Here is a 56,989-nt window from a genome sequence, read left to right on the forward strand (position 1 = left end):
TTTCATCTTTGCCCTCAATCTTCAAACATAATTCTTTCTTTACCCTCACTTAACAACGAAGTCCTAATTCCTCCACAAACACACTAGCCTCCAGCAGCCACCTCCTCCAATGTGATGCACCCTCCAGCAGCCACCTCTTTCACCGTCACTCAGCCTCTAGCGGCCACCTCCTCCATCATCACCCAGTCTCCAGCGGCCACCTCCTCCACCATCACGCAGCCTCTTCCACCATCATCGGCGTCAACTATAGCATCTGAGCCACCACCTCCATCACGCAGCCTCCTTCATCAAGTGCTTGTATTTTCCTCAGGTAAAGCGCTTTTGAGCCACCACCTTTGTCTGAAAACCTTTATTTAAAACTTTTGTTTTTAAATATGTCACCTTTGAGCCGAATTAGAACAAAAATTGTTAGATTTGTAAATATTGTTTGAAGAGTGTGGCTGATTGAAGACGGATTGTTGGTTGGGGTGTCTATCATGCTTTGCTTTTGTTTTGTTTTGTTTTGTTTTGTTTTGTTTTTTTTTTGGCATTTAAAACATTATATATATATATATATATTATATACATTGTCACACTTTGATTAATTAAAATAAATAAACATGCATTAGCGTGAGTGTATTTATATATGTATGTTCATGTTGTTTATGCTTTATTTCTATGTCATATATATATATATATATATGTATATATGAAAATTTAGTTGGGGAGTCTATCATTCTTTGCCTTATATTTGATGTGTGTTAATTGTTTAATTATCATGAATAATGTCTTGCTTCAACAATTTGATCAATGGTTGTTATTTGACTTGGTTTTCATGTATTTGATTTGTTTAGTAGTATTATTTGTTGTTAGCTAGTTCTCTTATGTTGTTTAGTTTATTTTATTTTATTTTGTGTAGATGGATCTTTTCTCTCAGGATAATTTGGGCTTGCTGGTCACCGTAGCTTATATGTATGCGGAGATGATGAATAAACTAGCTATATTGATGTACGTCATTGCCTTAGAGCGTAGGCATAGAAGAAAGAGGAAATGGATTGCCTATGATAGATCAAGTAGGCAATTAATCAGAAGTGTTAATTTATATAGATTGGTCTTTGAGAGTGACCTAGCTTGCATTGAGAGTGCCCATATGGATCAAAGGGCATTTCATTCTCTATGTGATTTGCTTTCCACAAGTGGTAAACTAGTAGACACTAGAAACATGTGTATTGAAGAAATCATTGCATCTTTCCTATATACCATTTCACATGACCAAAAAAATAAAGTAGCAAAAGAGAATTTGCTAGATCTGGAGAGATAATAAGTCAGCATTTTAAAGGAGTTTTAAATGCAATTTTAAAATGTTATGAAGTCTTACTCAAAAAGCCCGAACCAGTTTGTGAAAACTCAATTGATGGAAAGTGGCGATGGTTCAAGGTAAAAACAAAAAAAAAACATTAGATTGTTCAAATTTACTTTAAAAAAATTTGCCATAGATACTAACATTTGCCAATTTTATTGAATTGTCTCGGGGCTTTAGATGGAACATACATCATAGTAAATGTCCAAGCAATTGACAAGCCTAGGTATCGGACAAGAAAAAATGAGATTGCCACTAATGTTTTAGGTATGTACTCCCAAGACATGCAATTTATTTACATTCTATCTGGATGGGAGGGTTCAGCGGCTGATTCTAGAGTGTTACGGGATGCAATTTCTAGGAGAAATGGGCTAAGAGTCCCTCAATGTATACTATTTAAATGATTGGTATAGTTAGATTTAAATAAATGGTTGTGTTAAAGCACTAACAACCTTTAACATGGTTGTAGGTTATTATTATTTGTGTGATGCTGGATAACCAAATAGAGAAGGGTTTCTTGCTCCTTATAGAGAACAAAGGTATCACTTAAATGATTGGAGGCAAGGTAGCCAACCCACCACTCCCGAAGGGTTCTTTAACTACAAGCACTCTTTTATTAGAAATGTAATCGAGAGAAGCTTTGGCCTATTGAAAGGACGGTAGGTAATTTTAAGGGGAATGTCATACTAGAGGTGGGCACGGGCTGTCTGGCAACCCGGCCCGAAACCGGTCCACCGGGTCATTAACTCGGCGGGTCGGGCCAACAACCCGTAACCGGCCCGTCATGGAGACGGGCCGGTTACAGGTTGGGCTTGCCCTAACCTGTGGCCCGGCTTAGAACCGGTTCCCAACCCGGCGGGTTGGGAGCCGTTGAAGCCCAACAGCTATTACGCCTTTTTTTTTAAATTCAAATTTTGAATTTTGAAAAACTTAGTTTTTTTTTTAATTTCTTATAAATTTCTATATATACCCCCCCATCCCCATATAATTTAGTTTTTACCAATTATTACTCTTTCCCAACTCTCTTACTCTCATGCTCTCTTAATCTCATTATTTCTCAACTCTTCTACTTTCATTCTCTCTTAATCTCACTCTCTCAAGGCATATTATTTGGATTCTTGGAGTTTAATTATTTCAAGTGAACATTATTAAGGTTTAATACTACAAGTTGGAGTCTTGGAGACTTGGAGTGGTGCAAATTTGGGTTTTCTCTTAATTTTTTACATTTTGGAAGTCCCCAATTAACAAGGTTCATGATTTATTTATTTTTATGTTTAGTTATAGTTTTGTAGGCTTGTCTTATTTTAATCATGCAAGTATTAGTTGTATTCTTGATATATTTATTTTAATTATTAGTTTAGACTTGTGGTTTTTTGAAAAAAATGCATGAAATTATTATTTGTAGTTTTGGTTGACTTTTTTTTAATAAATATTTGGACAAAATTAATATTGTAGACATGAATAAAAGTATTTCGTTGAAATTCTTGATATTTATTTTAATTATCAGTTTAGACTAGTGGTTTTTCAAAAAATGTATGAAATTATTATTTGTAGTTTTCATAGAGTTGTTTATTTTAAAAATAATTGTATGATTTAATTTTTGTAGACTTGAACAAAATTATTAGTTGTATTCTTGATATTTATTTTTATTATTAGTATAGACATGTGATTTTTTAAAAAAAAATGCATGAAATTATTATTTCTAGTTTTTGTAGACTTGGTTTTTTTAATATTTGCATAAAATTATTTTTGTAGAGTTGAATGAAATTATTTTTTTGTATTTATGATATTTGTTTTTATTATTGGTTTAGAGTTGTGGTTTTTCTGAAAAATGCATGAAATTATTTTTTGTGGACTTGAATGAAATTATTTTTAACTTGAGAGGTTTTTAAAAAGCACATGAAATTATTATTTCTAATTTTTGTAGACTTAGTTTTCTTTAATATTTGCATGAAATTGTTTTTGTAGAGTTCAATGGAATTATTTTTTTGTATTTATGATATTTATTTTTATTATTAGTTTAGAGTTGTGGTTTTTTTTGGAAAATGCATGAAATTATTTTTCGTAGACTTGAATGAAATTATTTTTAACTTGCGGGTTTTTAAAAAATATATGTAATTATTATTTGTAGTTTATAGAGTTGTTTTTTTAAAATATTTTCATGAAATTATTTTTGTAGACTTGAGCAAAATTATTAGTTGTATTCTTCATATCTATTTTTATTATTAGTTTAGTCTTGTGGGTTTTTTAAAAAATGCATGAAATTATTATTTGTAGTTTTTGTAGAGTTATTTTTCTTAAATATTTGCATGAAATTATTTTTGTAGACTTGAACAAAATTATTAGTTGTATTCTTGATATTTATTTTTATTATTTGTTTAGACTTGTGGGTTTTTAATAAAATGTATGAAATTATTATTTGTAGTTTTTTTGTAGACTTGGTTTTTGTGTAAATATTTGCATGAAATTATTTGTTGTAGACTTGAATGAAATTATTTGTTGCATTGATTATATTTATTTTAATTATTAGTTTTAGACTTGTGTTTTTTCTTTTAATATTTGCATGAACTATTAGTTGTAGTTTTTGTAAACTTGGTCTTTTTTTTTGTAAATATTTGCATGAAATTTATTTGTTGTAGACTTGAATGAAATTATTTGTTGTATTGTTGATATTTAGTTTCATTATTAGTTTTAGACTTGTGTATGCATTTTTTAATATTTGCATGAAACTATTATTTGTAATTTTTTGTAGACTTGGTTTTTGTAAATATTTGCATGAAATTTATTTGTTGTATTGTTGATATTTAGTTTCATTATTAGTTTTAGACTTGTGTATGCATTTTTTAATATTTGCATGAAACTATTATTTGTAATTTTTTTGTAGACTTGGTTTTGTAAATATTTGAATGAAATTTATTTGTTGTAGACTTGAATGAAAATTATTTGTTGTATTGTTAATATTTAGTTTCATTATTAGTTTTAGACTTGTGTATGCATTTTTTAATATTTGCATGAAAGTATTATTTGTAGTTTTTGTAAACCTGAGTTTTTTTTTTGTAAATATTTGCATGAAATTTATTTGTTGTAGAATTGAATGAAATTATTTGTTGTATTGTTGATATTTAGTTTCATTATTAGTTTTAGACTTATGTATTTTTTTTTAATATTTGCATGAAATTATTATTTGTAGTTTTTGTAGACTTGGTTTTTTTTGTTTTTTTTGTTTTTTGGAAATATTTGCATGAAATTAGTTATTGTATTCTTAGATATTACAATATGGCTTCACGTGGTGGATGCTCTAAAGAAAAAAAACGTTGTTGGATCGGCGTCCACCCCCACACCACCTACTCAAGAAAGCAATCCATTTCAGTATTTTGAGAGCCCAATGGAACAATCGGTACCGGCTGATGTACCCTCACAAACCGGACAAGCAACCAACTCCACGGAAATTTCCCTCAAATCTAACACTTTTAAAACTCATTTTACAAAATTGTATAATAATATAAACACATGGTAAATGTAATTATTGTGGTTCGGAATTTAAGCATTGTAAGAGTGGATGATATGGCACATTCAACAGAAACTTGGAGAAGAAGCACCTGGACAAGCTTGGACATGCTCGATCACAGTCACAAAGTAGATTCATTGTGGATGAAGATACAGGTTCTCGATCTTCTCTATTTACATTTTCACAAGCAAAATACAGGGATAAAATTGCGGAGACAATTTTCGTCGAGCACTTGCCGTTCAACTTCGCTGAACGGTCTTAAGTGCAATAATGCATCAATGACACTGTAACCGGCGTGCAAAAAGGTTTCACGGAGGGCAATTCAAAGAACAATATTCAAACAATACAAGAATAGTAGGGAACAACTTTGTGAGTATTTTTCTTACTTTTAACTCTTCACTTTCTTTATGTTCCGATGTTTGGACCGATGTTTTTCATGAAAATTATTTTATAGGTATTACGGCACATTGGGTTGATGACAAGTGGAATATCCAAAAGCGTGTTCTCACTTTTAGGGTGTTCAACAAGTCTCATACCGCCGATAATATTTATAGACTTATTCGTGGAGTTATCGAAGAATTTGGCTTAATGTTTAAAATCTTTTCGATTTCTTTTGATAATGCCTCCGCTAATACGGCCTCAATTAGACCTCTAGAAATTTTTTTGAGGCTTTGGTGTGGTGGAAAATATTTTCATATAAGATGTGTTTGTCTTGTTTTAAACTTATGTGTGCAAAATGGTTTGGAAGAGCTTAAAGAATTTGTACTTCCTATTAGGGAGGTCGTAGCTTATATGGGAAAAAGCATGACCCTCATGAAACAATGGGCTCGCTATTGTAAAGCACATAACATGATGGTCAAAAAATTCATTAAAGATATCAAAACAAGATGGAACTCTACTTATCGGCTTCTTAGTGCAACATTTCCCTATAAGACATTGTTGACTAAGTTTGTTAATGATTCGTTGGTTGGTTTTTATTTATATGAGTATAACTGGGTAGTTAATGCTCGTATTATTGATTTGCTTGCGGTTTTTAACACATGTACTAATTTGTTTTCGCAAGTTTATTTTTCTACTTCCCATTTATTTTTATATGGTGCTGTTGACGTGCCTGAACAATTTTAGAAGTTTAGATTAGATCCACAATTGTTTAGTGCGTTGATCACTATGAAAATTAAATGGTTGTTATATTATAAAAATATACCTCCAATTGCTTTAGTTGCATTTGTTCTTGATCCAAGGCAGAAGCTAGAAGGTTTGCAAGAATATTTGGAAGAATATTACAAATCCTTAGGATTCAATGGAAGACAAGATTACCAACCGGTTGCCATGAACTTGCCCATGAGTGACGTGGATACTCAAGATTCTGAACTGGACTCCGACATGGATACTCAAGATTCTGAACTGGACTCCGATAGCTTGCGAGCAGACTTTTAGCGCAGGTGGGAACATGTTGGATACGACACGTTCGCAGTTGACCCCACAAAATATTGAAATTCAAGTTTGCACGGATGACTGGAAACGTGCTCAAGTTCGGCAACAAGAAGCATAACAAAGAAGTCCAGATGCTAGTGATTTCTTCTACACAGATAACATGATGAGCACACCTGGCTCGACAACAACAATCATTGAGTTCGACCAAGACCTAGATGTTACCGATTAGGTAAGTGGGTGACCGGCTACACAAGGTAAGAGAACTACATGGGCTTTAATTCCTCTCACACCCAGGAGGATACATACGCAACTTGATTCAACACGTAAACAAATTAAGTGCAAGCCATTTATTTTCAAATTTAGTGTAATTTAAATTTTTCTATATTTTCTGAATTTTTAGTAATTAATTATCATCCTTCCCCAACTCTTTATTTTAATCTCAATATTTCCCAACTCCTACTCTTATTCTTTTTTAATTTCATTAATTCCCAACTTCAACTTAGGACATCTCTTATTATTTGGAAACTTAGGGTCTTAATTAATTTATTTTTATCTAGAAAATTTTTTGATTTTTTTTCTATTTTTTTAATGAAATTTTTAGATTTTTTTAATCTTTTTTATCGGGCGGGCCAACTCGGCCCGGCCCGGCCCGCCGGGCCCAACCCGTCGGGTCAACATGGAAGTCGGGCCCGGCTTCCTGTGACTCGGACCCGCTGGTCTGACGGGTCAACCTGGCCCAGCGGGTTCTACACCCAGCCGGGCCGGGTCCGGGTCAGTGGGCCGGTGAACCGCAACCTGGCGGGTCGAGTCCGTCGGGTCGATTAACCGGCCCGTGCCCACCACTAGGTCATACTATCTTATAAAGATACAATGTAGGATCATTTCTGCTTGTGCATTGGTACACAATCATATTAAAAAGGAAATGCCTATTAATTCTTTAGAAGAAACAATTAGTGAAGACATTGTAGAATAAGATTTAGATGGTGAAAGAATTACCTTTGTTGAAACATCGGATGCTTGGACAACATGGCGTGCTAATTTAGTAGTTGATATGTTTAATCAATGGAGACTTAGTAGGGGCCAACATAACTAGGGTAATATATGTTCAATAAAAATGTAACATTATGTGTCTAATCATGTGTAATATATGTTTAATCAAATGTTTTCATATTGTTGTCGCGTAATTGATACAAATGAAATGCTATATGTTTAGCCATGAGTGATATATTTATTGTTGTTGTTGATGTTTTCAGTATGTATTTTTTCTTGATATCCTTTCTTGATATAGGATGGCTGAAAATGTGAATGTTGATGAGATTGACACAAATGAGAAAAGTGGAAAGAGGCAAACAAAACAAGGAAGTAAACATGTTTAGATTGTAGAAAAAGATTCCATGTTAGTTGAATGCTTGACTAGGCTTGTTCGATCCGGCAAATGGAAGGTTGATAATGGTCAATTTCTTGCCGGTTATTTGACTCAACTTGAAAAATGGATGTATGAGAAGCTACCTGATTCTAATATCAAAGGCTCACCACATATTGAGTCAAGGGTCAAGTTGTGGAAAAGACAATACCACACCATTCAAGAGATGTTAGGCCCAAATGCAAGTGGTTTTGGTTGGAATGATAGTATTACATGTGATGCTACTGTCTTCAATGAATGGGTAAAGGTAAATTTGTTCTAATTGCATTACTATGATTTTTAGCATTTTTTATCACAAATGTCTTCTCCATGTTTATAATTTATTTATTTGTTTATTTGTTTTCAAAGCCACTCAGGAGCTATTGGTCTAAGGAATAAGCCTTTTCCGTTCCTAGAAGAGCTGAGCCAAGTATTTGGGAAAGATCGAGCCACAGGGGAAGGTGCTGAAGCTCCAGCAGATGCTGCAGAAGATATTGCAAATGAGGAAGCTACAACAACTACTGAACCATCCATAGGAGATGCTTTTGTTCACTTTGAACATGAAATTAATATAATAGACGGGGAAGAAAATGTAACTATCCCTCCAAGCCTAGCTAATGCCACTGCCACATCACAAGGCCCATCACATGATGCACCTGCAAAGAAAAGTAATCGTAAACGATCCTTGGGGCAAGACACTGCCAATGATGAGTTCTCATGCACTGTTAGCTCAATTGGAACTTGGATTAATAGCTCTGCAGAGCACATTTCAAGGCTTGCTAATTGCTTCTAGTTTATAGCCGATGAAGCAAACTCAAAGAAAAAAGTTTATCCTGAGCTACTCAAGATTGAAGGTTTGTCCCAATCGGAAAGGATCAGAGCTGGCGGCTTGATTGTATCTGACACTAGTAAAGTGTCATATTTCTTCTCACTTTCAGATGAGTGCAGGAAAGAATATGTTACTTGGGTTTTGGAAGGTTGCCAATAGAATTAATTTATTGTGTGTATGGATTTTTATGACTATTTAAATTGTGTGTTGTATGTTGAGTGAAACTATTAATGTGTGTGCTATTATTTGAACTACTTATTATGTATGCTATCGTGAGATTAGCAGGATGTAGGACTTGGATTTTATGCTGGTTGCTTAAACTTAAAGAATTAACATTTTATTCACTGTATTTTACCAATTATTCATAAAAAGTACGTATGTTGTGGAGCTTTTTGTTAAAAAGTAGCTATATTGAGGGTTGAAAGATATGTAATCCTTTGTTAAGGTTGTTGTTAAATGAAATTTTGTATTTTGATCTATCGTCTTTAATTAAAAAAAAAAAATTCTCATTTGCACGACATTTTCAAAAGAAAAATATTTTGGAAAATATGCCAAATAATTAATTTTTTAAATTATAATTTAATTATTTTCATTTATAGAGTTATTTTATTTGAAAATTTAAATTTTTTTAAAATTTTAAATATAAGGGTATTTTGAAAAATTTGAAATATTACCAAAATGATTACTGTTGTGAACCAAACATAGTAATAAAAGATTATCAGTAATATAAGTTTCCAACCATATATAGTTATTACACATTACCACAACATTCCAAATTCTGGGCATATAACATTCCCAAGTTCATTATCACATTAATCTCATTACCGTTGTGAACCAAACCAAACGTTTTTGTGCATTAATATATATAGATATATAAATAAATATAAAATTTATGGCCATCTCTTTCCTTCCAACTTCCAAGGGCCAGCATGACCCAAAACCTCGTTGTGCTTCATGATCATCTTCTTAAATTCGACAAGACTTCTAGGGTTTTTCTATTCCTTCCGCCGATTTTTGCAAAATTAGGTATCATTATTGCTTTTGTTGGATTCTTGGTTATCACCTGAGATTTTATTTTCATGTTTTGTTTGATTTCTTTTTATAGATTCGTATAGATTTTGATTCTTTAATCTTGATCTCTTTGATTATATGAATCGTAATCAATTTGTTTGTGATTTCTTTAGTAATTGTTTTAACCTTAATCAAAAATAATAATTTTGTTAGATATTTTTAATTGGGGAAAAACATAAGAAACGAAAGAAGATAAGGTGGGATTTTTTTCTCTCTTTTTTTCTTTTTCGTCATTTCCTCTATCCAAACAGATCACTAGTGTGGAATATATACCAGTTCTCAACTGTTTTTCTAATCATATATAGTCATTGATATGTTATTTGCTGCTGATATGGCTATCATATAACTCTTGTGCTCAAATTCATGAATTTCAAGACTCTCATCTCCTGGACTACTGTAATTAGTTAAATTTTTTATGTTGCCATAGCTCATAGATCACACTTTATGGCTTACCAAAAAAAAAAATGTTTGCTTTATTTTTATTCATAGACTGAAGTAAAAATTGCTTTCTTGTCATTTAGAATGGTATGTTTCATCAGATTCAGATGAGATGTCTGATTATGGTGAATTTAGATTGTTTGATTCACATGTTTTTACTGTGGATATGTAGGTATGGTTATGGAGCTGATGAAACTGACAAGTTACATTTACATGGAATTCATTACCATATATATATATATATATATGCATAGGGAAGTGTAGTTTTAATGGTTATTAGATGGATTTTTAATTGTTCTTTAGTAGTTATCCTTTTGCGTGATAATTTATGTCATTTTGATCACTACCTATGAAGACTTTCCATTCAGTCATATATGATGGTTCGATTGGTTACACTGGATAAATAATTGTATGACTGTAATATCTTTGATGATATCGAAGTTGGGACCAGGACTAGAACGATCTAATTAAAATTTTTAGAGCATATGATTACTATTAAACTTCTGGTGGAGATAACATAAAATAAATACTTTGTACCTGTGTTAATACTATTAAGTTACTAGCTAACCAAGATTATAATTTGGTACTCTTCCGGTTGCCTACAGAATCAAGGGAATATCAAAGAGTGGCCAGCAACTTTTCTGATATTTTAAATTGAGCATGAAAATTATTTTTTATTCTGCATTTCCTTTCTTATATAATTTTATTGACAAAATTCTATTTTGTAGATGATTGTCTTTAACTATGAAAGAAAGTGAATATTTTTATTTCGATTTATTTGGACAATTATTAATCCAATTACCATTCCTTGCAGTCTCTAAATCTCAGCCAAGCCATGGCTTGTTATTACTGTTGATGATATTCATAATTTTTGTAAAACATTTAAGTAGCAAGAAAGGCATATCCTTTTAAACGGTAATATTTCCTGACGGTAGAAGAAAAGCTGTACACCACTTCCAGTATCAATTGCTTCATCTGATCATCTTTGAAGATCTGATTATGATGGCTCATTGCAAACGAGAAGGTCATCATCAGGATGGAGATGCACTTGCAAAGAAGTCCAAAGTTGCTGACCCAAGTGCTGAAAGTGACAAGGAACAATTGACTTTAGATAGCCATGTACCAGTGAATGATCATCTAACTTCAGCTGAAAAAAATGGTCATAAGGGAAGCAATGATGAACAGGTTGACTCTAGGGATCACAGTGATAATGACAAGCATGACCTCAATTCAACATCAGAAGATAAAGCTTTATGCAACCCAGGAGTCCCAAAGCTACAGGTGGGGAATTTATCCAGCATTGAAGCTGATGCTGCCGAGGACAAGGGCTCTCGGCATGCAATGGAAGATGCTTGGGTGGTCCTTCCAGATGCAAGCTTGGACTTTCCTGGACAATTAAGGTGCTTACTCATGTTTCTTTCTAGTTGTTTACCACCTATTGCTGTTTACATTTACCAATTTTCTTGTTGTATTTAAAGTTAAAAACTGTTCTTGCTCTTTCAAAAAGATTGAAATTTTATTTATACTTAATTATTCTTGATATTCCACTTTGAACCTCCTATGGCATGTTATTTCAGTTTCTAAGATGATTTGAATGCCTTCTATTATGAATTACTACGATAATTGGTGGTTACTGAAGGGCATATTTGAGAAAGGCCAGTTTAAAAATAGATTTATGTCCATATTTTTAAAATAATTTGCCATAAGTTCGGAATAAATTGTCTATGTGGCTTATAGTTAGCATTTATAAAACAAAATGATCAATATTTTGACGGTTCTTTTCTCTTTTAAAATTTGAAATGCTCTACTCAGATGCGCCTTTAAGCGATTCATCTGTTCATGAATTCTTTTAGCTAGTTTCTTCTCCATGTATTCACAATTGCTATAGAATCTCCTAATTCTGATTCACTAAAAATTTCAGATGCATATAGCTGTTGCATTACATCACACAAACCATTGTTCTGGCTTAAACTGAAAGTGGCAGTTCCTGGACTACAGGACTGCCCATGAGTCCCTTTCATCTATATTTTACACTTGTTTAAATTGTTTCTTGATTTTATTCTCGTGATGATCTTATCATAGATTGTCACCTATTCTATTTGATTAACACATCAAAAAATAAAAAAAAATAATAATAATAAATCAATAAATAAACAAATATTACAAGAGAGGGAGCGAAAAGGAGTTCTAAAAGAAAACACTGCAGTTCAAATACTAGAAATGTTATATACTTTGAGCGGTATATATGATTGTTTGCAAGATCATTTTCTTGTTTCCTTCTATGGTTCAGATATGCAACCTGTGCTTTAAGCATGTTGCATTATTGTTTTCCTTCATACAGGTGTGCTCATTTTGCAATCTATGATGGACATGGTGGTCGCCTGGCTGCTGAATTTGCACAGAAAAATCTACATCCAAATGCTCTTTCAGCTGGCTTACCACGTGAGTTGGTGTGTTTACTTGGTTGATTTACTTAAATATGTTTTGGTTATCCTCGTTGATGTTTTACTTATTTATCGGCGCTTCACTTTTGCAGATGGATAAAAAAGCTGCAAAACGAGCTATCCTTGAAGGTGTTAGAAATGAACCTGAAACTTATAACTTCAGTACTTCTCTGTAGTTCCATGCATAAGTATAAAATGTTAATAGTCTTTCTTCTTTTGTTAGATTTATATCTTGACTATGGAGTATTGACCTTTATTTAGAAGAAGCAATGCTTGTTCTTTGTTGACATTTGATTTTGATTTGAAGAATTAATCAAGATAAAATATTTGTATGTAAGTTAGAAAAGGTCAGCTAATGTTCACAGAATATTATATTTTTTTCATCAGAAGCCAATGCCTGTTTGTCTGAATATCTGAGGTCATATACCACCCTAGTAACTATTTCAGGTGAAGTTTTCAAATGAAATTTTCACCTATGGAAGAATCATATTATTTAGATGAATTTAATGAGCTTTATACTTTGTTATCTTTCACTTTGAGTCGTCAAATTTTTTTAATTTGAAGTTATGCCATCTCAGTACCATTATGCCTTTTGTTCTAGTCTACTCTAAGAAAGAGCAAGTGGTGTGACTGGCACATGTGAACTGCACATCTATATGAATCACCAGGAAAGAAATCATGGGCATTGGCACCTGAAAGATGTTTGGCTAACTAATCAATGATGGCCATATTGCACAATCTTTAGCACCTAGACTTTTTCCTTAAATTATCCCTTGAACTAGTTGGCCAAGATTTTCATTGACAAACAATTGTATTTATATGATTGTAATTATCACTTCTATATTCTAAATGAAAAGCTCTTTTGATTTCTCGTGCATAATTTCTGTTTCTCTCTTTAACACTTACTGAAATTAACATCGATTAAAATCTTGTGTACATTGTAAGAATTAATGGCAGTGTCTAGGCAGTAATTTTGATTGCTATAGACAAGGATAGAACTGGTTACTTGTGGGTGTTTTGTGTGAAGACCACTAATGTTGTTAGTGTTCAGGGGAATGAAAATGGAGCAAATATTAGATGGATTTCTATAGGACAAAGGTTGAGTATTGCATGGTGATAATCTGCATCCCAGTGAGATGAGTCCTATATTTGGTGGTTCACCGCCTGAGAGAATTATCCTCTTGCTCTCTTTTAAAACTTAATTGATGGTCGAAATTTTTTATAAGAAATAACCATGAATACTGGAGATTTTTGTTTGAGTACCTATGAGTTAAATGATCTTCTTGAATTCATTTTCAAATTTTCATTGCATGATATCAGCTTTTCTTATATATTGGCGCACTCGCACACACGAGATTAGTGCGGCTAATTTCCTGTTTTAAGTTCTTCGGTTTTCTCTTTAACCCATTATCATAATGCCCACCAGTGAGAAGGAGGATTCCAAAACCTTTTTAAGATGTTGTAGTGTAAATTAATGCTTATCAGCAGCTGCTATCCCTATCAGAACACAATCAAACACATATGGCGATCGAAAACATCACTCATTAATTTGCTATGTTATTTCCATATTAAATAATAAAAGGTACATGCTTAATAACTCATTGTTTCTAGCTCTACTTGCATGTACTGAGACTTTTAATTCAGAATTGTCAAAGCAAATTCATTTTCTTATTGTGATGTAAGTAGTATCACCTGACCCTGATGATAATGATATCATCAGGTTTCCGGAGAACGGACGAATCATTACTTCAAGAAAGCACTAAAGGTATAGCTATGACATTTCTGTTCATGATTCTTCTTTTGCATTACTACGTGCAATATTGTAAATCTGCGCTACAAATGTTTCAAATGCTCATGATAGGGTTTATGTTTCTTCATTTAATGCATAATTAGCTGGTTCTAAATTTAATGGCAACTTGTTTTCAAGTTTTACTATGACACTCCAAAGTTGAGGTTGGTTACACACAATGTTTTACCTTTCTCAATCCTTTTATACTCTGCCTTTTATTGAGCCAGCTTTTACTGCTGCCTTAATATTTGACCTACGGAAAATTAATTGCTAAACTTTTGTGCATGCTACTGCATGGAAAATTTTGCATGTAATATTCTCACCTTTGTTGTGTAATTTAGGATAAAAGTCTTTATATATTTTATAGAATGACATTGCTATAGTTTAAAACTGAAACTGAGAATGGTGGAGTTCTTCTCTCAGAAGGTTTTGGATAACCAAAAGTGCAGTTATTTATATGTTTTTGGACATCGGTGATTTATGGCCTTGCTAGTTCCATTTTCCTGCTGCTCTCTTCTATTTGGCTTGATTTGGGTTTTGCAAACTTCTATAGTTTTAGTACCAGAAACCTTAAAATAGTTGGTCATTTCCTATTCGAACCCTACCAAGAAATTATTAGTGTTTAGCATGTATCTAAAAAAGATAAAATTGAAGCTGTTTGGTTTCTTTTCCTAGCTTGCCAGGAGAACAATTTAGATGCTTGTCTCACATAGTACTGTGTCTTCTTTCTCTTCCCAGGAAACTGGCAAGATGGTGCAACAGCTGTGTGCCTTTGGATCCTGGGGCAAACAGTAAGTATTTGGTTTTTCTCTATGATTTTATTCAATTCATTTCTTTTTGCTTGTTTTAAGTTAAACAAAGATTATTTTAGAAATGATATGATAATATTAACTTATAGTGTTAAAATGCACCATGTGAAACAAATATGAGAATATCAGATGTAGTACATCTTTCTACCACCCTTGTTTTACACACTTCCATGGTTTACTTGAATCCTGACTTTTTTCTGAATTTTTGAAATAAAAATATATTATGAAAACAACATATGGTGCCAAATTGAAAGTGGGAGTATCAGAAATTTGTAACCACAGAAGTGGAGGGAGTGGTTGAAATGATAGAGAACTATCGTCATTCCTGCTTGATCAGGGCAAGGGCAAGGACTCTAGAGAAGATCCAGCCCATGGCTTGAAACTGATGTTTGATGGGATGCCAAATTCATTGAGGATAATTTGTTATCATTTTCTCTTACCCATGATCCAATTTCAATAAAGAAGTAACTAGGCCCTGATAGATACTTCCACCCCTTGGACACATACCATTGTTTTCAGCAATTTGGTTGCGTGATTATTAGCCATCCTTCAATTGTTTGAGCTTATGAAAATATAGGCAGTTTTTAAAAGCTCTCATTTCTTGTGATTTTTTCATATTTTCTTTAGTCTGAAATAAAACCATGGAAGAAATGACTGTGGAAGTGATAATATGAGTGGTTCCAGTGTCAAGTTTAAGGTGAAAATTTTCCAATTTGGCATACACCCCTTTGAATCATGTAAAATGGTTTTCATACTAGTGTGAGGATTTAGTTCAAGTGATAATATGGGGGTTCCAAAGATAAGTTCAAGGTGAAATTTTTCCAATTTGGCACGCACACTTGCAAATCATGTAAAAATGATTTTCCGAATCAGTGTTACAATTCAGTTCATGTGCTTGCATGGGCACACTATGTTGATACAATTCACGTTGTGAGTATTCTCAAAGTGTGATCTTCTCATATATTTCTAGCATGTAATTGGGTGTGACCTTCTAGGAGTACCCACATCGCCTTTCTCTATATATTGGGGTTTCAGATGATTTTAATTTGTTTATGGGCCAACTCTATGCCTTTTAACTTTTGGCTGCCTTTTTCACCTCAATTTGATTTTCTGGCCAATATCCAGAATATTTTTTATGTATTTTTCCTGGTGTAATGGTGTATTCTAATTTCTCTTCTTATGTCTTGAATGTTCTACATGGCATTTGTTCAAATGATGGAATTATTTTAACTAGGTTCTAGTTGCTAACCTTGGAGACGCTAAGGCAGTATTGGCCCGATCTTCTAATGAATCCCATCAGTCAACAAGTGAAGCAGGATCTACATTAAAAGCTATTCTCTTGACAAGAGAACATAAAGCCATTTATCCACAGGAACGTGCTCGAATTCAAAAGGTATGCTTAATTTTCATCTTACCATCAGGCAATGGAAGAATGGCATGCCGAAGAGATTTTGTTTGTGTTCTGCTGCATTTCCAAACCTTAATCAACTGAAATATTTAACTAGCACCAGATTATCTACTTGTACCCTCGAAACATATCAGTGCAAAGTAGAGATAAAAAAGAAAAACTCAAAATGTGTTACTAATGGTTTATGATAGCAAATTCTATTTGAAAGTGACATGCAATTTAATTCTTGTGCCTCAAGTTTCGACACAAGTTGGCCTGGCAGATTGCAAAATCTGTTTTTATTTGAAGTAAGATGATTTGTTAAAGGAGCCAACATCTGTCATTTGAATGAGTTTGACATGCAGCCCTTACTTGCAACACCTAAATGGATTTTCTCAAATTTGCTATCTACTATGGTGTGATATCTATTATTCATACCACATCCTTCCTATTTGTAGTAAGTTATCACTGTGATTTTTCTTCTCAATAATCTTAGTTTTGGAAATTGTAATACATGTTGATAAGTCATTTTAACCTATTGGACAATGTGATGATGTCTGCATAAATGTACCTTTCCCTTGCAGCAGATGCTTGAATATTCCATGTCATTTTAACTGGAAAACTGCATATGACCTAAATCCAAATCTGTTGCAGGTATATTTGTAATTTAGTATTTGTAATTTAGAGCTTCCCTCAACTTTCATGATACTCAAGTGTCTAAGGACTCTTTGTTTTACAATCCTACTAATAGTTCAATTGTTTCATATGCACGTTATGATAAGACTTAACTGCGATTGATAGAATAGATTCTAGGTGACATCTTTGAATGTTGCTCATTATGCTATCTTTTATTTTGTCATGTTGATTAATCCCCTTTAGTTTCTAGTGTGTTTTCCTGCCATTTCATTTCTAGCTATGGAGAAATTTATTCTGGGGTTTTGATGAAGGTTGCTTTTCTGATTATTCAAAATTTCACTATTCAATACTTAACAAGTACATTCTTTGTTTCTTTTCAGGCTGGTGGTTCTGTGGGAGCCAATGGACGGCTGCAAGGTCGCCTTGAGGTCTCTAGAGCCTTTGGAGATCGCCAATTTAAAAAGGTTTCCACACATTATTTGATATTGTTAGATGACATCAAGTTTGCTTTGGTATCTACCTGTAGAGGCTACAAGCAACTTCCAAGTTTGCCTTCAAAAATGGAATATGCTTGATATTTATTTTGAGACAATTCAATTAAACATGATATAGCAACTCTGTAGATCATCCTTTTATGTTTTTTTACCATTAAATTTACACTTACATCTCTTAAAAGAAGCATTTGTTTTTAGTTCCATGAATTACATCGATTCCTTTTATGGGACTATGTGGTCTATACAAAATTGAAACATAAGGCGAGCTCCATTGAGAATAGACATGGCAGATACCATGGCCACCAGTCAGACCAATTTCTCGGAATTACATGGCAAATGTCTCAGGTCTCAGTGGGATGGACTGCCTGATGCCAAATTAGTTTGTTAGTACGATACAAATTATTCATCTTCCTATTTGAATCTCACATGCCCATGGAAGCTAGCGGTGAGTTGTCTTACAAGAAGTGTCTCAAGTTCTCTAAAAGAAGAAAACTAATGTTTGATGGCAATTAACATCTATTACAGATATTGCTGAACTATAAAGTTTTCCTTCTTTGTACTCAATGATCTTGTATCATATCTAACAGGTGGGAGTCATTGCGACCCCTGATATTCATTCCTTTGAGCTTACCGAAAAGGAGCAATTCATCATCCTTGGTTGTGATGGCCTATGGGGGGTATGTCTTCTTTCTTCAGAACCTATTGGAGCAATTTCATGATCAACCTCGTCGGTGATCTTTCCATACATCATGGTTCACCATTTGACCCAAAAGCTTTTCAACTCTTCAGGTGTTTGGACCAAGTGATGCTGTTGATTTTGTTCAGAAACAGCTGAAGGTAACACATTGTTCTTAGATTGCAGTACTTCTGATAAACAATGATACTCATGAAATTTTTTGTTTTCAGACTATGTGGTTACAATCAACTGATTGAATAATTACGAGTTAATTTGTAACCATATGCCAAACCCCTAAATCTACCATGTGCCATGTTCAGGTGGACTTTTTGAACTGCTCATTCATCGGTTAGAAGTTGCAGTATAGGGAGAGGGAGAATGACCTTTTCACTATTTTTATTGTTAGGGTCCTTTCATAACTGGTCAGAACTTAACCTGATATGTTAATCATGTTATTTTATATTAGAGGAACCAACAGTCCCACTTTGGTTAAGTGAGCAAATTTAAATATGAATATGAGTTTAGATATCTGATGTTATAAGCTTAAGCTTTTGGGTTGAATTGGTCTGTAGGAATAACTTTTCTTTGCATTTAACATGGTATCGACACTTGATTAATTGGTTTGATTGCAATCAGGTTAGTTAAAATACATTAGCATGTATCAAGTGGTATTAGAGTATTTAATAATTCCACATTGATTGGGTTGATTTGGTATCAGGTAGAATGTTTTGTTTGCATCTGATGTTTTTGAGGAAGGTTTTGTTCTATTGTTTTCTCTGGTCATGTTTCAGTCTATAGAGCTTCTTGATTCCTCCAACTGTCATTCTTACAATATGGCATAAATTCTGGTCTGGTTTACCCCGATTTCACAGGAGAAATCTTCCGCAACCATGGCAGCTCGCTGCCTCGTGAGAGAAGCTGTTCGTGAGCGACGTTGCAAAGATAACTGTACGGCCATTGTCATTGTTTTCCGGCACAATTAATTCGCTTTGAATTTTGCATGACTTCACCGAAACAAAGCAAGGACATATATATGGTGAAATTACCTGCCGGTTGTTAAGTTTGCTGATGATTTTCAACTGGTGGTTTCGGCTTTATGATGTACTTGCTAAATGTTGTTGCATTGGGCAAATTAGTGCTAAAACTTATGTTTATCGAGTAATTTACTGTAAAATATTAAAATCTTTGTTTCAGGGCTCCATTGTTTGTTTCTCTTTTGGTTTGCCGCACGCAAATGTATCTTAAACTTGAAAGGAAATTGCTGTCATCAAGTTGAAATGACTTTGTATTATGCCGCCTTTAATATACCAATTGTTATTTATGTACTAAACCTGGTTCAGCATAATTTTGTGGTGCCTCTTAGAAAATAATATTTTGTAAATCAACTTTTAACACTACAACAGATCATTGTTATTATTATTACTATTATTTATTTATTTATTTATTTTTAAAATTGAATAAATAAACAATTTTAATTAATTCATCTGGACACCCATTTCAGACTTCCATGTTCACAAGTCAAGAAACAATGTAATCTCCATGAAACTTGCATTGGGCACTTACCAGCTTCAGTAACAGTCAACATACTCAAATTTGTTGCAATTATATTGATACTTTCAAGAATTACGTATATCTTAAAATCAGTATAAATACATTACAAGGCTACAGTTCACACAAACTGTCGGTACCTCATCTCACATGTTGGAAAATATAGTATGAATCTTTGTTTTGGTTTTCAACTTTAAATGAAAAAAAAAAAATACCACTTTAACTACAAAAATGAGACACCTGCCTGCAAAACGGTGCCAGACTAATTCATCCATAATTTAAGTACTCTATCCTTCCCACCAGAAGCAACCTTTTCACCATCCGGGCTCCAATCTACAGCGAAAACCTAAGAAAAAACAGAAAATATTAGTTGGAATGATTAATTTAAGGCATTTGGCAGTACAATGAAGAATAATGGAATTGAAGAAAAGGAAACAAGACCTCATCTGCATGGCCGGGTAGATCTTGTTTTAGCCTGTGCGTTCGAATATCCCAAACCTGTGCATTTGAATACCAAAATGAATGTATTGAGGATGTGGAAGACAAAGGTATATATGTCCATAAAATCTTTAGACTACCAATTTTACTGCACTAAGAGGCACCACAAAATTATGCTGAACCAGGTTTGATTGTCTGGAAATTAGAGCATGATGATTTTTCTTAAATTCAAATAGTAAATTGTCCGTTAAAAGCAATAATATCCATGACACATAAAAATTGTAGCCAACAATTGGGTATAGATTATGCAAAAGTAATCAACCAAATAACAATTCCAAGGAACACTAGTAACCAGAACATATGAAATATATTTCCCATTATTAATCTTTGAAGTTAACTCCATTACTTGCTAAAAAGATTTAAAATCAGGGGATTCAGTATGGTGTGAACACGGCAAGTACTATGAATTAAATTATTGACACATCAAGAAAGTGCTAGTTTCTTGAAAGGAAGAAAACAAACCAGTAAGTATGAAAATACCTTTAATGTTGAATCCTTGCTTCCACTTAAAAGAAGCCTACTATCAGCAGACCAGCTGTGGCAAGGAGAAAATAAAATAAAATAAATAAAGATATTTACTGAGAAGGAAAAAAAACAATATGGAGAAATCAAGATGTCCATTGGCAAAGAATCAAAAGACCTGATTTGGTAAACAGGCCCAACGTGGCCCCTAAAGGACGCAACAAATTTTCCTGTAATACCATTCCACAATTTGACAGATTTGTCAAATGAGGCGCTTGCCAACCATTGGCCATCGGGAGAAAAATATACATGGTTCACAAGCTGCAAAATAACCATACTTGTCAATTCCAAAAAGCATTCAACATGCTCTGATGGTGATTTCATGATTTTTTTTTTTTTTGTGGTTCATGTATCAATGAAAGAAAAATTATTGTTAAAGCTAAAGGCAAAGCTCATTATCAGCCAGGACAACACACCCAGTGAAACAAGAAAAATCCTTGCCTTCAATCCTTACCCAAGGATATGGAATCAAGCGAGTCAAATGGCTATAGGACTCTAAAAAATGAAAAAACACCAACAAGAGCTACTTCTAATGACAAGAAATTGGGTTAGCATCAAAGGTGCTAATTTTAAGCAGTACTTGCAATCCTCGGGGAATAAAGTACTTGCAATCCTCAGTTAAATTCATCAACCAAAACCAGTATGGAAAGTACTTTTGGCTAGACGAAAGACCAGAAGAAGAAGACCGGCTTCTAGTATGTGTGGAATGAAATTCGTCTAAGTCACCAGCAGTAAGTTAAAGAGAAACAGGCATATAAACCATAGCAGAAAGAAGTAAAACTTGATATCAAATATAAACAAGGCCATGTGGATCTGCATTTCTACTGAGAGACATGTCACTCTGGGAAAAAATGTCAAATGATTCCAATCAGTAAATCAGCCTCCATTTAGCAACCAGACTATTTGAATCCATAGTGGATCCAGAACAAGCACAAGGACCTGCAACCATCCATCAAAGATTTCAGCCATCTCATATCCAGTGAAAGTTATGCAACTTTGCTGAGAGGGAAATGTAAGGCTCTTCCATAGGGACCCAAATTGGAACAAGTCGAGCGGAACACAGGTTGGACAAGAAAAGATGGTTTCAACTTTGCGACTTCAACATGGAAGACAATGGAGGAATCTAGACCTATGGTGCCAATGGTCAAGGGCTTGATTGTAACAACTATGTAAGACCGGCATGCATGGCGCGCACTTGCATGGGAACTGGGAAAGGAGCGGATGCGGGAAATGACGCGATATGATAGCAGGGAGAAGAGCTCTATATAAGGCTCTTGGGTTACAATTGTAGAGACAACCATGTCCAAGTTGCATGTACTCTTGTACACACTTGAAAAGAGACTAAATGTATAACCTCTGAAAACCTCTCATGCCTGTGTGGGATTATTTGGCTTTCTTCTCCTCTTTCATTGTTGGGTTGCAACACTCAGACTATTGCTGCAAGCTTGGGTTTGGTTGGGACCAAGTCTTGGGGACTTAGTGCCATCATAGGTGCATTCACTTTCACACTGAAAAATTGGTTTTGTGTGCCCTTGTGAAAGGTTAGTATTAGAGCTATGGCTGAGAGCAAGGGGAGAACAAAGGATCAAGTGATATGGTTTGAGCAAGCGTGAGCCTTTATTCCAAAGGTGAGCCCATAATGCCATTGACGAAAAGGCACCTCAATTTTTTTTTTTTGGTAAAGTAGTGACATTGTAGGAGATGCTTCATCCCTATGTGCTTCCCACGAAGAGAAGGCTAGACAAGATGACCAATTGCATCAATGCTTTCAGGGAAATCCTCAAGGAAGCGTCTGATCGGTTTAAGGAGTTGAACACCATCAAAGAATTTGCACGAAAGCTACACTAACGACATTGTTGAAAGTAAAAGTCCCAGAGCCAAGTTCCTTTGTAGGTCCAAGAAATGCAACTTGGAGAACTGCATCTAGAACATGAACCAATATCTTCCGAGCAGCAAAGGTCTAGAAGTTGGAATGAGTTTTGTTAGTAAGCATGTATTTCATTGTTGATGCAAAGCTTTGACAGAGAATTCACTAGAAGAATAACATTTGGGAGAGTTGTGTGTCAAGCCAATCTTAGGAAGACATGAAGGATCTCTGAGAATAATTCCTTTTGAGCAACACAGCAAAGGTTTCAAGGACCATGCTTAAGAAGCTCAAGTATTCTGACACAGTGAAAGAGTACATGACAGAGTTCACATCCCTCATGTTGGACATAAAAAACATGCCCAAGGATGACGAATTATTTGAGTTCTTTTCTGGGCTGCAAGGTTAGGCTCAGTTGCAGGTGTACAGGGAAGGCATAATAAACTTAGTTTTCGCTATCAATATTGCAGAGGGTTTGGTTAACTTTCGGTTTTCTAGTACCTCTGCAGGTGACAAGGCAAAGGAAAAAGGTATAATCACCAAAATAGTCCCTGTACTTTTCTCTCTCTTCCCTTTTGGTCCCTCTACTCAAAAATGCTCCCGACTAGTCCTTCTACTTTTGAAAATGTGCCCACTTAGTTAAAAATGCTCCCAACCAGTCCCTCTACTTTTAGAAATGTGCCCACTTAGTCAAAAATGCTCCCAACCAGTCCCTCTACTTTTAGAAATGTGCCCACTTAGTCCCTTTAAGTGGGCACATTTCTAAAAGTAGAAGGACTGGTTGGGAGCATTTTTAACTAAGTGGGCACATTTTCAAAAGTAGAAGGACTAGTCGGGAGCATTTTTGAGTAGAGGGACCAAAAGGGAAGAGATAGAAAAGTACAGGGACCGACTAGGGTATTATACCAAGGAAAAACCATAAGAAGGGTAAAGCAGCGGAATTCCTGCAAAAGCCACAAGGTGAGTGACGGGATCAGGCTGGTTACAATTAGTTAATTCGGCAAGGGCTCAAAGTTAATAGGGCATTTCATTTATAATGGACCCCATTGAGCTGCAAATGTCCAAAATAAGAGAAACTATATGTGGTTGTCTAAGCATCCGCTAGTGATCTAGAGCCTTTAACTCAGACCAACCCACTTCAACTACTAAAAACCCTCATGTATGTGAAAGATTACTATTTCCTGGCTATTGTTTGTTCGTGTGGAGATACGTGGCAAAATTGTTGAGGCCACGGGTGCCTTCCACAACTTTCTATCTGAGAAGATTGTTGTGCTGGGCCTAACAATCAAAAAGGATCTAAGCTGCATAAAAGACAGTGAACTTTAAGGCACAACCGGCTGTAGGAATGACACATTCAGTGCCAATGAAGATAACATAATAGTGTGGCTTTACAAACACTATCCGTATGGTCTCTTTATATAGACCATACGTTAGCTATTGTAATTAGTGACTTCTTTTCAAAAACGTTTCTTCCACAGCAACATAGTATCAGAGAATCCTAGCAGCCACCATCTCCTTCGACGGCTTACCCTCCTTGCCACACAATCTTAATAGCCGACATCATCTCCGATGGCATCGTCGTCCTCCCCTTCTATATCATTCTATCTTCTCTAGGAGTCTTCCAAAATTTGGGTTCATTAAACTCATGACCACAAATATTTGCACTGTATAACGCTATGGCCACAAAATTATTTTTTGTAACACAATAGCCACTTAAATTAAGCTCCAATTTTCCCATTCTTTAAGTGCCTTCAACCTTTGATGCAACTGATCCTTCCATATGGCTGCTAAATCAAGGTCATCTTCTAAGGGGACGTCCTTTCGAATCTCCAAAACATTCAAGGTACTATGGTGAAATTATATGGTACCAATTGTTTGCTTTGGTCAACTTCATTTCGACGGTTTCTAATTCGCAACATAAAAAAAAGTACCTAAGGAAAAACCTAAGAAGAAGGCTGGAGTGAATGCTCTTTGGGAGGAAGAGAATGACCTAGCTGCTACTTGGATGCTCCATGGCATGCAGCCGAATATTGCTAAGCAAGTTATGATGATTCACTCTGCTTAAGTGATGTGGGAAACGCTACATCAGATAATACATTCTTAGCAATCTAATGTGGCTTGACTTTCCCAAGTCATTGACCAAATTCATAATCTTAAGAAGAGTTTTATGTCACTTTCTAATTGAGTAATGCTATATAAACCGAATAAACTTTCCAAATTCACTTCACGAATGATGTGTCATCCACATCATCAATGACATGGCATCCAAGTCAACCCTAATTACCCCCCCCCCTCTCTCTCTCTCTCTCCATTGCATACTTTTTTTTTTGGTCTTTTTCATCTTCCCTTTCCCATCCTCAACAGACCACCAGCCTCTCTGTCTCTCTTATATACTTTTTTGTCCGTCTTCTTCATCTTTCCTTTCGCATCCTCGACAGACCACCACCAGCCACTCTCCCTTTCTCCAATTAAAAAGGTAGGAGAAAAAAAAATCATATCCAGCTTTGAATAAAGAATTTTCCTACACCTCTCACAATTTTCCAATATTTTAAATGCTCAATTGCAAGCATTCCATATAATACACTAGTCAAAAGAAAAAAAAATATTGATGTAAATCATAATAACTCTAATAATCATTCATTAAAAACTCAAGAAGCCAAAGAAAAAAAAAAAAAAAGAAATGAATGAAAGAATCAATGAGCTCTACTTAAGCACCGTCCGACTCTGACCACATTTTCCAAAGGTAACGCTTAAATTCACAAAACGGTGAATGCAAACACCAAAAAAATCAAAGCCTCAACCGTTCTTCTCCAAACCGTTCTCTGCAATCTCATCACCATTGAAATCAAAACCCCAATCTACACTGAAACTTTTCTTTTTTGATTCTCAATTCTCTGAAACAAGGCTAATTGCCACAGCAAGCACCAACGAGATAAGAAGCTCCAAGAATCCACACCTTTCACTAACCTCTTAAACCAATCTCCTCCAAAACCATGGTTGTGAGCCCAAAGTCCTTCACCTCCATTGTCATTCCTCTGTGCTAGAGCAGTAAATCCACTGGTTTTCAAAGATGGATAGAGCTTTCAGAGAGATGTAGAGGAAAAACCATGTATGATGGCGGAGATGATGATAGGTTTTCCTTTCCGGTGGTTATGGGTTCATCGATGTGGAGAACGGCCGATGGACAGTGGAAGACGAGAAAAAGAGGATGACGATTCCATAAGAAAGGGCAAAAAAAGGATAGAGTGGAACATGAGAGAAAGAGGAAAGGAAAAAGGGGTAATTAGGGCCAACTTGGATGGCACATCATTGATGACATGGATGACATGTCATTCATGAGGCAAATTCGGGAAGTTTGTTCGGTTTGTATAGTATTACTCTTTCTGATTATTTTAGGACATTGAAAAATCTATGGGATAAACAAGATTTGTATCAACCTCTCTCAATTGATTTAAAGAAGACGTGAGCACAGCAGGAGCAAATTCATGTTGTCCATTTTCTTGTTGGACTTGGCCTTACGTATAATTCTATCAATAATCAAATTATGACAACTAATGAGGTATCTTCACTTGTCAATGTCTATGGTAAATTTTCTAAAGCACTATTAAGCTCTCTGTGTCTTTGGAAGATTATGACCACTAAGTTCACTACTTAGGATTTCTCTGCTATGACCACCTCTGGAGGACACGGACGAGGAATCATACGAAGAGAGTCTTGGCGGATGAAGACAATTTGCTAATCGTGGAAAAGGCCGCGGTCAATCCCATTATTGTGACCATTGCTAACGTACCAACCACAACTTTGACCAATGTTAGCAAAAGTTTGGCTATCCTCCACAGGTCAATCAAGTTACTTAGAGTATAAGGAATCATATCTCCATTCTAACTATGACCTCCACTTCTACTGCGTCAGCCATTATTCATCCCGTTATAGGTATTCATGCTCTAGGCAGTTCCTCTACAAATGCGTAGATAGTCGATTCTGGTGTCTAATTACATATCATTGATAATGCATCTCAATATTCTTCCTTCCATAAGTTGTCCACTCCTTTCAATTTTAGAGTTGCAGATGGTTCCTTTTCACCCATTATTGCTCAAGGAACTATGCCTGTGTCAGAAACCATCTTTACATGATGTTTTTGCATGCTCCAAAGTTTGCTCTCAGTTTGTTATCAATATATGCAAAATTACTAAGTCCTTAAACTGCCGAACATGCTTTATCACTCATTTTGTCTTGCAAAATCTCCCAACAATGAATGCAATCGGTGGAGGTTATGAGAAGAATGACCTTTATTATTTATGTGTCAACGTTTTTCATGTTGTTTTCACCACGCAGCTTTCACCTGTGCAAACACACCGTCGTTTAGGTCATCCTAGCCTTTCTGCCTCAAAGCGTTAGTTTCCAGAAATAGAGTTAGTTAAGTTGTTTGACTTTGAGGCTTGTCAACTTGGTAAGCATCACTAATCAACTTTTTCTTGTAGAAGTAATAAAAGGGAAGCTTTGCCCTTTGCTCTAGTTCATGCCAATTTATGGGTCCCTGCAGTGTTAGTAATGTTAAGGGCCATAAATATTTTCTGGTTTTAGTTGATGACAGTACCAAAGTCACTTGAGTCTACATGTTTCATGAGAAATTTTAAACTCTTTAAGTTATTAAGAAGATTTTTGCTAAAATAAAAACAAAAAATTCTTCTACTACTTGCATCTTGCGCTCAAATAATGGTTTAGAGTTTATGAACTCTACTCTTTAGTATTTTTTTAAAACTTTAGGAGTATGACATCAGATTTCTTGTACTCGTGCTTCCTAACAAAATAGGGTAGCTGAACAAAAGCTAATGCATTTGTTGGATGTGGCTTGTACCATTATGTTTCAAATGAATGTCTCGGGTGTTCTTTCGCTGGATGCTGTTCTAATTGCTTGCTATCTTATCAATCTGGTTTCCTCATCTATTATTGGTGGGAAGGTTCCTATTTTTCTTTTATGTCATATATGGTTGTATTTCCTATCTAACCTCATGCGTTTGGTTGTGTATGTTTAGTTCATCAGTTTCTAATTGATAAGTTGTTTCCTCCCTCTGTGAAGTGTGTTTTTGTTGTTTACTCTCGGACTCGGAAAGGTTATCGATGCTATAATTCAAACAAAAGAAGTTACTATGTGTGATGATGTAACATTTTTTTGAGAAATTCCATATTATTCTAAAGAAGGAAAATCCTTGGAACCTATTAGTCTCGATGAAATTCCCTTTACCTACACTTGCATATCCGCCCGTTACTTTTACATCTCCAAGGATAAGACGTGAAACTAATTAGCCGAGACATAAACTCCCCACTGTACAACTTGAAACTAAACCACTCACTTCCATAGAAGATTCTCAACCTCCACCAGAAAATGCTTCATCTGAAGAAGATCCATCACCTAACTATGTGGGCAATCTTCAATTTCCTATTGCTTTCACAAGGCAAAAAGATCATGTCCACCACCTGCTCAGTATTGTATCTCTAATCATCTTTATTTGGACTGAATCATCATTCTCGATAGTTTGCTTTTACACTAGATAGTGTTAATGTTCCTTGAAATTTTGATGAGCCTAATCAGATTCCAGAATGGAGACTTGCCATGGAAGAGGAAATTGTTGCTTTGCAATCAAATAGGACCTGGAAGTTTGTTGATCCACCTTTTGATGCAAATGTAGTAGGTTACAGGTGGATGTTTATTATCAAGTACTCTCACCTCTCACCTCTCACCTGATGGATCTATCAAGCGCTATGAAGCTCGACTTGTTGCAAAAAGATAGACTTATACGGTTCATTACTTTGAGACTTTCTCATCTATTGCATGGCGTAACTCAGGTAGAATGCTAGTGTCTATTGCTATGAATTCTGGATGGCATATTTGAGGAAAAAGAATGAGAGAAAGGCTCAATTTCATTCATGCAAATTTAGGTTACAATAGGAGGTTTGTATACACATGACAACCTAAGAATCAGCAACAAAATCTCCTACAAATCTGGAAACATACAGTCTGAATTTACAGCTAATCAAATCTTCAAAAAAACAGGAAAATATTTTACAATAAAGCTTTCCCAAAATAGTGCACATAATTTTGGTGAATGGATATCTTCCATTCCAAGCTTGCTAATTATGTCTTGAAACATGATGTTTGGCAGACCCTTGGTAAGAACATCAGCCAATTGATCCTTTGAAGAAACAAATAGAGTACAAATTAAGCCACTTTCGAGTTTTTCTTTAATAAAGTGCCTATCAACTTCTATATGTTTCGTCCTGTCATGTTGCACAGGATTGTGAGCTATACTAATAGCATATTTATTGTCACAGTACAACCTCATTGGTCCTTCCCACTTTATCTTTAAGTCATCCAGTATAATCTTCAACCACATCAATTCACAAATTCTCACTGTCATTGATCTAAATTCTGACTTCGCCCTTGACCTTACAACCACATTTTGTTTTTTACTTCTCCGTATTACAAGATTCTATCCTACAAATGTACAGTAGCCCGAGGTTGATCTTCTATCATCTAATGATCCTGCATAATCTGTGTCAGTATAGGCTTCAAGAGTCATGCATTCTACTTTTTTGAACAAAATACTTTTCCTGGGGCTACCCTTCAAGTATTACAGAATTCTGTGACTGCCTTGAGATGCATTTCTTTAGGATTGTGCATGAATCTGCTCACAAGACTTACAGTAAATGCAATATCTGGCCTCGTATGCGTCAAATAAATCATTCTGCCAACTCTTATCAAGTGTTGCATCTTCAAGTGCCATACATAGTCCATGGTTGAAATCAATAGGTATATCCACAAGTTTACAACCTAGCTTCCCTGTCTCTTTCAACAAGTCAAGTACATACTTCTGTTGTGAAACGAAAATTCCTTGTTTTGAGAGAGCCACTTCAATACCAAGGAAGTATTTCAATCTCCCAAGCTCCTTGATATCAAATTCGTTCATAAGTCGTTGCTTTAAGTTTAGCATTTTTTTAGAATTATTGCCTGTAAGTATCATGTCATCTACATACACCAATAATGCAGTCACTTTCCCTGAATCAAAGTGTCTCACAAATAAGGTATGGTCTCCTTGGCTTTGCTTGTATTCTAAGGCAATCATAACCTTGGTGAGTCTTCCAAACTAGGCTCTAGGTGATTGCTTGAGCCCATAGAGCGCCTTTTTCAGCTTATAAACTATACCTTCTTTAGATTCAAACCTAGGAAGAACTTCCATGTATATCTCTTGTTCCAAATCTCCATGCAAAAAAGCATTTTTAACATCAAATTGTTGTAGATCCCATCCAAAATTTGCAGCCAATGACAACAGAACTCGCACCATGCTCATCTTTGCAACTGGTGCAAACGTCTCAAGATAATCGATGCCATAGGTTTGAGTATACCCTTTGGCAACCAACCTCGCCTTGTATCTTTCAATTGAACCATCAAACTTGTACTTCACGGTAAACACCCATCTACATCCAACCAGTTTGACCCCTTTCGGCAACTTAACCAACTCCCATGTATTAGTCTTCACAAGTGTCTCCATCTCCACTTTCATAGCATTCTCCCATTTCTTGTCTCTTAGTGCCTTAAATATTTCTTGGAATGGTTATGGTATGGAGATTACTTAGGAAGGCTCTATGACTTTGGGAAAAGTTTTGGTATGTCAGAAATCGATACATTGGATGTTTAATGCAAGCTCTAGTTCTTTTCTTGAGTGCATTAGGTAGGTCTGCATCATTTAGTCTTTCATGCTCATCTAGGAGTTGCCTAGCTTCGGCTAATGGTGATGACTTTCTGAGTTTATGATATCAATTTCAGGAACCTGAACAGTAGCACGAACAGGAGACTGTAGCTGCACATATTGAAAAATACGAACTTTCTTCCTAAAATAATGCTTCAATGGTTGAGTATTGTCTTCGATTCCCGTATCTGATTCTGATGTATTAACAAAAAGTACAGATGGAGTTGTAACAGAAGCTGGAATTGGAACAGACTCAGATGAGATGGATGGAACAGACATGGGCTTAGAAGAAATGGGCTGAATTTCTGATTTAGTTGGAAATTAAAGAAGAAACAAGTCTTTCGCTTTATCTTTGACGAAATTCTCCTCCGGAGGATGGGTATGTTGAAAGAATGACTCATTTTTTATGAATGTGACATCGCCAATTACAAAAAAATTTCTTGTGAATGAATGGAAACACTTATATACCTTTTGGGTAAACGAATAACCAATAAAGACACAACGAAGAGCATGTGGATCAAGTTTCCCCCTGTTTTGAGAATGGACATGAACAAAGGCAACGCTACCAAAAATTCTGGGAATGAGGTTATTAGAAGCAGAGAAGTTAGGGAAAAAACTTGTAAGAATCTCAATAAGACTTTTGAAATTAAGAACCCTTATGGGAATATTGATCAAATAAGCAACAGTTAGAACAGTTTCCCCCCAATATTGTTTAGGAACGTGTTTGTGAAACAGCAGGGCTCTAGTAATCTCCAAAAGATGGCCATTTTTCCGTTCGGCTCCCCCATTTTGTTGTGGTGTATTGACACAAGAAGACTGGTGTATGATTCCTACTTTCTGGAAAAATGGAGAAAGGATTTGATTTAAGTAATCTTTGGCATTGTCTGAAATAAATTCGTTTGATTTGTACATCAAATTGTGTCTTGATCATGGTATAAAAAATCGGAAAAACAGTATCAACATTAGATTTATTTTTTATTAAGTAAATCTACGCTACTCGAGTACAATCATCAATGAATGAAACAAACCACTTAGCACCAGAAATGTTTGGAACAGTTGAGGGACCCCAAAATATCACTGTGAATAAGAGAGAAAGGATAGAGAGTTCTTGTATTACTTATTGGAAAAGAAACGTGTGTTTGGCAAGTTCACAATCATTGCAATGGAAAGACTCTAGATTGGACCCTGGGAACAATGAAGGAAACATTAACTTAAGAACACTAAAGGAAGGATGACCTAAACGACAATGAAAAAGCCAAATTTTATTGTTGTTTGACATGACCGACTCTGAGAGAAATGTAGTAGATAGGGAATCTTTGACTTTAGCTCTTACACTTTGATTTTCCAGGTAGTAAAGACCGTCCCTTTCACTAGCATGTCCAATCTTCCTCTTCATTCCCTGTTCCTGAAAGACACAATGTGATGGAAAGAACGTTACACTGCAATTGGAGTCTTTGGTGAGTTTTTGAATAGAAACCAAATTTACAGACAATCTCGGAACATGAACATTTTTAAGGGTGAGGAAATTATTAATATAAATGTCTCCTTGGCCTGCTACGGTGGTAACTGATCCATCAGCAATAGTTATCTTTCGGTGGCTAGAGCATGGTATATAGGATGTGAAAAATTTAGAGGTGTAAGTCATAAGGTCAGTGGCTCTAGAGTCAATCACCCAAGTAAATTTTTCTGAGACACTAATAGCACAAGAAGAGGAAGAAATACCTAAAAACGTCAATGAACAAGTATCTGCCGTGGAAGGTCTCTCCAGTGCCTCCAACAAACTTCTCAATTTGTCAATTCCTTCCTTGCGAAATCCTTGTGTTGGGTCATGTGAACCTGAACCTCCTTCATCATGTGGTTGAATGCTCGCAACATGTGCTTGTCCTCTGTCATTGTTGGTCAGGTTGAGTCTCCCGTGAAGCTTCCAGCAACGATCTTTGGTATGGCGATGTTTTTTGCAGTATGTGCAAAAACAGTGAATCCCTATTGAAAGACTTGGGTTGATTGGCTGGAACAAAAGATGAAATAAGGTTGGTTTCTTTTCCTTCAGTAGCCTTCACAACTTTGGACACTATGGCAGATCTGTCTCCTCCATCAGTTTCCATCATAACACTTCTTTTACCTTCCTCAGCACGGATGATCAAAATTGTTTCATTTAATGAGGGCAAGAATGATTTCCCAAAAATCTGTACTCTAACTGCATCAAACTCAACATTGAGACCAGCAAGGAAGTCATAGATACGTTCCTTCTCAACAAATCGCTTTAAACTCGCTGCATCTTCACTACAGCGCATCTGAATACATTGATAGTGGTCTATCTCCTACCACAAGCCTTGCAAAAAACTCGAATATTTAGTGACGGTTCTTGCTACTTCTTTGGCCACTAAAATCTGTCTTAACTTCATAGAATTGGGCAGCATCATTGACCTTGGAATATGTTTGTTGGATAGCATCCCAAATTTCTTTGGTGGATCCGAGAAACATGCATGTATCGCTGATCTCTGGTAGCATCGAATTCCATAACCAAGACATTACCATTGAATCTTGTTCATTCCAAGCAGAAAACTTCGGATCATTCCTTGAAGGACCTGTGCCTATTAAATGGCTTAATTTCCCTCGACCCTTCAAGAAAGTCCAAACAAGCTGAGACCATTTCAAATAATTATTTCCATTCAATCGATAAGCTGCCTGAATATTTTGCAAGTCTCCGGACTGGACAGCGAATACACTCTCTGTTACAGGAGCATCCGATGTTGCTGTGGTTTCCATGGATTCAAACATGATTAAGAGAAAATCAAAAAGATTGACCAGAAAGAAGAGAGAATGGATAAGTGGAACATAAGAAAGGAATTCGGCCAGACAAGAAAAGAATGAACTTGAGAAAAACACTCAGGAAGAAACCTAAATCTCTGATACCATGAGGAAAAAGAATGAGAGAAAGGCTCAATTTCATTCATGCAGAATTAGGTTACAATAGGAGGTTTATATACACATATGACAGCCAAAGAATCAGCAACAAAATCTCCTACAAAGATGGAAACAGACTGCTTGAATTTACAGCTAATCAAATCTCCAAAAAAAAAAAAGAAAATATTTTACAATAAAACTTTCCCAAAATAGTCCACATAATTTGACAATATTTATCAACTTGATATTAGGAATGCCTTTCTATATGGTGATCCCTTCAAGGATGTTTACATCCACCAACCTCCAAGATTTGCCATTCAAAGGAGCAACATTATGCTTGCAAGCCTAAAAAGGCAATATATGGCCTTAAGCAAAGTCCTTGAGCATGGTTTGACAAGTTTAGGAAGGTTATTGAAAACTTTGGATTTTTACGTTTCTTCGCCGATTACTTAGTTTTTACTATGCATCAAGATTCTGGCTCTGTAATTTTTATTGTGTATGTTGATGATATTCTCATAACTGGGAGTGGCAAACATGGTATTGAAGATACTAAGCGCTTCCTTCACTCTCAATTTGTGACAAAAGATCTTGGTCTACTCAAATACTTCCTTTGCATTGAAGTCACTTCTACTGATGATGGTACTATTCTTTCACAGAGAAGATATGTTCTTGATTTATTAATTGAAGTTAAACTTTTCGACTGTAAGTCCGTATCTACCCCAATGGATCCAAAAGAATCTATATGATCCTAATAGTCCAAACTATTTAGATAGTCAACGTTACCGGGCTCTTGTGGGAAAACAATTGTACCTTACAATCACCTGACCAAATATATCCTTCGTTGTAGGCAAAGTCAGCTCATGGACAAACCTAAACAAGTTCACTAGAATGCGGTGTATCATATACTTTGCTATCTGAAGTCTTCCCCGAGTAATGACTTGTGCTTTAAATCTCATGGGCATCTTAACATTGTTGGCTTTTCATGCTGATTATGCAAGATCTAACGAACAGACACTCAATCACTGGATATTGTATTCATGTTGGTGGCAATCTTATCACTCGGCTAAGTAAAAAGTAACATGTCGTTTCTCAGTTCTGTGCTGAGTCCTAATATCGGGCAATGGCCCATACTACTTGTGAATTATTATAGATTTCTTCCTTACTGACATGGGTATATTAGTCCAACATCCTATACCTATGTATTGTGACGAGAAGGAACAACTTCCATTGCTAATAATCCTGCATTCCATGAACACACAAAACATATCAAGGTAGATTGCCACTTCATTCGTGATGTTGTGATGTGTAGTCAGATATGCACTCCATTCCTACCATCATCGTAACAACTACCTGATATTTTCACGAAGGCGCTTCCAAAGGCTCAGTTTATGAAGATTTTGTCTAAGATGGGCATGCAAGATGTATATGCTCCAGATTAAGAGGGGTTAGAAGAATTATTTTATATTTCTTTGACCCTTTGACCTGTTGAATGTATAGACTCTTTATATAGACCCTACTTCAGCTGTTGTAATCAGTGACTTCTTTTCAAAAAAGTTTCAACAGTAACAAATTTCCACGCACTTCTGCCTCGTTTAAGTGGGACTTCATCATGGATTACGTCAAGCCATGCTTAAATACTGAAGTAAAGCAAGATAGGGTGAAGAATAAGGCATTGCTGCTTTCTAACATGCAAGTCGCATACAACTATTATCAATCCAAGTGCCAGAAGTGATACCATCAGGAAAGTGGATATACGTACCAAACAGATTTAATAGTATCCCCAGAAAAGCCTTTGCTTTAGCTCAGGAGTATGCCTCTGCTGCTACTAATCAAAAAGGAAAAAACCTCCTTGTCACTAATTTCTCTATATTGATAATCATTTCCTTTTTTCTGCAGCTTTCTGTGCTAGAGATTTCTCCACTGAGGGTGCTGGTTTTTATATTACAGGTGCTAATTATCATGTTTCTCTGGCAGGTTGTAGCCCTATCTCTCCAAACTCGGAACTTGATGCTGAATCAAAGGTTCTCCTCTTAGTTTTCAGTGTGCAGCTTTACAAGGAATTCAATGCCAACACATTTTTATTGCCTGACCAGCTCTTCATGAAGCCATTCATTCTAATGATCGGGACAATGCCTGCCGTGCTAACTCTTCCATTGAGCTTCTCAAATATCTTATTCTTGATCTTGGTAGTCCTAGTATTCATCTCATTCCTAGGTGCCGGTGTATTATTGCTTCCCGTTTGGCTTGTCATAGCATTTCATTACACTCTCTTGCTATTTCATCAAGGTCATGACTTACCAAGATGGATCATGAAGTTAATTCAAGCCAATGGTTTTCTTATGTAATTTTGTTTGGTTTTTTGTTTCTTTTTCCTTTCTTTACCTGTTGGTCTGTTTCTAAGTTTTAATCTCTTGTGTTTCTTTGTTTTTTTTCAATAAAGCAAGGAGAGCCAACCTATCTTGTTGCTCTGCTGAAGATCAAGGCTACCAAGAAGATCGAAATCCCGGATAAAGTTTCAACGATCTTAGAGTAAAAGAATGTAATGCCCAATGTACTCCCTAAGATATTTCCATTAAGGGAAGAGTGGATATCAACATCGACTCAAACCAAGCATGGAACCTCCTGCAAAGGCTCCACATTGAATGACCCTAATTGAGTTGCAAGAACTAAAAAAAACAACTAGCTAAATTCTTGGATGTAAGATTGATAAAACCCTCAAAACCCCCGTATGATGGCCCAATACTTTTCAGAAGAAGCAAGATGGATAATTACAATTATGAATCGACTATAAAGCTTTGATAAGGTAAAAATGAAGAACAAGATCTAATTTCATTGGATTGGGACCTCTTGGATTGCTTAAGCAAGGCATAACACTTCTCCAAATTGGACTTGTATTCGAGATATTGGCAAGAGAGGATTATTGAAAAGGATGAACCGAAGACCATATGCATGACATAATACAGTTTGTATAAGTTTTTAGTGATGCTTTTCGGCTTAGCCAATGCTCTTACTACCTATAATTTAGTGTATGATATCGTTTCCAGCCATATTGACCGTTTTGTGGTAGTGTATTTAGATGATTATATTTATAGCAAGTCCTTTGAGGACCGCTTGTCCCCAATTGATTCAATTTGTCTAGGCAGAGGATGGGCTAACTTTATAGGAGCCTAGAGAAGTGTGAATTTGCCAAACAAACACCATGTTTTTAGTCACAAGGTGTCTAATCGCGAAGTGATGGACAAGCGGAAAGTGAAAGCAGTCTCGGACTGGCTTACGCCAACTAAGGTAATGGAGTTATGATCCTTCCTCGGCTTAGTAAACTATTCCAGAAAATTCATCAGGACTACTTCAAGAAGGTTGCTCCTTTCACTGATCTCTTGAAGAATGATCAACCTTCACAATGAATCAGTTCATGCCAAGAAGCATTTGACAAACTCAAGCACAGCACAATAAGTGGGCCGATATTCAAAGTTATTAAAAGTGAAAGGCGCATCAAGGCGCTAAGGGGTCATATCACCTTGGTGCAAGCTACAACCGCGCATTTTTTTTAAGCTAAGTGAAGCAAAGTTTAAAGTTCATAAATTTCATAATATATACAAAAATTTCATAAAATAAGAAAAATCAAAGTATAAAGTTCAAACTTGAATAAAACATGCATAAATCGAAATAACATATTATCAATGTACAAGAAAATCACCACTACTACTACTTTACTACTATTAAGCAATACTATTATGCTAAGAAATCCTAATCACTATCAAGTTCAATAGCTTCATCATTTCTGCATCACTATCTTCAGACTCATTGTCATATTCATCACCCTCATCTTTATATTTTCTTCTTCTTCTTCAAATTCAGACTCTGCATTTCTAAGACTAAGAGAATCAATGAGCCTATCTTTCCTTTTATCAGAAGACTTTTTTCCACTTCACTCGGCCTAACACATAAAGTGGATGCTGATATCACAATTTCCTTTTAGTTAACCTAGTTTAATAGACTGGTTCTCCAACTCCACTAGCCATACCAACCACATCCCATGTCAAATCATTTTAGTTAACCTAGTTTAATAGACTGGTTCTCCAACTCCACTAGCCATACCAACCACATCCCAAGTCAAATCATCATTCCCAAACACCAATTGAATTTCTTCGTTGGATTCCTCATCCATTCTACCCATCAAACTTTCATTACTATCACCTACATTTCTCAAAGAATTTGGATCGATATGGCCTTGAGCATTTGATCTACGCTTCAATGCCCGATTGTACTTCACAGGCACTAAGGGTAAAGCACTGAACAATGGACACTAAGCAAGTAACCTAAAAGCCCTTTTGTTCTCAAATGTTGAGATTTAATTTGATGATTATCTAATGGCTCATATTTGTCCAAGCTCTATTAAAAACTAATAAAAAAAAAAAGAAAAAAGAAAAAAAAGAAAAGGTTGCACTTAACTAAGGCTTTTCAAATTGCTTCAAGCCTTAAGACAAAGTGCATGTTTAGGGCAACTCTTTTAACGTCACCCGCCTTCGAGACTCCAAGACACCTAGACTAGAGCCTTAGGCGTCTCACGCCTGAGGCACTCCTTAGCAATGCTAATGTTGAAACTACCTGACTTCAAAATACAACTACAACTCACAGCAATGTTTTGGACAAAGCCATTGGTGGTGTCCTCATGCAGAAAAACAACTTGGTGGCATCTGAGAGCCAGAAGCTCAGCAAGGTGAAGAAAAAGCATTCCATTGACGAGAAGCCGGATGTCATTCATTGTCTTCAAGTTTGGAGGATGTGCCTTCTCGGAACTAAGTTCTTATCAAGATGAATAATGTAGCAAATACTTTATTTGCCACGTAGAAGAAACTTACTTAAAGGCGAACATGCTAGCAAGAGTTTTTGCAAAAATATGAATTTGAATGATAGCACAAACTAGAGAGACAACTAAGGATGCACTAGGAAAGCAAGTGGTGGAATATACTGATGCTTTGTCACAAGTACAATGTTTGTGGCACCCATATGAGACACAACAAAGGAAGAAGATGATTGATACCAAAAGTTGGCCAAAGACATGGAGGAGGGCGTCATGTGGCAGTGTTACTGGAAAATGATCTCCTTCATGTGAAACAAGGAAGGTTTTTTGTGCCAAAGAATGGCAGAGGAAAATGACCTCCTTCATGTGAAATTTTCTATTGCCAAGCATCCATAAACCGATAGGAAGACAAAGTAAATAAATGCGTTACTTAAGGAGAACTATCAGCATTTTGTGACAGCTGAACTGGGTTAACCCGCTAGATGCCACCCAGTTGTCTTGAAACTTACGTCAATATTTTACTACAAAAAAAAAAGTTTATTTGGCCAGCAATAAGATTCCAGCCTCAACTCTACATGAAATTGCAAGGCAGCCCGCTAGAGACAAGTGCCCTGCAGCATATCATCTTGGACGAAGCCACCTGGAGTTATTGTTCACTGCAGAATAGTTTAGCAAAGGAAGCAAGATGAATTAAGCAGTACACAAACGAAGACAAGGCTTTGGAATTCTCAATTCAAGATAGGGTTTGGATGAAAATCATTCCACACGTATAGAAGAAGCTGCACAAGAGAAAAAAGCACCAAAGCCACATTCAAAGATGTAAAGTCCTTTTGAAGTCTAACAAATGGAAATGTATATAGATTGAAACTGCCAAATATCAACTGTGTGACCGTAACAACCAGATTACCAATGGTCAAGGGCTTGACTGTAACAACTGTGTGAGACAGGTGTGAATGACGCTCACATACACATGCGACAAGTATGCATGTGTCCCAATATTAACGCAGAGTGAAGAGTTCTACATAAAGGGCTCTGGCTAGCAATTGTAAAGGCAACCAAGTCTGAGTTGCATATACTCTTATTCACAATTATAAAGAGAAATCAACTGCATAACCTTTAAAAACTTCTTGTGCCTTTGCATGAGATTATTTAGTTTTCTTCCTCTTTATCTCCTCAGCCTAAGTGTGCAAGATTGGGATCCATTAAGACCAACCATAGTGCCACCTATACGCTTTCATTTTCATACTTTACAGGATACAGTAAGCGCAGCCTTATCAAAGCATGTGAAAGAATTTCTCATATCTAACCATGATAAATGACCCATCAGATAGGTCTTGTGAATGCATCAAGAACCATCATCAGAGAACATATGTTACAAAATTAAATTACTTGTTACAATATTCAGAAGAAACGTTGGTGATGCATGTCAGCAAATATTCTCCAGAAAGATGAAAAATAATAGCATATGTAAATTTGTAATTAATTACCTGTTGATGACCAGTTAAACGGGCTTTTGGATGCTTGCTTACAGAAGGTTCCCACAGAATCATTGTAAAATCATCAGAACCTGAAACCAGCCTTTCTGGAGCATTTCCTTTCATTTTATCGTATCTTTCTAGAGCTGCCTGATATTGAGATATAGATAAATATTGAACCATGCATAAGGACCACAAAATAGAAAATAAAATGGTTTTCATGCAAGAATTTTGACAAGAAAATGGTATCAACTGAGAAATTCACATGAACTTGAACACCTCTTCTAATATCCTGATGTAATATCAGAATCACACAAAATATAGATTTGAAATTTCAGCAATTACAAACATAAAAATTATGTTGCTCATGAGCATATATATTGGTAAAAAGGCCTGAGATGAGTTTCAAATTTTAAAGATGAATGAAATTACACTGAGTGATCTGCTTACTGAGTAAAAAGCATTGGAATTAATGTACTACAGCAAAAAAGTAAAAAAAAAACACATTTTGGATAAAGTTTTACATAACTAACATATTTGCTAGAGTTAAACTTAAGCAGATTTTGAGGAAACAGTTTATGTGGTAAAAGAACATGTTAATCGTCAACTATATACAAAAGCCCCACTATCGCCATTATGTTCCATTTACAGAGGAACATTTCTTAGTACAATTTAAAGCTTATAAATTTGTGCCTTTTCCTAAAAAAAAATTAGTATCTGCATGTTTTGCTTCATTTGAGCTATTTGGTTCTGTGCATTGCAACTTGCTGGAATGCAGGACAGAATTAATATCAAAAAGTTATAAGCAACCAAGATGATCCATAAGCATTTAATCCCACTAAAAAGAACAAATTTTAGCTTGTTTGCATGATAAACATAGATTTTAAACTGATGCTAATCAAAACAAAGGATAATCAACCATAGACGACTAGTTAAATAGAAGCGTGTAAATGACATCATAAGAGCAGCATACCACAAAAACTCAATACTCACCGCTTTCATTTCCTCTGGGGATGAATATGTCTTTCCAGTGTGATCAAAAGGACCAGTTCGAAGAGTATATTCAGTGCTCAAAGCAAGAGAGTTAACCCAATGTCCATGCCCCTGAAAGTTGATGAATTAATGTTGAGAACTTGACAGAATCAGACTCACATTGTAACATGTTTTAGCTGAATAAGAATACTAAAATTTGAAGTTATAACACAAAAACTGCAAATTCAAAGATTACAGAGTCATGAAATTTTAAAAATCCAATCTCACAGATCAATCAAATTCAAAAACTCAGTGTACCCTCACTACAATGATGTCTATCACAAATTGCTTACAACAAGCATTGCAAATTCCCAGAATCCCAGGGTGTTGTTCTAGTACAGCCATTAGGTGGAACATAAATAAACTTCCCCAACTGCCTCCCGACCTTCAAGGGATCAAACTGATATTATTTTCCAGTCCTTTCCAACGTCAACTTGAGCTTATAAGTTTAATGGAAACCAAATTTAAGCACTGAATTATTGACAAATTAACAAAGGATCATCTTGTTTCTGTAATCAAACCCTTTATTCATCAAGCCAGGTGACACAGCCATTGCTTGTGTGCACCGTCTGGTTATTAGGAAAATCAACCTGGGTAGGCATACTAACTGGTTCTTGAAAATTAATTGTAAGTTACAGTCACTTAAATAGATGAAATTCAATAGCTCCACCATATATTATTCCCCCAAATATGCATTTTTAGTAAGTTAATGGATCATATACTTATCTAAAGAGCAATAACAAACTAAGCTATAACTGCAGTTGGTCATGTGAGGACACTAAAAATTTATTTTATACTTTAACCAGAAAACCCAACCTTCCAAGTGTATCTGCTGCAGTAAAAGCAAACCCCAGCAAAGGAGGAGCTTCTTAGAGAAGATCAATGGAGGAGACTGTCACAATATAAAAAGAAAACTTGGCAAATGTTTAATTAACATATAGGTTTCATATAAATGGAAATGTCATGCATTGAAAGAAGCTTTCTACATTGCCCTTGCTTCTTCTAGAGAAAGTGGTAGATAATCTCTTACAAATATAATCATAACTAGATAACCAGAGATATAACAATAATTTTATGCTGCTTAAAGTTAACTAAGAATAGGCTACACAGAGATCATTTAAGTATTACATCATGAAAAGAAGTAAATTTGTCTTTGTAAGAGGAAAAAAAAGCCTGCGTCAAGCTAAAGATTTTAAAAAAAAAAAAAAGTGTATTGCCTTTAATGACATTCTCAGACCAAACCATCAAAACAAACAACTCCAAAATCAGGCTATAATTGCTGAAAAGACAAGGACTTAAACAACATGAGCTAATAATTAGCAAACATGGCTGCATTACCTTTAATTCACGGATCAACTTTCCCTGAGTTGTTTCCCATACCTTGATTGTACAATCCTGTGAGCTGCATGATTTGCATGAAACATGTCAAAGACAACCATAAAGATTGCACTTAATCACTAGTTAAGCATTAAATATTAAAAACATTTAAGTCCAAAAGCCACCATGAAAGTTGGGAACACAGTAGCATAGAAGTTAAACATTCATCTTAATTGTACAATAGTTACACACATAAAGCATAACCATATTAATATTTAATTCAAAAATTGGTATCCATGTAAAAAACAAAGGGCTAAGAGGCGAAAATTCCAGATTCTAGACTCTTCCCATAAATATTGCCTTCAGTATCATTTTGTAAACCATGCACTGGGAACAACACTGCCAAGGTCTCAGAAAAAATCACTTAACCCCAGCATGTCTTTGTACAAAGCAGCTTAGATGAAACCCTCCAGTGGTGTATAAGCCATCTTAGCACAGAATCCCTAAATGAAAATCATATTTTTGGAATTTTCAATGGGGAAAACCAAATGTAACGTATGTAAATCTATTTTTTAAGCCAATAAAAAGGAATCAACAAGTGTGTGGACCTTTCCTTTGGTCTCACTCTCAACAGAGAAGGTAAAGAAAAGCGAGCAGAATTCTACAACAGATCAATCAGCAATTGTAGTTAGAAGGAACACAAAAGTAACAGTTACAATGTGATCAGAGAACTCATAATAAAATAAACTTTACTACATAATTTACATATGAGAGAAATTGTAAAATCCTCCTGACTAGAATAGATTACCATTTTTAAAATACAAGTGGAATCTCACTGTGTCAGTTTAGAAATTAACTTAAAAGAATGCATGTACCTCGTGTATATCATTCCATCACCACCCCATTTCACACATGTCACCGCAAGGGTATGTCCAGTAAGAGACATAACGCACTTCCTCAAAGAAACATCCCAAACACGTGCGTCTCCATCCTTACTGGAACTAACAAAACGGCGACATGGAGCCTGCAAGTGTGCAGGTTCCCACGAAATACCAGTAATCCACTTTTTGTGGCCCTAAGTTGAAAACAAAATATTAGGCTTTTTTAACAGAACATATCAGTTAAAATAGGAAGAAAAATAAATACATGAATCCTGCTAAAGCATGGTTTACAACTTTAAATATAACCCAAAAATTTACAACATTCAACAAAGATTAGGGAAACAACATTAATTAGAACTGGCTTTAACAAAGGATGCAATAATCAGAAATCAAGAGTGGAGCTTGGGTTAGTGGTGATCTTATCCACCTCAGCAGAGGTATAATATTTCGATGGTGGAATTGGTATCATGGTTAACATAGAAACTACAGCATAACCAAGAAGCAATAATCAATAAATCAAGGGTGGAGCTTGGGTTAATGGTGATGTTATTCGCCTCACCACAGGTATAATACTACCGATGGTGGAATTGGTATCATGGTTCACAAGGAAACTACAGAATAACCAAGAAGCAAAATAATTTAAGAGATGCTAGAAACCAAGTCTTATAATTGGAGGCAAGGTTCAATATAGTCCAGTGGAGATCAGTGGCTCTAATAAAATTATCATGAAGCAAGGGCAGGGCTCATAAAAGAGGAAATTGCTACCTCAGAAAAAAGGATAGTAAGTTGAATGCTTTCTGACAATAGTCAAGATTACTTAGCCACAAAATTGAGTAAAATTTCCATGATAATTCAAGACATGTCACCTAAATAAGACGGGACAACATGTAACTCTCATGTACTGAGCTAAAGCTCGATATGAGACCTATTGATGCAAGAATTAGCTCCGAAAGATTAAGAAAGCACCAGATACAGCCATGACACAACCACAAGAACCAAGATTTGATGGGAAAAGGCAACTTAATCTCATCTTGTTGTCAAAGTGCAACAACAACAACTTGATTTGCACACAATTAGATATAACTAAGGTCCCTATTGATATAATACCGTTGTCTTCCACCTCTTCGCACAAAAGAGAATGACATAAAAAGCTAAATCAGCTTCTATATCCATAACCATACATCAGCATTTGGCACCAACAGCATTTCCAAAAATTTTGCATTTTCAACATCCCCAGCAATGAATAAGAACAGGTTATACCATTTAAACCAAAGAGTTGATACCAAAAGAAGACTCAAAGGGCGTTTGGTTGGGGAATACGGATGTTGGGTTAAAGAATTTTTTTCAAATATTGGGTTGAAGGGAAGCTTTTATATGAGCTAACCAAAGTATGACTTACTTGATACTAATAAAAATTAAATTATTATTTTTACTAAATAATTATTATTATTTATGAATAATAATAATAATAATAGTTTAGCATTGATTATTAAATATATTTATTTAAAACATAAAATAAAACCCTTAACATCATATCCAACTTGTTTGGATGGGGGAGTAGTACTTATCCTCAACCAATGTATGTGATCTGTGATGTCAATATTGAAGATCCTTGGCCAAAAGCATGGTTTAGAAAATTGCAGACCACCTCAAACCAAAGAGAATCTCAATGGTGGAGGACTGATCAAAATAGTGAAATAAATAGAAATACATAGGCATGTGATAGTACTACACAAGGTTTACATAAACATTACACCACCTCCTTTGAACGTGACGCACAGATGAGAGCCAACTAAACCATACTAAAATCATACATACCCACCTAGTTTCAACATAGGTGTATCACGCAAGATTCATCATGATAAACTTGTTTGAAAACACTTCAAATCACTAATTAGTCATATAAGTTGGACAAAAAAAACTAGTGTGATAAATAATGTAAAGTGAAGATATCGTGACTTTACTGTAAGTGGACTGCCAAACTGTCTGCCAGTTTGTGGGTCCCAAATTATAAGTTCTCCAGCCTTGCTTCCACTAATGAGATATTTACCATCTGGAGACCATGCAATAGAGAGCACCCAGTTTTTATGTCCTAAACAAGGCATAGTAGACAAAATTGAATTATTACCATCTGAAGGTCAGCCACTTAAATAAAAGGAAGTAGTAAACAAACATCAAAACATCACAGAAACAATAGCGTACCAAAAAAATAAATAAATAAAGCCTCCCATGATTAAATCACATATTAAGGATGACCAAATATACATGGCAGATACTTATTTAATTGGGAGGCACTCACTGGGCAAGTTAACTCTTTCTGCCACAGACAGTAACATACACATAAATGCTGATGCACATAAACACATATATCAGTGCAGCTATTATAAAGCTTTTCAGATGGTGATCCTTTAGATGTCAAGACAATAAGAAAAGGATCAAGTAGAAAATTTAAAACCCTAAAGACAATCCTATGATGAGCATCCTAGTTATGGATAGATTATATTAAAACCAAACACTTTCAGAGGAATTAAATCTAGCTTATGGATCAGAAATATTATTGGATCATGATAAGCATCAGATACACATGTAGAAGCGCTGCTGTTTTTCAACTGACTGCAGTCAGTTTTTTTTTACATAGCAACTTATGAAAATGAGAAGACGAGAAAAAGGTAAGGGATTTATGTAGGGCTCAGGCAATGTAAAGAATTAAACAAAATTTGAATGCAGTAAATGTAATGGAAAGATAATTTTCCACTGGGAGAGGGTTGAATTAAAGGAAGATTGAAATGGAAAAGCTAGTTTCAACTTTACAAAACATGAATGCAAGACCTGTACAGATATCTATTGATACAGCCATAATTAATTGGTAAACAATATGTTGCCAATCAAGTCATTAAAAACTAAAACTCTTTCCCTAATCACAATGGAAGCTTTATATTGATGATGGTCTAAAAACAGCTAGTAAGGAAATAGAAAGTCACAAATGAAAAAATCAACAAATATTTAATTTCATCTGATAAACACATTTTTTCTTCCTTCAATAGAATCTTTACATCATCTGTATGAAAAGAAATCCTTAAATGTTATTCTGAATATAAACCGGCCCAAATTATCGTAGAAACAAAATGGTTCAAATACAAGACAATCAGATGTCACAAGTCTAGTTATGGGAATGAAACTTAAGTTTGGATGTCCGACTATACTGAGCCTCCTTTTTTTTAAGTTATGAAAATTGACTTAAAAGTAGAAATCTCTCAATTGCAGCAGTTCTAAATAAAATATGGTACTAAACATACACGGTAAATTCGAAAATGAGCTATTTTGATCTGCACTATTCATGGCTCAAACTAATCCAATAAGCTTGTACAGTGATAATTCCGTGTCACTTGATCATAAGGGCACTCCACTTAGGTCATCATTTGGTGAGGTGCTGTCACCCTTGACGCAATCAACAAGGTGAAGAAATCCAGGTGTGAACTGGAAATTGTCAAATCTTCTATTTTAATTGTGCTTTTATTATGATTAGTTTTTTTTCATTGACTATTATCACTGCAAAGCCCATAACTGATTGATGTTGCATCACAGTTTGTCTATAAAGTGACTTCAAAGCACTACATTACAGCATTGTGAGACCACATTGAAATTATGAATATGATTGGACCTTATGCAGTGTAAAATTAAATTCAGCCACAGCATTTCCTCAAGTCTTTCAACTTTTCCAAGGCATCTACACATCTCCAGAGAACAATAATTCCAATACATAGTGCAAAAAAGAAACACACTCATCTGTTCTCTTGAAAAAGACATTCCTTAGGCACTTGTATCTCTCCTAGATGTCATAAAGGGGTTGAGGGTTGACTGGGATCCATGGTACCAATGAAAATTACAAGCTAGACAATAAGAACAGATTTCTCCAAAATAAAATAATAAAATAATAATAATTAAAAAGCAAACCACGAAGAATCGTGCTTAATCTAAAAGATTAGATGTAGTCATGTTGAGCCTTCCCAAACAAATAAATAACAAAAAACTTCAAGTCTGAAACATTGACACTCTAGATGCTTCCAAAGATAAGCTCCATGACTAATAAGAATGAGTTCCGTAAATAAGTGCAAAAAATATAATGTACAATCATAGAATCACGTTCACCGGATGATAGGAACCAAATAAATAAAGTTGTACATTTAAAAAAGTTGTTCACGGGAACAGTAACAACTTGGCACCACAATGATTCAGTGAAAAACAGAATATACCAATTCAACTGGTTTAAATTGTACATTCATTCTGAAATGAGAACAGTTAGGGCGTAGGAGTGCATGCATTAAAAAAGCACTGTAAGGATCTGCAAGACTTACCAGAACATGTGAAGAGTGGTGTCTGTGTATTGAGGTCCCACAATCGAACAGTAGTATCACCCGAACCACTTGCTAAGCTTCTGCCATCAGGACTAAAGACAACAGAAAGTACAGCTTCCGTGTGGCCTGTACATATGTAAGAATTGAGAAATTCTAGGGCCAAGTTACAACTAGAAACAAGAAAATAGTCAGAAAAGTTGTCGAGATTTTGGTATGAGTATCAATAAGACACAAAACAAACTGCCAGATAAAATTCTATTAAAAAGCAACATGCAACCCCCCACTAGTGTAATCTAAGAAATGACTTACCAATACGAGATTCTTAGATGTGTGTGCCAGACTAATGCAAATTTGAGATTCTAGGATGTGTAAAATTGCGTCAAGTGCAATACCCATTGTTATATTTACTCATCAATATGTTGAAAGAATCAATATTTTAACAGTTCATGGGCAATTTATGAAAGGTATCTTGAGCTAGTTAAATAATCAAATGAAATAGCTCATAATTGACCATGAAGGAGGTATATTATAGGATATGCATCCAAAAATAAAATGATAATTTCTTTCAACAGTAAAACCAACAAACTATCTGTAAATTAGGATACAACAATTTATACTTCCATGTGATTTAAGTAACACTGAAACCTCAAAAACAGGTTACCAAACAGAGCCCTTAAACCATCTTATACTTCAAAAGAATTCCTTTCAAAAACCATAGCTTACTGTTAACAGAAATCCTTAATAAAATGAGGTCATAGAAAGAAGGCACTACCAAATTCATTTCTTGAACTAAAGAAGATAAACAAAAGGATAAGCAATGAAAATTACCAGCAATGGTGGCAGAGCACCGATTGACAGGACGGATACGGAAAATTGCTTGAGGTTGGTAGACTATGCGCAATACCTTCTCCACCGAAACTGCATTAAGCATCCATATGAATAAGGAACAAAATTTGAGCCTACAAGATTTCTCCAAGAACTTGCAGAAATCATTAATATCAATAAATTAACAAAAATGGAGTATTTAATTGAAAAATTATCTCCAATTATGTCACCTTTGTTCTTTTGCAAGTAAGCCCCCAACTGTCCAACAAGCTCCTGGTCCGAAATATAAAATGCATATGGCAGCCTTTCCTCCTACACTCCACCATTAAAAAAATAACTTTCTTGGTAAGAAAACCTCCAAAAAAAAATTTTCAAAATTTCTAAAATACCTGATTAGAGTGAAACCAAGAAACGCAAATTTAATAGAGGATTGCTCACATTGCTGAGTAGCTTGTTGACGATTTCTTGTAGCTGGGGAGGGCCAACGTTTTGAGGGAGATAAAGCGAAGATCCAAGGGGCTCCCCTTCGGGATCGGTGAGTAGACACATAACGTTGTTACCGCTACTCGTCTCGCTCCCCTGCATCTCCCCCGCCTCCATCATCTTCACGTCCGCCATCGAACACCAGCTCAGCTCGCAAGAACGACGAGGTTTTGGTTTCTAGGGTTTCAGAGCTTAAACCCGAGAAACCAAGATACCAATGCGCCAAAAAGAAGGCAACATCCATCAATTTAACAATTAAACCCTTCGTTATTAACTCATTAATAAAAAGCCCCTGCATTTCCTTTGTTTGAGCACAACCACTGGCTCTATTTTTTTATCAAATAAACATTGATTTATTTTTTCTTCGAAGTACCGTTAAAATATATCTCTCTATATATATATATATATAAAGCATTTTATATTTACTTCTAACATATTTGATAGTGTGCCACTGTTATTTGGTTACATTGAAATTTTACACCGTTCAAATAGTAAATTAGTATTTTGAAAATAGAAAATAACTCTAGTATAGATTTTCAAAGGGGTTATTTGTATAAATTTCTTATACTATATGGGCAATTTTGTTTTCATAAAATATAAAAATATTATTAAAAATATTTTCTAAAATTTAAGAATATTTTTATGGGTTTAACCACTAAATTTACAAAATTAAATAGTATCCCATATTGTTATATTTATCACTAGTATATTTTTTTTTAGGTAGTTGCGTCAATTCTCCCCTTATGAATCTTGGTCAAATTAACTCAAATAACAGCAACTCTTGAGTTTGGTTGTTAGTTCAACACAATTGTTTCAAAGGGTTACTGTTTTTTGAATGGTGTTAATTTAGATTATAACTAATAAGTCTGGAAAAATCTTTAGAAATTAAATACAGCTCTAGGGCCAAGTTTTTCATGTGGCTTTTTTTGCATGGAATGTGTTAGTTCCGCCGGTGTGGGTTGTGGGTTTTAGGTAATACTCAAGTACTCATAGAAATCTCATACAAATCAACAAAGAAAAAGACACACGATATTGGTAACCCAATTCGGCGTCCACTCGCCTACGTCTGGGGGGTCAATCCCGGAGATAAATAATCCACTAAAAGAGGTGAAAATACATGAGCACAAACACTTGTCACTTAACACTCACAAACAAAGATCACTACCCTCTCTAGATTGTATTGTGCACCCACTCTCTCTAGCTCCGGTCACACACCCAATCTCAAAGCAAGGTAGCTTATATAGATGCCTCAACGTCCCAAATATAGCACATATCTCTTTTAAAATCTCCATGGCTACTAATTTAAAAATCTTCCGAATTTAGTTGTTGCAACTCCTGTTGTAACATAAGTTGCAACATGGCCCTGACTGCTGATTTGACTGAATTCTGGTTACGTTGCGGACGGCCTCAAGACCCATCAATCTCCCGGTCATGCTTAGTCCGAGTCGATGCAGCTAAATCTCCCGATCCCGACTGCCGGCAACTAATCTACCTCCTCAGTTCCTCATCACGCAGTCCCCTCGCAAGGGGCGCACATCCTTGTGCATCTTCATGGAACTTGCCAAACTTAGTCTTCAACCTTCCAAGTTTGGTCTTCAAAGATTCTCCAAACTTGATCTTCAATTCACCCAAGTTTGGTCCTCAAATCTTACCCTTAGTATACTCCAACCAATCTTCATCAAGAATTTTTCAATTCATATCTTCAATTTGTCTTCATTCATACCATGAATAGATATTTCTTCAATTAAGCTCCACCATATTTAGTCTTCAATCAAATCACCTAAATATGGTCTTGTCTTCAAGTTGTAACATGTTACCAAGAATAACTCCACCAAGATATTCAAGATATTTTCCTCTAAATTATAGACATACTAAAAATAGCTCCACCAAGATCTTCAAAATGTTTTGCCTTGTAAGCCAAGTCTCCTTGCCGTGTCACCTTGCTTTCCATGTCATCAATTATGCCTTGTCACCATGGTTGCCACGTCATCTTGCCTTGGTGTCAAATCATGACAATTAAATGTTGCAGTTGCACTAACAAAATGTTATTAAAACCCTTGATTTTTGATATTCTTTAAACATGGTTTTCTGATTTCTTGTTGTGCTTTATATGGTATGCATAGAGAGAATATTAAAATTAACTTGAAGTACAACATTAAAGAAATCAATATATGTCTTTTCAATATATGCTCCAAAGCATAGTTAGTTTGGGGAAAAAACTAAAGAAATCACAAATATTAAAATTAACTTGAAGTACAACATTAAAACCGGCACCTAGTTGGAAATTCTTAGTGCAACTAAAGTTAAATGACTCGCTTTTCTTATTGTTGCTACTACTTTGAGCATTTGGAAAGCTAGGTTATTTTTTATTTTCAAAATGACACAACGGAATTCCCTTTGGCTGGGCATTGATGGATCTAATGAATATAAACCCTAGTTCAAACCCTGGATCTTCTTGTTTGGAGATTGCTTAGGAATAAAAAAAGTGGCGGAAGCGTACTTGCACTTGAATCAATTGATTACGACGAAGGTGATTAGGTCTTGTGGTTCTTCTCACTGATCACACACAGAAAGGGAAAATGGGAACCCTAATTCAAAAAACCTCTGAATCTCAATTGTTGCATACTCAGTCAAGGACCACACCCTATTTATAAGAAATCTTTATGGGACTAATTACAAGTCTGCCCATCATAGATTTGACAATTTTGCCCCTAGGAATTCTACACAACATATGATTAATATGTATATCGACACATTTAAAATTAGATAATTAGGACCAAATTCAAACTTTATTCAAAACTTGAATATAATAAGATATACACAATTACAAATATTAGTTATGTACGTCTACACAATTTATGCACATAAGTCCTTATATCCCTACATATTGTGTGGTCCACAACCCAACAGGCATTTCTTCAATAGATCATGTGAAGGAATATTCCATAAATGATAATCCTCATAGGGTGAATTTTTTCCTTAATTGCTTTAATACTTTATTATTCTTTTGAATGTTATTTTTTCACTAACACCTCTTGGATCCTGAATAATCATTTAGGAGATGTTGGTTTTGTTGTTGTGAACACTGATAGTAAAAAATGTGGTTACAGGGCGTATTAGAATTGATGTTTTTTTAGTTGTCGATGTTGAATTACATGCTATAGAAGTAGGGCTCAAGGTTTGTTGCTAATTGAAGAGCAAACATTGCCACAATCTTCACTAGCACTATGTTTGGATGACATTAATCATTGCTTTGGCCAAAGGAATCATTGCTTACATAAGTTTATTGACATGTGGTGGATGGTAGTTTATGTAGGGAATATTATGACCATGACAGTAATCATCCCTTTGCCCATGGGAATATTTATTCCCCTTAATATTGGGGCAATGTCCATTACTGAGATAGTAAAGTACTATTTTGCCCCTCTAAAAAGAAAAATTGACATATATACAAATTCAAAGATTTTTTGAAACCCTGCTCAACCCGTGACCTTTTCATCCCTTCTCTTGCAACCCTCATAGCATGTTGGTCATTCGTCGCCATTACCGTTGATCCACCGACACTGTGCATCCTTGCTTCACCGTCATTGCTTATGCTATATATATATATATATATATATTGGGGGTTGTTCCTCTACATGATCTTGGATCAAAATTAGAAATATATATATACATGGGTAAGACTAAAGAAAGATCATTTAAAGCACATAAGAAGGAAAAAAGTAGTTATAATTTAAGTGATGGAACCAGACCAGATAAAGTAAATTTATATTATAATTCATTATCCAACAACCTATCACTTTTCTTAGCCCCAATCTTCTCATACCTTGATGCTCAAATCAATGGCCAATCATATGTATTTTGATTCTCAAATCACACACAAGACAATGAAAATTGTGGCATTAGTGACTTCATTAATAATATCATCTTTTTTTTTTTTCATTCTATTTTATGTTTACCAATAATGTTTGCCAAACATTATTATTTTATTTGTAACTTCATAGACAAGACATTAGTGCTTCTGCCTAACTAAATCATGGCCAAGCATTTTAATGTGCATATAGCCTCATTAATAATTCATGTTTATCAATCATGTTCCCACACTAGTTCCATGAAATTGACATACACCTTTATTATTTTAGATACGGATGTTATTGATGAAATTCGGTTGTATTTTGTGTTGTATATGACGTATTTTTACGTCATAAACCTCATGATTGTTGTATGTGCAAAAGAGAAACAAAACAATAGAAATAGAATGGTTCAATATGAGATTGAGTCAACATTAAGTAGGTGTCACAAACAACACGAGTACTTGAATCGGGTAATTTATGAAAGCGACATTAAATGCATTGACAAACTACGCATGGATTGTCATTGTTTTCATACTTTATGGCAATTGCTACCCACCACTGGTGGGCTACGAGGCACGCAAAATGTTATGGTCGAGGAGATGGTCGCAATGTTTTTAAATATTTTAGCACATCATGTAAAAAACAGGATAATTAAATTTGATTTCGTACGATCTACTAAAACAATTGGTTGGCATTTTCATGTTGTCTTAAGTTAATTATTGTGTGTCATGGTATTCTGCTAAAGAAACCTAAACCTATTCTTGAAAATTCAAACGACCCAAGGTGGAAGTGGTTTAAAGTAACAACTCAAGTCCATAATTTCTTTTATTATTTTTTTTAACCAAAAGAATGAGTTGTAAGTACTAATTTTTTACTTCTTTTCAATGTAGAATTGTATTGGAGCATTAGACGGGACACATATCTGAGTAAATGTCCCTAAATTTGATCGACCAAGATATAGATCAAGAAAATATGAAATCACAACTAATGTACTTGTTGTTTGCAGTCAAGACATGCAAATTATTTATGTTTTATCTGGTTGGGAGGGTTCAACACATGATGGTCGGGTTGTTAGGAATGCTGTGACAAAGTCTAATGGATTGAAGGTTCCAATCGGTAAATAGAATATGATATTATTATTTTTTAAGTTATTATTCCTAATAAAATTATAACTAATTAGAAATACCTATGTGTTTATTAGATTTCTATTATTTGGTTGATTATGGATATGCGAATTGCCCTGGATTTCTTGCATATTTTCGAGACCAAAGATATCATCTGAATTCTTGGGTTGATGGGCATCGACCATTAACACCTAAAGAGTTTTTTAACATGAAACATGTTAGTGCTAGAAATGTGATTGAACAAACATTTGATCTTCTGAAAATTCGTTGGAAAATTTTGTCCAGACCAAGTTTTTACAACATAACAACCCAATGCCGTATTATTAACTCATGTTCCTTGCTACACAATTTTATTAGAAGAGAAATGGTGGAAGATCCTGTAGAGGATGAAGTTGATACTCTACCTCAAAAGGAAAATGCACGTGATGATACCGATAACATTATAGTCATTGAACCATTTGATGAGTGGACTCAATTTAAGCTTTGATATGGTTGTGAACATGTTTAACAAGTGGCAATCAAGTTAATTTTGTTAGTCTATGTTTTGAATGTCTTTATATAGTGTACTCTTTTTTTGTTTGTTATATAATGTACTCTATTTTTGTCCATTATTGTTTTGAATCTTGACTTGGCTATAATGTACCTTTTTCTTTTAATCATTGTTCTGAATTTTTTCGGTTATTTATTTCTTTTATAATAGTATACTCTTTTTTTTTTTTGTCAATTATATACATGTTCAAAAGTGGCTATATTATAGTTATGTTCTAGAAGTCATAGTATAGTAATGTATTCCATTTGTAATGAATTTTTTATGTTCTGGAAGTTGTGTTAAAGTAATGTGAATTAATTATCTTTTAAATCTTATTTATGTTTTGTACGTTATATTAAAGTAGTGTATTCCATTTATTATGAAGTTTTTAGGTTCTGGAAATTATACCATTTGTTTCATATGTGTTACTTCTTTCTTGTTTCTTTTCTCTTTCTATAGTATGGAATCAGAATCACAACAAGGGGGAAGGGGACAAAACAAATGCTATTAGACTGAAGAAGAAGATGCAACCCTGACTGATGCCTTGATTGAGCTTTCTACGGACCCCATTTGGCTAGCTGAGAATGAGTTTCGAGTTGGATACCTTCATTAATTAGAAAGAATGATTAAAGGAAAAATCTCACAAACCATGATAAAGGCAATACCTAATATTGAATCTCGTGTGAAACTTTTGCAGAGTAAAACCACTACCATTACAGATATTCTACGCATGAGCGAATCTGATTCGAACTATGAAAGTAGCATTATAATGTGTGAAAAAAGTGCTTATGATGAGTATGTTAAGGTATGACCAATTATATGTAGTAATTTTATTATGTTTTACAAACAATGTTCATACTTTATTAATTTTTTTTTTAATGTACCACAAACCCACAAGGAAAGCAATTGACTTGTATGGAAGATATTTTCCATTCTTTAGATTTCTTGCCTCAGTCTTCACCAAAGACAGAGCATACGGTAATGCCAGGGATCATATAAGAGATGATGCAGCTCAATATGAATATGACGTTGAAATTAAGTTGGAGGAAGATGCATGATTTTCTAAAATGCCCATTGATGATTTTTTCATACCTGCACAAGAACCCACTGAATCTTCCTTGCTCGTGCCATTTGAAAGCAGTGCCTCAAAAAAATCTACAAGTCGAAAGAGGAAGGGTCTTCCTAGGGAACAAACAATGGAGCAAATATTTGAAAATCTCCGCAATTTTGTAGATACAATCCATCCAGAATTTAAAGCATTGACTGAAGCTGCATCCCGCAATGTTGAGTCAGTAGCACGCACTGTTGAATCTAATGTGCGCAATGTCAAAATTGCTACTCGTAATGAAGCGCCTCGTATACAAATTGAAGAAAAGAAGAAGCTATTGGGCCAAGTACTTTTCAAAATAGATGGAATCATTGATGATGAAGCAATTTTTATGTTGCTGGTCCTAGCAAAAGATGAAGATCAACTTAAAGTATTTTGGGACCTTCCAAATGATAAAAAGTTATGCTTTTATCGGGTATTTTTAACAAGAATTTCACATCACCCGCTTAGTAAGTAAAACATCTTGATAATAGTGCCATGTTGCCTAAATGATCATTCAAGATTAACATTGACTTCTTATTTTATATAATATCAAGCTATGGATACATTTAAAATTAATAGATTAGTAATTGGACATATGACCTGAATTTGTATCTTAATATTGGTAGAAATTATTCACGTTGTTGTAATATATTTCTATTTGCATTTGTATGACAGCTCTCTTATTTCCTTTTGTCTCCAAGCTAGTTGGTGATTTGGTTACTTGGATGTTGTTGCAATGATATTCGATCAATCCAAGCAACTCAAGTAATGTGTATGAAATGAAGTGACAATGTTGGTGATTTAGTTACTTGAATGTTGTTGCAATGATGTTGAATCAATCCAAGCAACTCAAGCAATGCGTATGAAATGAAGTGGCAATGTATGCCACTAACATTGCATAAGAAAATATTGGCACTAAATCCTTCTTATTTAATTTGTGTTTGGGTTTTATATTCAGCTTATGTATTTTGTGTGTATGAAATGAAGTGGCAATGTATGCCACTAACACTGCTCAAGAAAATAATGTATGATTGTGTGATTGTATGATCAAAACTTCTTACTAAATAAGCTTTATTATGCTTAGTAATAGCGTAAGAAAGTATATATTTGTTTCATACGTTTACTTATTTGCCACCATGGTTTGCAACACAAGATTATGTGGTTCTTGTGTACTTTATTTATAATTTGTTACAAATAGTTAAATGTAGTACTTATTAAAGTGAAATATCTATTATAATTACTAAACATCAGTAACTGGATTAAATAATGCTATTTTACATATTTTACAAATAAATAAATTTATTTAAATTATATAGTTAACCACAACATATAATTAAATTGGGTAAATATTAATGAGATATTTAATATATTTATTGAATTATAACAATTTGAATTATAAATATAGTTAAGTAATTGAAACCATATATAGTTAATTAATTTTAATAATTTATATTATTTAAAAATTAATTACAATAATTAACTCTAGTAATGCTATATAAAATATTATATAAACAAATAAATGCATTCTTTTCATAAGGGCATGGAAGCAATTTAATCATATAACCTTCCTCTTCTTTTCCCATTCCAATAAATTACTTCATTCATTCCCTTCAACCAAACACAGTGTTCATTATCATTCCCATATCTACAATCCCATCCTCATTACCTTTTTCATTCCCCTTCTCATTCCCCTAGTTTCCATTTCCGCGAACCAAACGTCCCTTAAATGTTAGATACTTAAGCATGTGTAAGAGCAAAATAAAAATGACAATTCATAGAGAATAAACCACATAAAGCTAGCGTAAATGAAACAAAATTTATGATTTTAATCACACAAATATTGAAGTTAGGGATGATAGTGGAGCGGGCTGAGGGCA

General features: G+C 34.9%; 2 protein-coding genes across 4 annotated transcripts; one reads left to right on the forward strand and one right to left on the reverse strand.

The window, feature by feature from the left end:
• Positions 1-9,418: 9,418 nt before the first annotated feature.
• Positions 9,419-19,455, forward strand: LOC120251631 (probable protein phosphatase 2C 67). The gene is made up of 11 exons (XM_039260222.1): positions 9,419-9,538; positions 10,836-11,421; positions 12,363-12,471; positions 12,558-12,594; positions 14,186-14,230; positions 14,993-15,045; positions 16,298-16,456; positions 17,467-17,550; positions 18,168-18,257; positions 18,370-18,417; positions 19,129-19,455. The coding sequence occupies exons 2-11, from the start codon at positions 11,021-11,023 to the stop codon at positions 19,237-19,239; spliced, it is 1,137 nt and encodes a 378-aa protein (XP_039116156.1). The 5' UTR covers positions 9,419-9,538; positions 10,836-11,020; the 3' UTR covers positions 19,240-19,455.
• A 393-nt stretch (positions 19,456-19,848) lies between these two features.
• On the reverse strand, positions 19,849-48,745 carry LOC120251813 (notchless protein homolog). Of its 3 annotated transcripts, none has more exons than XM_039260466.1 (13): positions 48,471-48,745; positions 48,263-48,344; positions 48,036-48,125; positions 47,208-47,333; positions 44,817-44,944; positions 42,847-42,995; positions 41,993-42,056; positions 40,616-40,726; positions 39,635-39,772; positions 20,943-21,085; positions 20,783-20,837; positions 20,246-20,302; positions 19,849-20,150 (listed from the first exon to the last, which is right to left on the reverse strand). In XM_039260466.1, exons 1-13 carry the CDS (start codon positions 48,648-48,650, stop codon positions 20,067-20,069), a joined length of 1,407 nt encoding a protein of 468 aa, XP_039116400.1. In that variant the 5' UTR covers positions 48,651-48,745; the 3' UTR covers positions 19,849-20,066. The 3 variants fall into 3 exon arrangements, with proteins under 3 accessions (XP_039116400.1, XP_039116399.1, XP_039116398.1); XM_039260465.1 differs by having other exon boundaries at positions 19,849-20,137; positions 42,847-43,046; XM_039260464.1 differs by having other exon boundaries at positions 42,847-43,046; positions 48,471-48,744.
• Between the last annotated feature and the right edge of the window lie 8,244 nt (positions 48,746-56,989).

This window comes from Dioscorea cayenensis, chromosome 20 (genome assembly GCF_009730915.1).
Source record: "Dioscorea cayenensis subsp. rotundata cultivar TDr96_F1 chromosome 20, TDr96_F1_v2_PseudoChromosome.rev07_lg8_w22 25.fasta, whole genome shotgun sequence".
NCBI lineage: Eukaryota > Viridiplantae > Streptophyta > Magnoliopsida > Dioscoreales > Dioscoreaceae > Dioscorea > Dioscorea cayenensis.

What these genes read in the sequence shown, in the direction of transcription:
- LOC120251631 (XM_039260222.1), top strand. Translation starts at nt 11,021, where the DNA reads ATGATGGCTCATTGCAAACGAGAAGGTCATCATCAGGATGGAGATGCA. An exon ending in AAAACGAGCTATCCTTGAAG is followed by an intron (nt 12,595 to 14,185) that starts GTGTTAGAAATG and finishes TGATATCATCAG; the next exon opens with GTTTCCGGAGAACGGACGAA. An exon ending in AACGTGCTCGAATTCAAAAG is followed by an intron (nt 16,457 to 17,466) that starts GTATGCTTAATT and finishes GTTTCTTTTCAG; the next exon opens with GCTGGTGGTTCTGTGGGAGC.
- LOC120251813 (XM_039260464.1), bottom strand. Translation starts at nt 48,650, where the DNA reads ATGGCGGACGTGAAGATGATGGAGGCGGGGGAGATGCAGGGGAGCGAG. An exon ending in TTACTTGCAAAAGAACAAAG is followed by an intron (nt 48,126 to 48,262) that starts GTGACATAATTG and finishes TGCTTAATGCAG; the next exon opens with TTTCGGTGGAGAAGGTATTG. An exon ending in TACCCGGCCATGCAGATGAG is followed by an intron (nt 20,151 to 20,245) that starts GTCTTGTTTCCT and finishes GTTTTTTCTTAG; the next exon opens with GTTTTCGCTGTAGATTGGAG.